We start from the raw sequence: 70,776 nt of genomic DNA on the forward strand, positions 1-70,776 counted from the left end.
CCAGTAGTAGCATAACACATAAGGTAGTGTCAACCCCCACGACTGCCTCTCCCTTTGCAAAAACGTCCTATGAACCCAAGGAGTCTTACCAGCCCAAACAAAAGAAGACATTAATTAACGCTGCAAAATAAAGTTTTGGGAAGACAGTCTGGGAGACACTGGGAGAATATTCATTTCACTATCTGTACCCTTCCCGCTAAGGTCAGAGAGAGGGCACCCCACCTTTTCAAATCAGTCTTCACCCCATCTACCAGACTAGAAAAGTTAAGTTTACGGAGTGAAGCCCAGTCATGGGCCATCCAGCTTCCCAGATATCAGAAGCTAATCCTTGGTGGACAAAATGACAGCCTCCCTTGGGGGGGGGGGAGGGGGGGGGGGGGGGGGGGAGGGGGGGGGGGGGGGGAGTTCAACTCGGATTCAGTTTGTATCCTGAAAAGGAGTTAAACTTCCTGAGCAACTCCATTATCTCCCCCACGTTGGAGAGTGAGTCCGTGATATATAGTAACAAATCATCCGCATACAAGGGCACCATATGCTTCCTCCTCCCACCCTATATCCCCCTCCATCTGTTAGATGACCTCAATGCAATGGCCAGTGGCTTGATTGCTAAGGCAAACAAAAGTGGAGACAACGGACACCCCCACCTTTTACCCCTTTTCAGTTGGAAATAACCCGAGCTCTGGGCGTTAGTATGTACACTCGCGGTGGGGTCCTATCCAAAAGCTTAATTCATGAAATAAATTTTGTCCCCTAAGCCAAACCGCCCCGGAACCTCAAAGAGGTCGCCCCACTCAACCCTATCAAACGCCTTCTCGGCATCTATCAAAATAATCACCTCTGGCTCAGTCCCGAAGGAGGGCGACAACACAACATTCAACAATACTGGCCGACATTTGCCGACCCTTAACAACTCCAGCCTGCTCCTCCGAAATCACCCCAGGTAGGCAGGGCTCCAAATGCATTGCCAACCCTTAGCCAACAACTTAGCATCAGTGTTTAACCATGGAATAGGCCGACACAAACTACATTCCACAGGTTTCTTGTCCTTCTTCAGGATCAAGGAAAGTGATACCTGCGCCAGCATGGCTGGCAACATCCCCCGGGAAACAGAATCCTTAAACATATCCATGAGATGTGGGACCAACTGACCAGCAAACCGTTTGTAGAATTCAACGGGGAATCCATCCGGATCCGGCGTTTTGTTCATCTGTGTTAACCAAATATAGCTGATGATCTCCTCAGGCCCGATCCGCGTCTCCAACCCCTGCCTTCTCTCCTGCTCCACCTCCAGAAAGGTCAACTCATCCAAAAATTGCTTTACTGATGAACTCTCCTCCGGGGACTCTGACTCATACAACCCATGGTCGAGGGCCTCAAAAGCCTCACCAAAATTCACTGGGGCAGAATCCAACTTGCCACCTGAGTCCCAAACCTATCTCCCGGGAGGCAGCCTGCCATCTCAACTGGTGAGCCAACAGATGACTGACCCTCTCCCCATACTCATAAAAGGTCCCCCTTGAGCATCGCAGCTGGCTCACAGCCTTACCTGTTGACAACAACTCAAAATCCATTTGCAATTTATTTCTTTCTGCTAATATTGGGGCGATCGAGTAGTGCTGGTTCCCCTCGAGAACGGAGTCCAACAGCTCCTGCCTCTCCACCTTCCCAGATTTATGGAATGCACCCTATAAGAGATTATCACCCCCCTAATTACCGCCTTCAGACTTCCCAGAACGAAGTGAAAGGCAAGACCGCCTCATTCCTGTGAACTCAAAGTACTCCCCAATGGCAGAGGATACACATTCACAAAAACTCTTTTCCGCGAGCAACACCACGTTCAGTCTCCTTGGGGATCACTGAGAGCAACCCAGCTCCAATATCAGGTTGACATAATGCGGAGTAAAATCTGATATTCCAACATAACGATCGCCGAGTACCTGCCCCCATAACCCCAGGGAGAAAAGACCTATCTCAAATAAGTCAATCCAGGAATAAACCCGATGGACATGGGGGGAAAAAAAGAAAATTCCTTGGCCAGGATTCTCCTGCCATCGGCGGGATGGCCCGTACCGGCACCAAAGAGCTGCGTGAACCACTCTGGCATCGGGCCGCCCGGAAGGTGCGGAATCCTCTGCACTTCCGGGGGTTAGGCCGGCACTGGAGGGGTTGGCGACGCGCCAACCGGCACCGAAGGGTCTCCACTGGCTGACGCAAGTTGGCCCATGCGCAGGACCACCAGCGTGTTCTGGCGCATGCGCAGAACCACTGCCGTGTTTCCTGTGCATGCGCAGGGGGTTTCTTCTCCGCGCCGGCCATCGCGGAGCCTTACACAGGCCGGCGCAGAGGGAAAGAGTGCTTCCACGGCACAGGCCCACCAGCAGATCGGTGGGCCCCGATCGCGGGCCAGGCCACCATGGAGGCCACCCCTAGGGCCAGATCCCATTGCACCCCCGGGGATCTCGCTAACCGCCCTCCAAGCCAGGTCCCGCCAGTACGGACCTTGTCTATTTCACGCCGGCGGGAGTGGCCGAAAACCGGTGCCCGCTCGCCCGGCCCATCTGGGCCCGGAGAATTGCCGGGGTGGCTGCTGCCAATGGCCCCCAACCGGCGCGGCGCGATCCTTGCCCCCGCCCAAAAACCTGTGCCGGAGAATTCATCAGCCCGCGTTGGAGTGGCGGGGCAGGATTCACGCCGCCCCCCCCTCGGCGATTCTCCGACCTGGCGGGGGTCAGAGAATCCCGCCCCTTATTCCTCGGAAACCTAAATCTCTATGGGTCTGCCTCCACCCTGTTCATCTGTTCCATGAGCACCAGTAACTCCTTTGCCACCCCTGCTGGACTCAGATACCTGGGACACGACATATCCAACCTGGAACCAAAACACAATTAAAGTCCCCCCCATAATTAGCTGATGTGAATCAAAATCTATGATAGACGCCAGCACCTTATTAATGAACCAAGATCTGGGGTAGATGCCAGCATCTTATCAATGAATGCCGTATCATACTAGTTCAGTGCATACACATTGACCAAAACTACTGGCATGCCTGCCAAATAACCCACTGATGATTACGTACTTCCCACCTGGGTCTGCTAATAATCTCAGGAAAAGCCCCCGTGCCCTACAATCAATACCCAAGTGAAATGCCTGCCCCACCCAGCCCTTGCGCAACTTTGTTTGATCCTTGATTTGCAAATGGGTCTCCTGTAGAAAAACCACATCCACTTTCAACTTCTCAAGCGTGTAAACGCCTGGGACCTTTTTACTTGGCCATTTAACCCTCTAACATTCAAAGTTATCAACTGGACAGTGGCCTCTGACCTCCGCCCCCCTCCCCCCGACTCAGCCATGTGTAGCAATCCAGCAATGCCCCAACCTGCACCAACTCCGGCCCAACCAAGATGGACGTCACTTCCCCATCAAGCCAGTCCAAAAACAAATGGAACCGTCACCTTCACCAATCTATCCCTCCCTGCTTAGAGATAGAACAGTACAGCACAGAACAGGCCCTTCGGCCCTCGATGTTGTGCCGAGCAATGATCACCCTACTTAAACCCACGTAACCCGTATACCCGTAACCCAACAATCCCCCCATTAACCTTACACTACGGGCAATTTAGCATGGCCAATCCACCTAACTCGCACACCTTTGGACTGTGGGAGGAAACCGGAGCACCCGGAGGAAACCCACGCACACACGGGGAGGACGTGCAGACTCCACACAGACAGTGACCCAGCCAGGAATCGAACCTGGGACCCTGGAGCTGTGAAGCATTGATGCTAACCACCATGCTACCGTGAGGCCCGGCTTCCTACCCCCTCCCCCTCCAGCCCCACTCCACCCTGAGAACCAAACAAACAACCAACAAAAAAGCCCCCCTCCACCTTTCCTGTCCCCAAATCCTAACAGAACAGAAACAAAAAGCCTAAGCTCATTGCCTTAAAGAAACAAAAAGAAAGCACCCCAATGGTAACAAGCAGACATCTCCCCTTCTCTGCTCCCATTAACTAGCTGTACTGCTGACAGGGTAAGCCCTGTACAGGGTAGAAAATCAATGTCTACTAAAGAGTATATCAACAATCAGCCACCCCCCCAGCCCAAAATAAATAGAGGAAAATGAACACCCAACACCCCTCCTCCTCAAAAAAACTCCAACTGTGCAAAATACAAATCCCAGCTTCATCCAGAAAACAACACCCAACACAAACCCAAGCACAATACCAAGCCCTCCCCCACATTACAAAACTCCCAGAAAAAGAATACAAATACAGATTAACTTAACAACGAACAATCAACAAACTCCATAGTCCTTAAACACTTTAGTTCACCCCAAGTCGTGCTTCTTGACTGACTAACTTGCATCCTGCGGCGCATCAAAGTAATAGTTTCTGTCTTTGAAACACACTCAAAGATGATCTGGGTACACCACACCATACCTTACGTTGCTCTTGTACTGTGTGGCCTTGGCCTTTTTGAATGCCGCACGCCTTCTCGCCAGATCTGCCCCACCATCTTGCTATATTCTGATGGCATGGCCCTCCCATCTACAGGCCCGATGGTCCTTTGCCTAACTCCGAATCCACTCCTTGTCTAGGTAGAGGTGACACCTATGATCACACATAGTCGCTCCCCAGATCAGGGCCTCTGCTTCAGTGAACAATGGGCCCAGTCGAACTCAGTTATGCACGATCAATCACTACTGAAGCGAGATTGTAGTCCAATTGAAGATTTTAATGAACAAGTAGTTACCCCAGCAGCTCCGGTACAGAATGTCTGCTGCGGGTGAAACACAGACTCTTATGCCCCGCCTGCTGGGCGGAACCAGCAGGCAGGTTCTACCACTCATACTACAGTATAAGGTACATCCCACCTGGGTACCGCGATACCCCTAATATACCCTACCACACTCAGGAGGGGTTGGAAAGACCCTCTCCGCCAACAACTTTTCGAATATCTTGGACATATAGTCCGTGGAGCCTGAGCCCTCCAGACCCTCTGGCAGCCCAATGATTCTTAAGTTTCGGTGTCTGGAGCGGGTCTCCAGATTGTCAACCTCGGCCTTTAGCACTCTATACTCCTCAGCAAATAATGCCATCTCAGCCTCAAGAGAGACAATCCAATAGCTATGGCCAGTGAGCATCACCTCCGCCTATCATTGCCCCTTGTACCTCTATCCACTGATCCACCTTGTTCATGGCTTCCTGAATTGGGGCCAAAGTCTCCTCCATTGCATTCTCCAGATTGCCTGCCACTGCTCCTTAAATTTGTTGCTCAAGAAGCTAACCAATGTCTCAGTCGACAACTAAGGGGCCAAGGACACAGCAGAAGCCTTGGACATATCCCCCCCTGCTGGGAATGAGGAACCTCTGAGTCGGAGGGCAATCCCTTGCCTGACTTCTGTCTTGTGTTATATTTATTGGACATTATTCGTATGAGGGGATCTTATTCCATCAAACTACACCAATTTCCTCCAAAAATCACCCATAAACTGGGCAAATAGGGCTAAAAACAAAGTACCCTGGCGGGAGCCACTGCATGTGCGACTGCTCACCACACAGCTGCCACCGGGAGTCCGATTAACATTTTAGAGTTTCCATGATGGAGAGCATATACTATATAAGATCTGTAAGACATTGCACGAAGGAGGCAATAATAGTGGTAGTATCCCTGGTCCAGACTAGTGGCCTAAGGACATGGGTTAAAATCCCATCAAAGTAAGTGGTGGAAGTTAAATTAATGATTCAAAATATCTGGAAATGAAAATTAATCTCAGTAAAGGTGCCATAAAACTAGCAACATCTTTTGTAAACACCCATCTGGTTCACTAATATCCTTCAGGCAAGTAAATTTGCTGTCCTTAGGTGGTCTGGCTCACATGTGACTCTAGAGTCTAGACCCACAGCAATGTAATTGACTCTGAATTGCCCTCTGAAAAGGTCCACAAAGCTACACAGCTCAGAGACAATTAGGATGGGCCTTGCCAGCGATGCCCAGATATCATGAATATTAAAAAGCTCATCAGCTGCAGTAATAGAGCTCTTTCTATTTCTGGGCAGCATGGTAGCATAGTGGTTAGCATTGTGGCTTTACAGCGCCAGGGTCCCAGGTTCAATTCCCTGCTGGGTCACTGCGGAGTCTGCACGTTCTCCCCGTGTCTGCGTGGGTTTCCTCCAGGTACTCCGGTTTCCACCCACAGTCCAAAGATGTGCAGGTTAGGTGGATTGGCCATGATAAATTGCCCTTAGTGTCCAAAAAGGTTAGGAGAGGTTATTAGGTTCAGGGGATTAGGGGGTTAGGGTGGGAGTGAGGGCTTAAGTGGGCTGTTGCAGACTCGATGGGCCAAATGGCCTCTCTCTGCACTGTATGTTCTATAGCAGTATTCCTCTATTATTTCAGCATCAAAATGTGCAAGCTGGATTTTTTTCAAATGCCTGTTTATTGGACTTTTCCCATTTTCACACAAATACGCATCAAACAAGCAAATGCAAAAAGACAGCTACAGGTGTCAATGCACAGCAGGTACAGCCCAAAACAACAGTCATTACAGAGTTAGGAACAACAAGACTGTATAAATCAGAGACAGAAAATCCCCAAGACGTTCCCCCACAGATAAACAACCCGTCTACACTCAAACAGGATACAGGCAACAATTTATATCTACATCACACCCTTAGCTTCAAAACAGAATGAGAGGACAAAAAAAAGACAGAGATCCTCAGTGCTGAGGGGAATTCGGCTAACTCTTATAGTGCAATGTGAACTCTTCTCCAGATCCAGACTAGAAAGGGTAGCCTTCGAGATGGCAAAAGATAAAGACAAATTCAAAGAGAGGACCGGGCACACAACCAGACCCATGTTATCAACACAGTGTCTGCCATTGAAAAAGTCAAAAGAGACTTTTTCAGCAGGGCAGCAGGGTAGCATGGTGGTTAGCATAAATGCTTCACAGCTCCAGGGTCCCAGGTTCGATTCCCGGCTGGGTCACTGTCTGTCTGTGTGGAGTCTGCACGTCCTCCCCGTGTGCGTGGGTTTCCTCCGGGTGCTCCGGTTTCCTCCCACAGTCCAAAGATGTGCGGGTTAGGTGGATTGGCCAGGCTAAATTGCCCGTAGTGTCCTAATAAAAGTAAGGTTAAGGGGGGGTTGTTGGGTTACGGGTATAGGGTGGATACGTGGGTTTGAGTAGGGCGATCATGGCTCGGCACAACATTGAGGGCCGAAGGGCCTGTTCTGTGCTGTACTGTTCTATGTTCTAGAACAAGAACAAGAGCCAAGAGGGAGAAACTGAGCCCCCACCGCCCCAACTCCCAGCCCCATGTCCAAGGACAAAACAGATCATCAAACCGCCAGTGCCAACACCGTTCCCAAAAAGGCAACAGGCAACCATGGGCTGGAGAGAAACATAACCTGGTCCCAGTCGAAAAGACAGGGGGGATACTCGCACCAGGACTGGAGGACCAACAGAGCCTGGGAGGGAGGGCCAGCTTACTACCCCCTGGAACCACCGAGACCATCACAGAAAAAAAGGATTTGGCCACCCAAAAACTAACAAACATTGATATCTGCTTGCCCATACCACCAAAGGCCACCTACCAACACTACCTCTGCTAGTTCACCAGAACATGAAAATTAAGAGGAATATAGGTAACACCTTGCCAGGCCTGAAGAAAAGTAAAGAAGAAGAGCAAGAACTGACAGAACGAACCCATTGAATCCACCAAACTACGACAGAACAAAGTCCGTCCAACTCTCAGGATGAATTAACCAAGGTGAAGATTGGGCCCTATCTTCAGACCTATCCCACTTCAAAAAGTACGTCAGGGCTCGAAGAAGAAGGAGTGTAGCCAAAAAGAAAAGGATTAGATCAAATTACGGCAGACCTTCCTCGGACATAGCGAAGGTAGAACTAACCACATCACCCACACCCTCCACCTTTCACCCCACTCTTGCTCTGTTCATCCTCTCCCTAGGGATAGAATAGTATAAAAAACCTGTGCACAAATCCCACAATCAATATTCAGCTTGACATGATAAAACTTTATTAGTTTAGGATAATAAACAGTGTAGGACATCAACCCCAAAAAACCTACTTTACTGCAAACAGCTAAAATGACAAGATTAACAGACAGCATCAACGGACAGCATCATTAATTTCAAGGAGTAAAGTCCAGGATCACAACTGGGGAACGAGTTAGTCATCAGGATGGTATATTAAGAAAGAAGACATGTAGGATAAAGAAGGATCTGAAATGGTGAGCATTCATCAGGATTTTCCAAGGATTTCAACAATCAGAACATGAGCTTCATTAATTCCAGGCTGCCAACATGACTGAGCCGAGGTGGTCAACAACATAGGCTCCCACAGTGGGGAGGGCCCGACTGGCTCAGGCCACCCCCATCCCTCTCGGCCAACAACAGGCACAGGACCACACAGAACCAGAGGCTAGAAGGCTACCGCAACCCCAGGCTTTGAAGACAGCATTAAATGAGCTCCACTGAATTTGAGCGCTCGCCCTCCAGATTGATATTTCCAAAACATGGCAGCCAGTTCTTAAACTCAGCTGGGAACCTCTCATCGGAGACACTACGCTCAGCAGGGCTCCTCACCGGCTCCCCATCGTCCTCATCCAAACATCTCATGAAACAGGATCTCAGCCACGACGAGGCAGGTTCCCACCAAAGCCAGTCATCTCTCTATCAGAAGAACCTCCTCGTGCATTGCCATTGCCTCCATAAAGACACCTTGGAACTCCTGAAACCGGACTTTGACATCCCACACCACAGAGCAATGCCATTCAGATGGATTAACTTCATTGCTAGTAGCCATCACTCGCTGGTTAACGTTGTACCGTCAGGGTGAGAATCCTCTCAAAAGTAGCTGTGCCACCAAAGACAGGGCCGCATCCCAACTCCTTCCAGCTGCCACCAATCAAAAAGGATTAAAGCCTTTCACCTTGACTCAATAAAGCTGTAACACTGACCAACAACTCTTGGGACACTGCATTAACCATGCAGACCAAGAAAACAAAAAGGTGCACAAGGATAAAAATAAAGATGAGCCGAGCCAGGGCTCATGACAATGCAGCCGTTCCCACATTCCCATCATGTGATCCCCTCTGAGCAGAATTATTTTTAAATGACGAGCACACAGTTGAAAAGTCCCTTGTACTGTGTGGGTAATAATAGCAGTACTAAATTGTGGAAGTCCAGGAAACAAAAAGAATCAGAACATAAAAATAGGCCATGTGGTTGATGAATTTATGAATAAGTGTGGTCTGCGGTTATTGTTGGATAAAACAATGAGGTACATTCATCAACCTGTGATCTCATGTCAAAAGAAATATGACATAAACCCTCTTCCATAATTATTTATAATAAATATTCTCCACTCCAACCATTTAGCAATCTTAAGAAATACCAAGTTGGTTCTCCAAACACGCCTGAACACAAAATCAAGCAGTTCTGTTTATATTTCTATATCACTGATTACCTTATTTGAACAAATATTGAACTTGAACATCACTAAACTTCCCCTTCTATTCCACAAGTATCTAAAGATATATCTAAAATACACCAGAAATTTGGTGGGCATTTAAGATTTCAAACTTCTGCACAACATTCTTAACTTACTTCCACATGTGATATGACTTACAGCCCCATTCTCTGTGACTGCATATGTCAATTCCTCCTTTGTGAGAACTGATATGAAGAATACATTCATTGTGTCTGCTGCTTCCTGATTATTTATATTAGTTTTAGCCTTTAACAGATGCACTTGTTCTTTGACCTTCATTCTTTCTTATAATCATTGCAAACATTAGTAACATTATGGTGGGACAGGCAATAAACAAAGAAATAACTGATGCAGGTAGAAATGGTACAGCAGTTATCATGGGGGATTTTAATCTACATGTCGATTGGTTTAACCAGGTTGGTCAAGGCAGCAATGAGGAGGAGTTTACAGAATGTATCCGCGATAGTTTCCTAGATCAGTATGTAATGGAACCTACGAGTGAACAAGCGGTCCTAGATCTGGTCCTGTGTAATGAGACAGGATTGATTAATGATCTCATAGTTAGAGATCCTTTCGGAAGGAGCGATCACAATACGGTGGAATTTAAAATACAGATGGATGGTGAGAAGGTAAAATCAAACACTAGTGTTTTGTGCTTAAACAAAGGAGATTACAAACGGATGAGAGAAGAGCTAGCTAAGGTAGACTGGGAGCAAAGACTTTATGGTGAAACAGTTGAGGAACAGTGGAGAACATTCCAAGCGATTTTTCACAGTGCTCAGCAAAGGTTTATACCTAGAGGGTTGATTCTTCCTCCTCGTGTGCGCGGCTTAGCCTCATCCAATTCAAGGTGCTGCACCGAGCCCACATGACTGGGACGAGGATGAGTAGGTTCTTTGGGGGTGAAGACAGGTGTGTCAGGTGTTCGGGGAGTCCAGCGAACCATGCCCATATGTTCTGGGCATGCCCGGCACTGGAGGAGTTCTGGAAGGAGGTGGCGAGGACGGCGGTGGGATCCAGGGCCAAGCCAGGCTGGGGACTCGCGATTTTTGGGGTTAGGGTGGAGCCGGGAGTGCAAGAGGCGAAAGAGGCCGGTGTGCTGGCCTTTGCATCCCTAGTAGCCCGGCGAAGGATTTTGCTACAATGGAAGGATGCGAGGCCCCCAAGCGTGGAGACCTGGATCAATGACATGGCGGGTTTTATTAAGCTAGAGAAGGTCAAATTCGCCCTGAGAGGATTGGTACAAGGGTTCTTTAGGCGGTGGCAGCCTTTCCTCGACTTTCTGGCTCAACAATAGGGTACAGGGACAGTAGCAGCAGCAACCCGGGGGGGAGGGGGGGGGAAGGGGGAGGGAAAAGGGGGGACGGGACGATGACTATGTTATTTTATTTAATTTTAATTTATTTTTGAGTTCTCTTGTTGGGGTTGGGGGGGGGGGGGGGGTGTGATATATGCGTTGATAAGTTCTGGGGAGTGTTACAGTTTTTATGGGTTATTTTGTTGCATTTCATTGTTTGTTGTTATATTTTATATTTTCTGTAAAAAATTCCAATAAAAATTATTTTTTTTAAAAAGTAAAGGTTTATACCAACAAAAAGGAAGGACGGTAGAAAGAGGGAAAATCGACCGTGGATATCTAAGGAAATAAAGGAGAGTATCAAATTGAAGGAAAAAGCATACAAAGTGGCAAAGATTAGTGGGAGACTAGAGGACTGGGAAATCTTTAGGGGGCAACAGAAAGCTACTAAAAAGCTATAAAGAAGAGTAAGATAGATTATGAGAGTAAACTTGCTCAGAATATAAAAACAGATAGTAAACGTTTCTACAAATATATAAAACAAAAAAGAGTGGCTATGGTAAATATTGGTCCTTTAGAGGATGAACAGGGAGATTTAATAATGGGAGATGAGGAAATGGCTGAGGAACTGTACAGGTTTTTTGGGTCGGTCTTCACAGTGGAAGACACAAATAACATGCCAATGACTGATTTTAATGAGGCTATGACAGGTGAGGAACTTGAGATGATTGTTATCACTAAGGAGGGAGTGATGGGCAAGCTAATGGGGCTAAAGGTAGACAAGTCTCCTGGCCCTGATGGAATGCATCCCAAAGTGCGAAAAGAGATGGCTAGGGAAATTGCAAATGCCCGAGTGATAATTTACCAAAATTCACTAGAATCTGGGGTGGGCCCGGCGGATCGGAAATTAGCAAATGGATACCACTGTTTAAAAAAGGAGGTAGGCAGAAAGAGGGCGGTGGTTGATGGGAAATGTTCAGCCTGGAGTTCAGTTACTAGTGGTGTACCACAAGGATCTGTTTTGGGGCCACTGCTGTTTGTCATTTTTATAAATAACCTGGAGGAGGGCGTAGAAGGAATGGTGAGTAAATTTGCAGATGACACTAAAGTCGGCGGAGTTGTGGACAGTGCAAAAGGATGTTGCAGGTTACAGAGTCATAGATGGGCTGAGAGGTGGCAAATGGGGTTTAATGCAGAAAAGTGTGAGGTGATTCATTTTGGAAGGAATAACAGGAAGACAGAGCACTGGGCTAATGGTAAGATTCTTGGTAGTGTGGATGAGCAGAGAGATCTCGCTGTCCATGTACATAGATCCCTGAAAGTTGCCACCCAGGTTGATTGGGCTGTTAAGAAGGCGTACAATGTGTTAGCTTTTATTGGTAGAGGGATTGAGTTTTGGAGCCATGAGGTCATGTTGCAGCTGTACAAAACTCTGGTGCAGCCGCATTTGGAGTATTGCGTGCAGTTCTGGTCGCTGTATTATAGGAAGGATGTGGAAGCATTGGAAAGGGTGCAGAGGAGAATTACCAGGATGTTGCCTGGTATGGAGGGAAGATCTTATGAGGAAAGGCTGAGGGACTTAAGGCTGTTTCGTTAGAGAGAAGAAGGTTAAGAGGTGACTTAATTGAGGCATACAAGATGATCAGAGGATTAGATAGTGTGGCCAGTGAGAGCCTTTTTCCTCGGATGGTGATGGCTCGCACGAGGGGACATAGCTTTAAATTGAGGGGAGATAGATATAAGACCGATGTCAGAGGTAGGTTCTTTACTCAGAGAGTAGTAAGGGCGTGGAATGCCCTGCCTGCAACTGTAGTGGACTCGCCAACATTAAGGGCATTTAAATGGTCATTGGATAAACATATGGATGATAAGGGTATAGTGTAGAAGGGCTTGAGTGGTTTCACAGGTTGGCGCAACATCGAGGGCCGAAGGACCTGTACTGCGCTGTAATGTTCTATGTTTTATAGGCCAACGAGCTTAACTTCGGAAGTAGGGAAGAGGCTGGAATCTATCATCAAGGAAGAAATAACAAGGCATCTGGATGGAAATTGTCCCATTGAGCAGACGCAACATGGGTTCATAAAGAGCAGGTCGTGCCTAACTAATTTAGGGAATTTTTTGAACTTCTTCACCCAAAGGGTTGTGAATCTATGGAATTCCTTGTCCAGTGAAGCAGTTGAGGCTCCTTCATTAAATGTTTTTAAGATAAAGATAGATAGTTTTTTGAAGAATTAAGGGTTATGGTGTTCGGGCCGGAAAGTGGAGCTGAGTCCACAAAAGATCAGCCATGATCTCATTGAATGGCGGAGCAGGCTCAAGGGGCCATATGGCCTACTCCTGCTCCTAGTTCTTATGCAAAATTTTGGATCTCCTTTTGTTTCTATTTCCCTCACATTTTCTGATCATAGCAGTTGCCAATTAATAATTAGCGCTCTGGAGTTCCTGGCATACTACTTTAACTGTATTCTCTTCTGCTGCTACATAATTCATCGTCAATAATGAAATCCTTCTTCCCCTTTGTCAGTCTATCCCGTGAAATGTTTTTCCTTTTCACCTCCAGCTATAGGACACTTTCTGCTTTTAACCCTGTTTCCAAGATATCAACATCTTCAATATTGTGACTGATTGTTTCTTGCATTTTCCTTTCCTCCAGGGCACCGATATTCATGTGAGAACGTTCTGTTATTAATTTATTTTTGATTAATTTTGTTTATATCGCCCTGTAATGGTTAGCCTCTCTGAAAGCCCATTGATTTAAATCAGAGAACCGTACGACACAAAAGGCCATTCAGCCCATTGTGTTTGGCCTGGCTCTTTGAAAGAGCTGGTCATTTTAGTCCCACACTCCAGCCCCCCCCCCCCCCCCCCGCCCCCACCTCCCCCCCCCCCCCCCCCCCGACCCCACAACCCTGTAAATGAGTCATCTTTCAAGACAAATTCACTTACACTATTTTTCAAGGAGTGCCTTCTGAATAGTACCAACACGCTCTGTGAAAGCATTTCTCCTCATTTCCCATTGTAGTTCTTTTGTCACTTGTTTTAGAGTTATGGCCGGGATTCTCCCTTTTGGGGACTAAGTCCCCACGCCCGTCGGAAAGCGGGCGAGAATCACTCCGAAATTTTTGTCTTGAAAGCCCGGGGTGATTCTCCGTTTTCCAGGGGGCTAGCAGGGCCCTGGCTTGCGCCCCGCAACTCTGGCTGCGGGCGGGGCCCTGCTGTCCAGACCGGTCGCTGGAGAATCAGCGGCTTGGCGTCAGAGCGGCGTGGCGGGAATTTCCCACGCCCCCGCCGATTCTCCGACCCGGGCTCGGAGAATCAAGGCCATGACCTCTGATTACTGACTCATTTGCCAGAGGATAAAAGCAAGCTATTGCGTACGCTGGAATCTGAAACAAAAACAGAAAATACTGGACAATTGCAGCAGGCCTCACAGCAACTGTGGAGAGAGAAGGGGGCTAATGTTTCGAGTCTGGGTGATATTTTGTCAAAGCTGATCTCATGATGGGAGTTGTGGAAGCTCATGACCAGTTTAAACTCAGACAAAGGATAACATATCAAGCCGCTGGAATTTAACACTCCTTCCTTTGTATAAATATTCCAGCCAAGCCACTTGGAGCAATAGCAATCAGCAGTGGATTACCACTTCGTATTGACCTACCTGTGCTTAAAGTCTTAAGTATCTGTCTTGTCCGATCTTCCTGACCCAGGCTGGATGAGATTCAAGAACCGGTGTGTCCCCAGTTCCAGTGGCAAAGTGTGAAAGGAATAGAGCAAAAGAGGATATGTTCCCCTTTTAAGACACTAACTATGGTAAAGGAGATGTGTTTAAAGGTACCATTGAATGGGGAAGATACTTTTTGAGGTGTGAATGGGATGTGAGAGTGGGGGCGTGGATATCAGTAGGGGTGGGGGCATAAATGGACAGCGAGGAGGTGATCTGGACATCAGGGGAGGGAGTGGAGTTGCACATTGGGGATGGAGATGGGAGTTGGGAAGGGATTGGACATCAGGGGAATGGGTTGAAGCTGTATAGAACCCTGGTTAGGCGCACTTGGAGTTTAGTGTTCAATTCTGGTCGCCACTACTAGAAGGATGTGGAGGCTTTAGAGAGGGTGCAGAAGAGGTTTACCAGGATGTTGCCTGGTATGGAGGGCATTGGCTATGAGGAGCGGTTGAATAAACTCGGTTCTCACTGGAACGACGGAGGTTGAGGGCCGACCTGATAGAGGTCTACAAAATTATGAGGGGCATAGACAGAGTGGATAGTCAGAGGCTTTTCCCCAGGGTAGAGGGGTCAATTACTAGGGAGCATAGGTTTAAGGTGCGAGGGGCAAGGTTTAGAGGAGATGTACGAGGCAAGTTTTGTACACAGAGGGTAGTGGGTGCCTGGAACTCGCTGACGGAGGAGGTGGTGGAAGCAGGGACGATAGTGGCATTTAATGGGCATCTTGACAAATACATGAATAGGATGGGAATAGAGGGATACGGACCCAGGAAGTGTAGATTTTAGTTTAGGCGGGCAGCATGGTCGGCACGGGCTTGGAGGGCCGAAGGGCCTGTTCCTGTGCTGTACTTTTCTTTGTTCTTTGGGTTCAAACATTGCAGAAGTGAGGGTGTGGACATCAAGGGGGTCGGAGGTTTGGACATTGGGGGATGGGGCATTTGAACATGGGGTGGGGATTAGGATATGGTGGGGTGGGGATTTGGACATGGGGGTGGGGATTTGGACATCAAGGGGTTCGGGTTGGGGGCCTGGTGCCGGGTTGCCAGCATAGCGAACTAATTTCTGGGATACTAGAGTACTTTTCTGCATCTTTATCGGGTTCAACCCGCAACCAAGTTCCTCGGACCTAGCCTAGGAATTCTGCCTAAGACACCTGAAAGAACTTTCATTGGACATTGACTTACTGGACTCATGTCAAATCATACTTATTTTTGATGTGGTCTTTCCCTTATCCTTCTTTTATTGTAGGAGTACAAAAAGGGGAAGACATTACAAAATCCTCTTCCGGTGTTTCGTGTGTAAAATAAACCAACCCTTTTTTAAAAAATACTTTTTTATTCTCCTTTTTCACATTTTCTCCCAAATTTACACCCAATAATAAACAATAATCAGTAACAAATGTAATGTCAATCCCATATCAATAACAACGGTCCCATCCTCCCACCAAACCCCCAAACATCAGCCCACGTTAACATAAACGAATGACAAAAAGGAATCAGGAATCACCCATAGTCACCATTACCACATGCAGTCCCCCTCCCCCCAACCCCCCTAATGTTCGATGTGATCCAATTCTCAAAAGTGCATAATGAATAACGCCCATGAATTGTAGAATCCCTCCATCCTGCCCCTCAATTCAAATTTGACCTTTTCAAGCGTCAAGAATTCCAGCAGGTCCCCCCCGCCATGCCAGGGCACAGGGTAACCAACCCTCTTATTTTACCTTATTTCTATTAAGAGGATTGGATCACTCCAAAACTGAAGGGTTGGGGGAGTACGGCACCATAAAAGGGGAAATCAAAAAACACTTTTCTGTTTAAGTATGGGTAGAACAGTGGCATAGTGGTTAGCACTGCTGCCTCACATGCTAGGGACCCAGGTTTAATTCCGGCCTTGGGTAACTGTGTGGAGTTTGCACGTTCTCCCTCCGTCTGTGGATTTCCTCTGGGTGCTCCAGTTTCCTTCCACAGTCCAAAGTAGTGCAGGTTAGGTGGATTGGCCATGATCAATGGGCAGGGTTACGGGGATATAGTGGGGGATGGCCTAGGTACAGTGCTCGTTCGAAGAGTGGGTGTGGACTTGATGGGCCAAACAGCCTCCTTCTGCACTGTAGGGATTCTACAGAAGATAAATCAGGGATGTTTAAATTAATCCCCTCCTGTCCGTAACAACAGGGAAGACGGGAAAATCAGAGAGGTGCTTTGTCCTTCAAAAATAGAATGCAGAAAATAAAATTGAAAGTCCATCAGAAGAACATGGTGACTGGAAGGTTTTTTTTACATCCAGAGGCATCCTACCATGGCTGCAATGACTGAATTTCAATAATTGCTTCAGTTCTTTCCAATGAATATTGGTAGGAGTAACCACCACACATTGCTTGTGTCCCCTCTTCAGACTGAGGATACTTTCATCCATGCTCTGTGGAACTACCATTGTTAAAAATGGCATAGATCAGAACAGAGGTAGCAGCTCAAAACCGGGCATCCATGATGCGGACCACGGGCAGTGGCAGATTTCTATTCCCCCACAACCTGTAATCATGGTCCAGCATATTCCAGACCCTACTTTACCATTAACTGAGGGGACCAACTCTGGTTCTGTGAGGAATGTGGAAAGACATGCCAGTAGCAGAACCAGAGATTTCTAAAAATATTCCAAGTTACAACAGAGTATGTGAGTTAAACGCCAGAAGCAGCATGCTACATTTGGAGCTAAATGATCCAATATCCAACAGATCTGCTCAAATCCCTGCAGTCCTACCCGCCAGATCTAGTCATGAATGGCGGTGGAAAATTCAATAGCTAACCTGGAGAGAACGCTCCACAAATATCAATAACAATAATGGGAGAAACCAACAAATCAGTGTAAAAGACAAGAACAAAGAGTTTGCAAACCATTTTCAGGTAGAAGTGTCAAGTAGATGATCCACCTCAGCCTAGTTTTGAGGCTCCCACTATCACAGAAGCCAGACTCCAGCCAACTCAATTCGCTCCATGTGATATTAAACACACGGAAGACAGTAATGGTTATGTAACCCAACATCAAGACTTGGAATCCAGAATGAGCCACACCTCTAGCCAAGATATTCTAGCAGATACAACACTGGCATTTATCCAACAAAGTGAAAAGGGCCCAGGTTTATACACAAAATGTAGGATAAATCTAATCCAGTTACCACCCATTAGACTACTCTCATCCATCTGCAGCAAATTGACAGTGCTTTTCAGTGACATTTACTCACTAAAAATCTGCTCAGATGCTCATTTTAATTTCTATCCAGACCATTCTGTTCCTGACCTCATTAAATCCTGGGTCCAAACGTGGACAAGAGCAGAATTCCAGAGGTGAAGTGGTAGTGACTACCACCCCCTGGGCTGTGAGGCTTCTCTGTCCTGCTTGGCGATGTGTAGCATTCAAATCAAATAAACCTTACAACTTACTTGTTGAGTCATAACTTTCTCATTTCTCTGTTGGCTGACTCACTCACTTGCTGTCCTGCTTGAATCATTGAACACACCCTGAGCACTCCCAGAATTAGTCTACCCACTGAGCACTTGAAACACTATAGCAGTCAAGGCTACCGAAGACCAAGTGCTGGAAAATGGGATTAGAATAGATAGGTGCTTGATGGCTGGCGCAGACGCATGGGCTGAAGGGCCTCTCTGTGTGTTGTAAAGCCCTATAAAGGGAAAATGCATCCCTTAAGGATACGGTCATAATAAGGACAAACCCTTAAAATACGGGATGGTTAGACACCCTGCCGATAAGTGGTTCAAGAAAGAAACTCATCTTCAAGGGCAATTAGAGATGAACAATAAACCCTGGCCTTGCTGATGAAATCCACATCCCATGAATGGATATATTTTAAAATGGAACACTCTCCTTCCACGTTATGTTGTGTTTGGTCCCTTGTACTGTATGAAGAACTCACCAAACACTTCGATCTGTCCAAACCAGGATCCTTTTATTGTGTCTCATGCGGTAGGATGGCAATCTGATACAGAGCACGTTATCATGGAGTTTTGCTACTCCTCTGGAGCTTACACATGGTGCTAACCAATTATATGTGCATCTTATTACCATCTCAATCCTGTTGTGAAGATGGCCGGATGTGCCTCTCTTTCTATCTGGGTCCCAGGTCACATGACCTTGGTCTGGAGACCGCGTGGTGTGTCTGTATCGCCATAGGCTGGTTGGAGGTCTCACACCATCCAACCACGATATAGTCCATAGGCACATCCCCCTCCCCTACAAAACATCATTATAACATTATTTTTACAGACAACATTACACATCATATTTTATACAGATGTGGACTGTCACTGGTACAGTGAGCAAGTTTTACAAAAAGTGTCCATTTGCATTCTGTGCAGAGGTCATTGTTTCAATTTGGTGCCCACATCTGCAGAATCTGGCTCACTTGCTGGCTTCTTGCTTGTCTTACGATTCGCCCTTAGTCTTTGAATGGCCTGTGTGCAAGACCACCATATCTGCATTAGCAGTCCCTTTTGCTTTCTGGCATGTTGTTGCTTGTTACTTGCAAGTGCTTTTGATACTGGTTGGCTGGTGGGATGCGGTAGTTCTCCCAGCCTTTTCTACTTTTTCCTTTTTCTTTTTCTGGACACGAAGTGCTCTAGTGTCTCTTGGTTGTCTTCTTTGTAGCAGCTCTGCCATGACACTGATTGTGGAGATGCCGGCGTTGGACTGGGGTGAGCACAGTAAGAAGTCTTACAACACCAGGTTAAAGTCCAACAGGTTTGTTTCAAACACGAGCTTGTGTTTGAAACAAACCTGTTGGACTTTAACCTGGTGTTGTAAGACATGGCACTGATTGTCATTATGTGGTGAGGTGTCAAAGAGATTTAGGTGTCTCCTCATCTCTGGTTGGTGTGAGCACTCCCATTTCTGCGGCCTTATCAGCATGCTGAATCACCTCGGATTCTAGTGCCGCCACGGAAGATGGAACCATATTTGATGGTCTCACCTCATCTCGGCCTGCTGGAGCAACAGTGACTTGCTCATCATCACTGGAGATGATTATAACTTCTGGCTTAGTCGATCCAAGCTCTGGGTCTTCTAAATCAAACACCTGGTCCATGGAGCTGCATAATGTGATGGTCATTAGGTTGCCTTCAGAGTCAGTGTGAGAGTCGCCTAATATTTCAACCGCCACATCTGCCATCAGCAACTTCATCAATGTCCTCCCACTCGTCATCGGTGTCGCCGACTGCTTGGGAGTTTGTCATTGGAGCCATTTCCAGAACTTGCGGCGGGACATCACATATTCCGAGGCCAGTTTCTCCAAGATCGGTACAATTTCTTGCATCTCTGGTTCCCTCAATGGTCAATCATCAGTGGTATCAGCAGCTTTGAATTCTGCACGTGCCGTCTCCAAACTCCGGCTCTCCACAGAGTCTAGCGCGGGTCCGGTCGCCCCGTATCATCCAACTATGATATAGTCCTTAGGCATATCACCACAGGTTACACTATTGATTTAAACTCCAGGTCAAAACCTGCTATCAAAACACCCATCACCCGCGCGAGCGTCCTGCGCACGATTACATCTGGAACTTCACCTCCCCATTGGCGCCTGCGAACTACTGCAACTTGCACTCTGAGCTCCACCAGCTATTGGCGCCTGCGCACAATTGCAACTTGCAGACAGAGCTACACCTCCCCATTGGCGCCTGCGAACTACTGCAGCTTGCATTCTGAGCTCCACCACCTATTGGCGCCTGCGCACAATTGCAACTTGCAGACAGAGCTCCACCTCCCCATTGGCGCCTGCGCACCACTGCAGTTTGCAGACAGAGCTCCACCTCCCATTGGCGCCTGCGCACTACTGCAGCTTGCAGATAGCTCCTCCTCCCATTGGCGCCTGCGCACTACTGCAGCTTGCAGACAGAGCTCCACCTCCCCATTGGCGCCTGCGCACTACTGCAGCTTGCAGATAGCGCCGCCTCCCATTGGCGCCTGCGCACTACTGCAGCTTGCAGACCCAGAGGTGTCTGCGCATAATTGCAGCCTGTTGGCAAAGCTGAGCGTCTGCAGACTGGCGGCTGCGCAGTGCGGACTCTTCCCGGCGTGCCCCACAGGGAGAGACCGGAAGCGGGGAATTTGAAATTGTTTATGTGACATTTCCGCTCGGGACGGCGGTTGGGATGCGGCTGCGGCTCTGTTAACCGGCGGCGGGTGAGAGAGATGACTTCCAAGAACATCATCAGCAGCCGCTTCGGCCTCCACAAAGCGGCTGCGTCCCGGTCAGAGAGCGACACCGACAAAGTCCGCAAGGAAAATATGATGCTCAAGAGATCCCTGGAGGAGCTGACCAAAGGCCAAACGTGGGAACGGGAGAGGAACCGGCTGCTGGAGGTGTGTTCAAGGACAGCAGAGCTAGCACAGCTCTAGCCCCAGTTTGCACTAGAATTGACCTCGGGACCATTGGGTGACATTTTCTCTGAGTGGGGCTGTTCTCATTGGACCAATAAAAGGTGACGTTAAGTTGCCTCAGTGTAACCTAACAAGGCAGCACAGATGTCCCTTTTAAGGAAAAGCACTCTTCATAACAATTACATTACTGTGTTATCATTGCCAGTAACAAGTACTGGATGGTGAAAGTTGTCATCTGGGGCTTGCATGAGTTTCAGGATTGTGCTTGGCTGTTGTTTATTTTCCCTAGTGTGACAGCTGGGGGCACTGAGTGTGACACATGATAACTTGGACTATGTCAGTCAGTGCAGGTTGCTCAGATACATAGAAACTAGGAGTAAGAGTAAGTTGAAAAGAAAATCAGTTCGTGCAATTGTTAAACTTTTCTGTGTTAATTTGGAAAATCTTAATTTTGATTTATGTTGAGTAGTTTAGGTGGCTGCTCCAAACTTCCTGTGTTTGGTTTCAAATGAAAATTTACTTGTACTGCATCGATGATGATGTAAATAGATTAGAATTATAGAATGATTACAGCACAGAAGGAGGTCATTTGACCTGTTGACTGTGCCAGCTCTCTGCAAGAACAAAGCAAATTATTGCAGGTGCTGGAATCTGAAACCAAAAGACAAAATGGTAGAAAATCTCAGCAGGTCTGGCAGTATCTGTAGGGAGAGAAAAGAGCTAACGTTCCTCTACATCCCCACCTACATTGGGATTCCTCTGATGCCTTGCATCATATTGACAGCTTCCAGTTTGCAGGCCCTAACCGCATTCTATTCACCATGGATGTGCAATATCTCTACATCTCGGGCAGCATGGTAGCATTGTGGATAGCACAATCGCTTCACAGCTCCAGGGTCCCAGGTTCGATTCCGGCTTGGGTCACTGTCTGTGCGGAGTCTGCACATCCTTCCCGTGTGTGCGTGGGTTTCCTCCGGGTGCTCCGGTTTCCTCCCACAGTCCAAAGATGTGCAAGTTAGGTGGATTGGACATGATAAATTGCCCTTAGTGTCCAAAAATTGCCCTTAGTGTTGGGTGGGGTTACTGGGTTATGGGGATAGGGTGGAGGTGTTAACCTTGGGTAGGGTGCTCTTTCCAGGACCCGGTGCAGACTCGATGGCCCGAATGGCCTCCTTCTGCTCTGTAAATTCTATGATAAATTCTATGATATCTCCATCCCACACCTGGATGGCCTGAGAGCTCTTTGCTTCTTTCACGAAAAGAGGTCTGGACAATTCCCATCCACTACCAATCTCCTCCACCAGGCTGAACTCGTTCTATCTCAACAACTTTTTCTTTAACTCATCCCACTTTCTCCAAATCAAAGGTGCATCAATGAGTACCCGTATGGGTCCTAGCTATGCTTACCTTTTTATGGGATATGTGGAACATTCCTTGTTCCAGGGCTACCCGGGTCCCCTTCCACAATTCCTTAACCAGTAGGTACATTAATGACTATTTTGGTGCCATCCGGGCCTGGAAAAATTCAACTTCGCTTCCTGTTTCCACCCCTCCATCATAGACATAGAATTTACAGGGCAGAAGGAGGCCATTTGGCCCATCGAGTCTACACCGAAAAGACCTACTCACCTAGGCCCACACCTCCATCCCATCTCCACAACCCAGTAACCCCACCTAACCTTTTTTAATACTATGGGCAATTTAGTATGGCCAATCCACCTCACCTGCACATCTTTGGATTATGGGAGGAAACCGGAGCACCCGGAAGAAACCCACGCAGACACGGGGAGAATGTGCAGACTCCACACAGACAGTGACCCAAGCTGGGAATTGAACCTGGAGCTGTGAAGCCATAGTACTAACCACTATGCTACCGTGCTGCATTTCACCTGGTCCATCTCACCTCCCTTCCCTTCCTTGACCTTGATGTCTCCATTTCTGGCAGTAGACTATCCACTAATATCCATTACACCCACTGACTCCCATAGCTATCTGGACTACAGCTCTTTGCACCCTACACCCTGTAAGGACTCCATACCTTTCTCTCAGCTCCTTTGTCTCTGTCGCATTTGTTCCAATAAATGCCACTTTCCAAAATGGTGCTTTGAAAATGTGTTTGTTCTTCCTCAACCGTGATTTCCCACCTACAGTTGTTGACATGGCCCTCAACAGTTTGTATTCCATCTCCTGCGTTACTACCCTCGCCCCCCCCCCTCCTTCCCAGAGCAAGGATAGAGTCCCCCTCATTCTCACATTTCATCCCACAGCCTCTATATGCAAAGCATAATCCTTTGCGATTTTCACCAACTCCAGCGTGATGCAACCGCCAAACACATCTTCCCTTCACTCCCTCTGTCAGCATTCTGCAGAGACCATTCCCTTCGAGATAATCTAGTCACTCCTCCACCATACCCAGTAGCTCTCCCATCACCCATGGCACCTTCCCATGTAATCGCAGAATGTGTAACGCCTACTCCTTTAACTCTTCCATGCTTAACATCCCAGGCCCAAAATACTCATTCAAAGTTAAGCAGCGTTTCACTTGCACCTCTTTCAATTTGGTCTATTGCATTTGCTGCTCCCAATGTGGTGATCTCTATCGGAGAGACCAAATGCAGACTGGGTGATCACTTTGCTGAGCACCTTTGGTCTGTATGCATTCAGGACCCTGACCATCCCGTTGCTTGCCATTTCACAAGGTTAAACTCGGTTTGTTCTCGCTGCAAAGGCAGAGGTTGAGGGACGACAATAGAAGTCTACAAAATTATGAGGGGCATGGACCGAGTGGAAGCTTTTTCCCAGGGTGGAAGAGGCACTTATGTGGGGACATGGGTATACAGTGTGGGGAGAAAAGTTTAGAGGAGATGTGTGAGGGAAGGTTTTTTTACACAAAGGGGAGTGGGTGCTTGGAACTTGGTACAGGAGGAGGTGGTGGAAGTCAGTACGATAGTGATGTTTAAGGGGCGTCTTAACAAATACATGAATAAGACGGGAATAGAGGGATAAGGACCCTGGAAGTGTAGAAGGTTTTTGGATAGACGGACAGCATGGTAGCGCAGGCTTGGATGGCAGAAGGGCCTGTTCCTGTGCTATACTTCTCTTTGTTCTTTGTAACCTAAAGTGCTTCTGAAATTGCCTCCATATCTTCAATGTGGCCACCAGCGCCGGACTTCCTGAATATTTGCCCGGGGCAAACTGGAGCGGTGCCGTTACTAGCTTCCTCCCTTCTGACGGAGAGAACACCATGTTTAACACATGCCGAACATTTAGAGACAACTGCCTACCCTTCATAAACGCTGTTTGATCTTCTCAATCACTGGTAGGGGGCACTCTGCCAACACCATGGCAAGACTTGTGGCATCCAGATTTAGCAGAGATATTGGCTGATGCATCCCAATTCCACCGGGAGATAACAATTGCCGAGTATTCTGTTTTCCTCACCCCCGACAACATTGACTTCCCCATAAAAAAGAAGTCAAGCAGACTTGAATACATGCCGAAAAGAAGGAATACCCCCTAGTCTCTGGATGCAAAAGCTGCCACAGATCCACTCCCCCCCCCCCCCCCCCCCCCAATCTACTTCATAAATGCAGCCAACACCTTTGCACCCCCGTCCCTTGAGGCCCCATAAAGCGCAGCTTAGAGTGATCCACCTTCAGATTCAACACTATAAGTCCCCACCCAAAAATAACTAATGCGTATCCAAATTCTGTATGGCAGGCACCATCTTCATAAATTCCACATAATTCCAATCATGCTGACCGACACCTCTCCAAAGCACCCGTTATTATAACGTCCCTGCCTCCCTGGTCTGCCACCACCTTCTCCATCTGATATCTAACTCTCTTGGCCACCAGTATCGCTACCCTCACCTCCCCCGGCCCTGCTATCGAAGTCTGAATGGAATAGCTGACTCGCCCAGCCCTTCACCCTCATATGGGCCTCCTGCGACAGCACCATGTTGGTTCTCAAGCTCTTCAAATTCAAGAAAACTCGCTCACTTCACCAGTCCACCCAACCCCCGCATTCCAAGTTAATATTCGGACGGGGGTTTTGCATGGCCTCCTCCTGTCAGCCCCGCCCAGTGGGCGGGATCGAACCCTACCCCTAGTCACTATCAACCAGCTACTCTTCCCCACCCCCTCCCAGAAACTCCCAGCCACTTCCCCTCGAAACCACTTCTCTGCATACTCCCCACCATTCATACCTCCCAGGCTCATCGAAACCTGTCCGCACAGGCTCCGACGGCTATGGCCTCTTCCCCCACTTCGCTCCTGTTCACTAGTCGACTTGCGTTTGCAAGCAAGGTGGCCCCTGCCAGAGCCCCCTCCCCCCACATGCACAATAACGAAAAAGTGCCCCCACACCAGTCCTTTCAAACAACCCAACATAATAGACCCTTCACAAATGCCACCACCTTCTCTGCTGTCTCAAAGTAATAGTCCTTGGAGTTATCCTTAACTCTCAACTTCTCCAGGTAGACCACCCCAAATCGCACATTACTCTTGTTCAACGCTGCCTTTGCCCTGTTGAAGGCTGCCTGCCATCTTACCAGCTCCACCGTGAGGTCTTGGTATATATGAATCCCGTTGCCTTCCCATCTTGCCTCTCGATTCTGCTTTGCCCATCTCAGCACCTTCTCCTTCGTCTGATTTCTATGAAAACAGACTATCATAGCTCCTGGTGGTTCATTCACCTTTGGCTTTGTCCGGAATGACCAGCGAGCCCTGTCAAGCTCAAAGCGGGAGGTTTTCTCCTCCTCCACCAACAACTTAGCAAACATCTCCAAAAAGCATTCCATCATCCAGTCCCTTGGGTAGTCCCACAATCCACAGATTCTGCCACTGCGATCTGTTCTTCAGATCCTTCACTTTGGCTCTCAGCCCTTTGTTGCTCCCCTCCTCTACTATCGAGGGGAACTGGTCGCTGTGTCGAGACAATGCCTCCTCCACCCCCTTCAATATCTCTCCTTGCTCCCGCACTGCTGTCAACATTTTTCCAAAGAGCCTCTTTTATTGGGGCCATCGTGTCGGCCACCAACTGTTTGAGCAAGGCCACCAACTCCTTCCCATGCTGCTCAAAATGCTTGGCGAACTGCTGCTCAAGCTCCACCGCCATCACCTCAGCCAACTTGTCCACAGTAATGGGCACTGACCCACCCGGCAAGCTTGTCCCTACCATCTTTCCACCAACAGAACTCTGCACCAAACCCCAGCTCTCAGGCAGACTAGCGCTCACTTCATTTCGTCCCGTATTTTTCCTTTTGGGTTTTCAACATCCTATAGTTACCACAACTTTTCTGGAAATCAATCATAACAAATTTCCCCCCAAATCTGGGTGAGAAGTGCCAAAAAACTAAAGCTCCAGTGGGAGCCAACCAACATGTGACCTCCACCTACATGTCACCACCGGAAGTCCTGGAAATTAAAGTCTAATGATAACCACAAACCTGAAATCATTTGGGACATCTTCGATCTGTACCTGGTCTGGCCTACGTGGATTTCAGACCCACATAACCCTCTGAAAGTTCAAGAACCTGGACTGGACTCTCCGCCCAGTCGCACCACATTTCTGTCTTGACCTGCCGGCGGTATTCTCTGTTACGCCGACCGGTCAATGGGGCTTCCCATTGTGGGGCAGCTCCACGCTGTCAGGAAACCCCGGGCACGGGCGAAATGGAGAATCCCGCCGGCAGAGAACCCCACCCCTGGACCCACCCCAGCACCTCTAAGTCTGCAGTGGTTCAAGGAGGCAGCTCACCATCATTGACTCAAGGGCAATTACAGATGGGCAATAAATGCTGGCGCAGCCAATGATGCTCACACCACATGAATGAGTTTTTAAAAAACGTTTTTTCTTTTTTTTTCCCCAATTAAGAGGCAATATAGTGTGGCCAGTCCACCTACCCTGCACATCATTGGGTTGTGGGCGTGAGACCCACACAGTCACAGAGAGAATGGGCAAACGCCACACAGACAGTGACCTGGGGCTGGGATCGACCCGGGTCCTCGGCGCCATGAGGCAGCAGTGTTAACCACTGCGCCACCGTGCCACCCTGGCACCCCATGAATGAATGAATAAAAACTGTGGATTTTCTTGTGGCCCAATAGCTAAGCACATCTTCAGTGCATGCTTGTAATGTGTAACGCTGTAAGTAAATACTTATTAAAGTGTGTGTTCAACTTTATCAACTGGTTTTCCAGAATATAGCAGGGTGGACATAAAATATCCCCAGATACTATTTAAAGTGCAGGTGAGTTCTGCTAGTCTGGCAGGAGAATATCATACAAAAATTTCCCAAATTTCTACAACGGCATCCAATTGTACTTTTCAATTCCAACTTCCTTCTCCGTGGATAATTATGACAATTTCAAAGAATCTTTCTCCAACTGTGGTCATGGTGAATTTAAAGTAGAAATATTTTGCTCTTAATCTATTTTTGTTCTTTGCTGAAGAGGAAATTTACACGGAAATGCCTTTTACAAACATTTTTTGTTGTATACAGAAAATTCTTGCACTTGAAACTACAAAGCAGAAACAGATCCAAGAACTTGAACAGAAAGATAGGCAGCTACAGACAATGAGAGATCAGCGATCAAAATCTGGAGGGAGTGAGGTGAATGCCCTGCGCAGTCAGCTTGCAGATAAAAATAATGATATCAAGAAAAATGAACAACTCTTCAAGTCCCTGAGCGGGGAAACCGAAAATCTGAAGAATAAACTGTCTGCAATTACTTTAAAATGCAAGGAACTTGAAACCAACATTCCACCTCTTTTGCCTCAGGTAGAACGGTTTATGAAAGCATCCCAAATTTTCTACTCTTCAGTTTTAAGTAATGTTCACACTTAATCTTCCTGCTTTGCGTTTGTAAGCACCATCATCTGCTGGTAATATTCAGTTGGGTTTTGGGTAATGAACTAAGTGATGACATGTATAGTAGTGTTTTAGTATAAAGAGATGGGGGAAAATGTCCAGGATTTCTGAATACAATGGGCGGGATTCTCCAATTCTGCGGCAGAGTGTCCATGCTGTCGTAAACGCCGTCGTGAACGGGCTGCTCCCACGTCTAATTCTGGTCCCTACAGGGAACCAGCACGGCGTTGGAGCGGTTCGCGCCGCTCCAGCTGCAGATCCTGCCACAAACTGGCTCCCCCAGGATCTGCGCATGCGCAGTTCCACCGGCGCCAACGAGGACATGCGCAGTAGTGCTGGCGCCAACGCATGCATGCACAGTGGCCTCCTTCAACGCGCCGGCCCTGACGCAACATGTTGCAGGGCTACAGAAGCCAGCGCATAGGAAAGGCGGCCCCCAGCCACAGAGGCCAGCCCGCCGATCGGTGGGTCCAGATCGCGCGGGCCAGGCCACATCGGAGGCCCCCCACAGGCCTCCACCCGACCCTTACACGCCGTAGTCCTGCCGGCCCAGAGCAGGTTAGAACGGCACCGGCGGGACTCGGCTCTTTTCCTACGGCCACTTGGTTTGAGTTGCCCTGATGTTCATCTATTGTTATGGGACCTGTGATGGTAAGCACTTGGGTCTTTGAATCCAGAAACCTAAATTCAATCTTGCAGGTACCTGAATTGTGCTGCCCCATCATTTTCTTTCTGTACAGTTGTATAATAATATAATAGTCTACAATAATCTATAATAATCTTTATTGTCACAAATAGGCTTACATTAGCACTGCAATGAAGTTACTGTGAAAAGCCCCTAGTCACCACATTCTGGCGCTTGTTCGTGTGCACTGAGGGAGAATTCAGAATGTCCAAATTACCTAACTAGCATGTCTTTCGGGACCAGAGCACCCAGAGGAACCCCGTGCACACATGGGGAGAACATGCAAACTCCACACCGAGTGACCCAAGCCGGGAATCGAACCTGGGACCCTGGAGCTGTGAAGCAGCAGTGCTGTGGTTATGGTACTGGGATTCAGCCCAAAGATAGATGAAATTCCCCAATGCCAGATTTGTGGGCCTGCTGTTGGATTGCTTTACAGGGTTGTTTTCATTATCTTATTTGACCAGATCTGGACAAGTGAAATTAAATTCAATAAATTCTGTTAATTTGTGTGCAATCACAATGAAAATTGCCAACCTATTGTAAAACACAATTGCTTTTCAGCAACAAACTTAGAATGCTTGCCAACTGATGAAGTAATAGAAACTTGCGGTCCAGGAAATTTAATTAGACCCAAATAAGTCTGTCCCTTTTTCCAAGATTGGTGAACCTTCTCACCATATCCTGCAAATATTTCACTTTCTGAAATTATGTCCAATTGTCTTGAACTCTTTATACTGTCTCTAATAAATTCTGCAACTCTGCCGCCCTTTGGATGTAAAAATTTCAGTTCAAAATATTTTCATTGACTTCAAAGCCTTGATTGCTCATGACCTCTTTTACTTCCTAATAAACATTTGGATTACTCACATTTGAACTTTCTGAGAAACAATTTATTTCCTATGAATAGGTGAGCAAAGCAATGTTTAGTTTTTTGGGCGACGTCTGGCCACATTTGTAAAACCTTGCGCATCTAGATTTGCATTCACCCATTTTACGAGTGCAACAAAATACCTATTGCAGCTAAAGTGCTGGTTTAGCTCAGTGATGTAAAACAAGGCAAGCAGCGCAGGTTCAATTCCTGTACCAGTTTACCCAAACAAGCGCCGGAATGTGGTGACTCGGGGCTTTTCACAGTACTTCATACTTGTGAAAATAAAAGGTTGTTATTATTATTATTAACTACTGTGGCATTTCGTTGATTTATTTACTATACTCCATAGATGGACCATATTCCCTGCACCACTGTGTACATCCTCTTTTTTTACGTTCATCACTTTGATATAAATTATATGTATCTCAACCCGTTATACCCTTTATTCTTTTATTTACCTAAAGATTAACATTCTTCTAAATCTGTTGTTTTGTTCATTTATCTTGCCTAATGTATCTTATTTATTTCTGCCTTGCATTTTCTGTTTTTAGGCTAGTTTTCAATTCAACACTGTACTCTGCTGACTCCTCCATTCTCTGACTCTTAACTAATTTCCTAATGCATCTTTCCAAAGCTTTCCAAATTTCTTTTTATTCTTTCATTGGCTTCACTGGCTAGACCAGAATTTGTGTTGCCCGTCGCTAATTGCCCTGTAGAAAATAGTAGTTATTCTAAATATGGATGCATCAGATGCAGTTTCTATGTTGGCAATGTCAGTGATAGCTTATCAAAATGTTAGTTAAACAATGCACCTCTTTGCTGATTCAGTCATTTAGCATATTGCTTTCCTAAATCAAAGCCATTGAATCAGAAGGAAGTGATTTGCCCATTTTGTCCATGCAAGCTCTCTGTAGAGCAATCCAATTGGTTCTATTCCCGTATCCTGATTCCTATGCCCATAGCCCTACAAGTTTATTTCCATCTAGGTTCTTTTTGAAATCATCAATTGTCTTTATTTCCCCCACTCTCGTAGCAAGTTCCAGATTATTACCTCATTGAGTAAAAAATGTTTCCCCCCACATCTCTCTGCATCTCTTGCCCAAAACCTTAAGTCCCTTCGTTCCTTTGTACCATCAGCTAATAGGAACTGTTTTTTTTTCTCCAGCTTATTAAAACCTGTTACTGTTGTACACGGCTAGCAAATCTCTTTTCCTCGAAGAACAAACCCTGGTTCTCAAACCTAACCTTGTAGCAAAAATCCCACATCCTTGGAACTATCTGGTAAATATGTGCACTCTCTTAAGAACCCTCCCATCCTTCCTAAAGTTGGTGATCAGAATTGGATGCAATGCTATGCATAGTTTTGGCCTAGTCAGACTTTAATAAAGGTTCAGTGGGGGCAGCACGGTGGTGTTGTCCTTATCCACCAATGTTAAACTGGCCAGTCTGTAATTGCTAGGAATGTCATTGCACTGTTTCTTGAACAAGGGTATCTCATTTGCCACTTTCCAATCCACTGGCACTTTGTCCATGTCTGGGCAAGTTGGAAAACTATGGCAAACCCCTCTGCTATCTGTGTCAGCCTGCTCCTCTCCCACCCACCCAACTTCCATCAACAATCTGGGGTACCAACCATCCGGACCAGGTGACTTATAACACAGCTAAAGTATTTTGAGTTGAAGGATGCAGGAAAAATGCTTCTCGAGATGCACTGCTCCAGCTATTTTTAATCCATAGTTTTTGATTGTGTTTCGTCGAATCTCCTTCATCGAAATTAGTTACCTGAAATAGAGAAGAAACAAGAAAGTTCCATTGATAATTCTAGAGGTGCTAATAGGTTTCACGTTGTCTATATTCCTACTTTTGCTGTGGAGTTTTTTCGGCCTCTGTATAATTTTCTTTTTGTTTCTTGTAGAGCCAAGGTGGTTCATCACATGAAATGGGAACACTTCAGATTCAATTAAAAGACGTAAGTGCTTTGCTTATATTGACACATTTAACAAAAATTAATTTAGAGTATCCAATTATTTTTTTTCTAAGTAAGGGGCAATTTAGCATGGCCAATCCACCTAGCCTGCACATCTTTGGGTTGTGGGGGTGAGACCCACGCAGACATGGGGAGAATGTGCAAACTCCAGATGGACAGTGACCCAGGGCCGTGATTCGAATCCGGGTCCTCAGTGCCGTAGTCCCAGTGCTAACCACTGTGCCACCGTGCTGCCCTTGTATTGATACATAACAATATGAAATACTAATTAAGCTGTTGTTTATATGCCACCTGAAAATAATTTGAAAAATTAGATGAGTGTAGAATTGGGTAATGCATTCAAGTGCCGAAAAGTACAATTTACTATTGTGAGACATCAAAAACAGTCCCTGTTTCAAATGGGTGCTCCCATCTATCATCCAAACAAATACCATTATCATTTGCATTGATGTTGATTTCATAGTTGCCATTTGGTTTCTCTAAAGCTTCAATTATTATGGGCAGAAACAGCTGTAGTGAGGGTTCCTGGCAATTTATTGGGGAGCAAGCAAAATCTGAAGGGGAAGAGAAAATAATTTGGCAAATTTCATAAACTTACTGACAATTCCTCTCCAAAGACAGATAATCAAGTCCAAGAAGAAAACTTGGCATTAGTTTCAATAGAAGTTATTAGGGAGTCCAAACCATTCTCCAACCATCTCTCAATGTACTGAGGAAATCTGATTTAAAAAGCCTGAGGAAAACCATTAGCATCCATTGCCGGCATGCTGAATGTGCAGACACTTTAGTTGCATGTATTAGTGAATTGAAAAGCAATGTGCTTTCTACCTGTTGTCAAAATTGCTTGGTCACCAATTTTCCTCTTTTAAAGAAAACAAGTTTTTATTTCCTTAACAGAATTTCCACAGATCCCTGCCATATCACCATAACTCAATTAAATGCCTATTATAACTGGTGGGGACGGAATTAATAGGAGGGGCCATGCTTCTTTGCCGCTAGATGAATGTAAAAGATAAAGATGTTTACTGACTTATTGATGCAACAACACTTCAAATCACCACTAGATGTCACAGAAGGATATCACGAGTAGCTGGTCTTATCAGTTATTTGGAGTGTTGAAGTATGGTGTGTTAAAAATGAGAAAAAACTCGGGTGAATGTTGATGATGTTCTAGGGTCTTTTGGCAACATGCCATCAAATGTACAGTTAAATTGCAAATTTGTTACAAGATATTAATCCTTCCCATCATGATTTTTTTTTTTTGCAACTTTGCTAAGCTATCTCTCCTCATCCTCCGGTCAGCCTTTGCAAGAGCAATAAAGTATCATTTGCAGTTTGATCTTTTCTTTCAAATGCCGACCACTGGATTAATTTTATTTAATCTCAGTCTTTTTATTTAAATCCAACGACCTTTTGTGTACGCCGCGTTTTTTAAGTTAACAAAATACATATGTTAGTGACAATGCATGCCATAAATAACTAATGCTTTCGGTTTTCTAGGCGCTCGAGAAAAACCAGCAGTGGCTAGTTTATGACCAACAACGGGAGGCCTACGTCAGGGGGCTGTTGGCCAGGATATTTGAACTGGAGCAACAAAACAATCAGCGCTGTGACTCCAAAGTGGAAGGTATGGAGCTGCGCCATTCCTCTAACACAAACAAAATAACCATGTGTAACATCACACAGCATCTTCAATGCATCTTTGGCATGTACATGAAAGATGGGGCCTTTTCTGTAACCTGTGTGGAAAGGCAGGCTTATCTTGTCCTAAAATGATTAACCTTTTTTTTCTATTTCATATGGCACATTTCTCGTCAAATGGGAATGTGAACTGCAGCATCTATTTCAAAGAAAATTCACAACTGTATAATTTTAAATAATGCATAACTTCCCATCAATAATGAGACAATATCCCAAACGATTTGGGACAAATCAATGAACTTTCACACCTATGAGTTTCTGGAATCTGAATTGCTGCCCTGTTATTTCCTGTGAGGTTTCACTTGATTAATTTGTCCTTGGGTTAATATTAGACCCATTTATAAAAAGATTACTTGAAATGCCCTGCTTGTAATTCTCTTTGATAGCCAGTTAATGAAGGAAGAAACCAGATCTCGTCTTTACTTGGAATAGATTTATTAACATTACGGGGTGGCACGGTGGCGCAGTGGTTAGCACTGCTGCCTCACGGTGCTGAGGACCTGGGTTCAATCCCCGCCCTGAATCGATGTCCGTGTGAGTTTGTACATTCTCTCCATATGTGTGGGTCTCACCCCCGCAAATCAAAAATGAGCAGGTTAGGAGGATTGGCCGCACTAAATTGCCTCTTAATTGGAAAAATAAATAAACAACAGTGAAGCATTACAGGTATATTTTTCTTGACCCCTCTCTACTGCTGTGACAGTAAGTGCCTCTTTATATGTGCTCAGTAACCACCCAATCAGAGCCCTCCACCGGCATGTACAGTAACATCTGGGTTCCACACCTTGCTTCTAATAGTCTCAAGAATCTTCTGTTCTCTTAAAATTAGGGTAGAGACACAAGTCCTCAGTTATTTTTCTGATGTTTAAGCAATCGCACATTATTGTTGCTGAAAAGAGAGGCATATTACTTAGATGTTTTGTCTTGCATTCATCAAGACAAATGCAAAAATGCCCAATTTCAGACAATCATAATTTACACTACACGAGAAGAGGGTGCTGATTGGTTGACAAGTCAACGGGTGCTGATTGGTTGACAAGTCAACTATGGCTGAGGGCTAGCCATGGGGAGAGTAATGGGGAACCATAGGCTATTGTCTATGGGTTCCCAGTGGCTTAGGCATTGTCATGGATAAATTAATCAGAATTGACTTTTTAGCCTTTTCTCTCTGAGTATAAATTGTGACTCTTTGAAATTGGGTATTTGTGGACATGTCCTTATGGATGCAAGATTAGAAGCTTCAGCAACATTTTTCTCTTTTCAGCAATATTCAAGTTTGGTACTTTAAAAACAAAATATAATTTACGGGATGTGGGCATTGCTGGCTTGCTGTATTTATTGCCCATCCCGAATTGTCCTTGAAAAGGTGTGGTGTGCTGCCTTCTTGAGCCGTTGCAGTCCATAGGATGCGGGTATGCCCACAGCGCTGTTAGAGAGGGAGTTCTAGGATTTCGACCCAGAGCTAGAGAAGGTACGATGATCTATTTCCATGTCAGAATGGTGAGTGACTTGGAGGTGTACTTCCAGGTGATGGTGTTCCAAGTAATTAAGTACCAAGTAATTGACTTATTTGCAGTTTTATCTCTAATATTTTCAGTTTACTTGGAGTCTCAAGTTTTGGATCAATTTGTCTTGCTTTATACCTATAATCACCAGCTAGACTAATTCTAATCTCCCCTCAGTATCTATTTTTCACACCATATTCCTTCACGTTTTAGTCTAGGGATACATGTAATATAGGACAGTGGCTTTAATAGATATTTTAGTATGTGTGACGATGAGAACCTTGCTTTTAAAGTTTCTTTTTCATGCACCTCAGACTTAAATTACATGTTTGATGTTCATGACAGGTCAACTGCTGGAAGATAAACAGAAATACTATGACCGACTTCTTTTAACTGCTAAAAAGGATTTTGAAGCACAGCGTGACCTTGCAAATCAACTTAAATTGGAGCTTTCTGATCTGAAAAAGCATTATGAAGAGAAGGGCTTGGAAGTCAATGCCCTAAATGTCAAACTACAGGCAGAAGGTTGTAGCAAGTGGAAAGCTGATGAAGAAAAGAAGTGCTCAGCTGAAAAAATCCAGAAACTTCAAACTGAGTTAGGAAACGTAGCAGTCCAATATGAAGAGGAGAAAAAAAGATCAGCTGACCTGTTGTACCAGGTAAAAATTCAGTTTAAAAAAAAAAAAAAATGTTGGTCAGACCTGACTTTTTGTGCTATAGTTATACTACTAATATTTTAATGTGAGATTTCATAGCATGGAATTGCACTGTCTATGCATACCCCTTTAACCCAGGTTGACAGTTGCATTCCCTGGAGTAATGCACCTGAGCTGTTGAGCATGTAATACATGACTGGTCTTCTCTATCATCTGGATGTATGTTTGGTAGAGGTAGGTGGCAGGGAGTGATGTGTATGTATCAATGCACTTATTTCTTATTGCTCTGGTTGTCTCCACTGCTGAAGGTGGGTAGGGAAAGTATTTGTGCCCCTGTTTGTTGGTCTTTTTCACTATAAACAATATACCACATAAACTAATAGACAGAATTTAACACACTCTCTCTCACACACTCTCTCTCACACACTCTCTCTCACACACTCTCTCTCACACACTCACTCTCTCACACACTCTCTCTCTCTCACACACTCTCTCTCTCACACACTCTCTCTCTCACACACTCTCTCTCACACACTCTCTCTCACACACTCTCTCTCACACACTCTCTCTCACACACTCTCTCTCACACACTCTCTCTCACACACTCTCTCTCACACACTCTCTCTCACACACTCTCTCTCTCACTCTCTCTCTCTCACACACTCACTCACTCTCACTCACTCACTCACTCACTCACTCACTCACTCTCTCTCTCTCTCTCTCTCTCTCTCTCTCTCTCTCTCTCTCTCACTCTCTCTCTCACACACTCTCTCTCTCACACACTCTCTCTCTCACACACTCTCTCTCACACACTCTCTCTCTCTCTCCCACTCTCTCTCTCTCTCTCTCTCTCTCTCTCTCTCACACACACCCTCTCTCACACACTCTCTCGCTCTCGCTCTCTCTCTCTCACACACTCTCGCTCTCGCTCTCTCTCGCTCTCTCTCGCTCTCTCGCTCTCGCTCTCTCGCTCTCGCTCTCGCTCTCTCTCTCTCTCTCTCTCTCTCTCTCACTCTCTCTCACACACTCTCTCTCACACACCCTCTCTCACACACCCTCTCTCTCACACGCTCTCGCTCTCGCTCTCTCTCGCTCTCTCTCACACTCTCTCTCTCTCTCACACACTCTCTCGCTCTCGCTCTCGCTCTCTCTCGCTCTCTCTCTCTCGCTCTCTCTCACACTCTCTCTCGCTCTCTCTCTCTCTCTCTCTCTCTCTCTCTCTCTCACACACACTCCCTCTCTCTCTCACACACACTCACACACTCTCTCTCACACACTCTCACACATTTTATAAAATGCCACTGGGAATCCATCAGGTCCTGGGGCCTTACCCGATTGCATCGCCCCCAATCCGTCTATCACCTCCCGAGCCCAATTGGGCCCCCCAGGTCTCCCGTCTATCAGCGACAGACTTCTTTCAGAAAATACTTTGGCCGATAGAGGTGGCCAAATGAGAGCTTGAGCTGAACTGCTAGTTTAGCCTGTGTTTAGTGCATGATGTTATCTTGATAAAATTTAAACCAGTTCCAGGAACATGTGCCCAGAGGTTTGTTAAGTGGGTGTTTGCTACAAGTGTCTGCATGTATCCATCAAAGAAACTTTATGGCATTTTGGCCAGGAGATCAATTGCTTTCCCCTCCTAACAGTGATCAGCTACTTTGGTGGAAACGTGGTGTTGATGTCAATTTCACATGGTACTTCAAAAAGAATACTTGTAATTTTGTGCTCATTGTTGCTGGACCTGTGGTTCGGAAACACGTGGAGACTTTAAGGAACACTGCACTAACACTTGAGCAACATATCAGAAATTTGATGAGGGTTTCACCTAAAAAGTAAATGTTGTGCTGCTACATCTTGCTAGAGATACTTCTAAGAACCACCAGGCAAAGTGTATGGGCATCTTGCTCTGGTCAAGAAATGGGAGGAGACCTGATGGAGTAGCGCCAACTGCTACAGGAGAAAGGGACAGAAGGACAAGGTGGATCCTTTCCTCCCACCCCCACCTCCTGGATGCAATTACATCCTCCTCTGGAATTCTGCCAGTAGCACCTCCAACGCATTGTGCGTTCGCCAGAACATTTAACATTTCCACAGTCCAAGGAGCCCACTACTACACAAAGAAATGTCTAATCTGCACTTAAACAGATACCTGCAGGTTTAGTTCATCACCAAGTATGTTCAAATCATGGTAATCGGCAATTAACGTCAAAACTGTGCACTAAATCTGGACTGTCGGACCATTCCGTGCTGTCTTCACCCATTTGCCAAAGTACCCCAAATTATTTTTCAATATGACCCTACTTTAAGACTTGAAAATTAATATGATTCCAGCTAAATTCAAATTGGTAATAAATCAGCATATGTAAATTCACTATACAATTAAACGTTTGCATATTATAGGTCATATAATACTTCCAATAAATATGAAAATATGTTTTTAAAATACCTTGTAGAAATCCATGACCACACATTTATCAACAGGTCAAATAAAGTTTTAATTTTGTACTGAGGATTTCAAATGACACACATAGAACATAGAACAGTACAGCACAGAACAGGCCCTTCGGCCCTCGATGTTGTGCCGAGCAATGATCACCCTACTTAAACCCACGTAACCCGTATACCCGTAACCCAACAATCCTCCCATTAACCTTACACTACGGGCAATTTAGCATGGCCAATCCACCTAACCCGCACATCTTTGGACTGTGGGAGGAAACCGGAGCACCCGGAGGAAACCCACGCACACACGGGGAGGACGTGCAGACTCCACACAGACAGTGACCCAGCCGGGAATCGAACCTGGGACCCTGGAGCTGTGAAGCATTGATGCTAACCACCATGCTACCGTGAGGCCTATTTGTAGTTCTAGAGGCTGTGGGTTCTGCTGCAGATAATGCAGCTTTAAAATAAAATCTATTTAATTTAGAGCTGAGTAAATTATCTGAATGTGGAGCTATGCTCCTCCCAACTCAATGAAGCAGTTCTGAACAGGCATAAAACATAATATGCGGCAGTTCCTGCCCACTGAGGTTTCAACCAAACTCTCCATATGTCCTGGTAAAAGAAGACGGTGAAGCCCTTATTCCCCCCTGCTCCAACGCTCATCTGTAGTCAGGCCGTCTTCCCACTTTTGGTCTTGTTACCAGTGACTGCGAAGCAGTGGCACAGCTCTGGGTAAGGACCTTGTACATCAGGCAGATGGGAGCAGGAACACAGGCAAGTTTGAAGTACCACTCGCCTTCCTGGCTTAGCCACATGTCCTCTGGATTTTTATTGCTCTCCGGATAACAGTAATACTACAAGTGTTGTCAGTCATTGTATTACAGTTGCTGGTCTCTAACTGCACCGTCAGCACACAAATATCCCTGGACCAGCTTGACACTTGCTGTCAAACATGTTTTCTTAGGTTAAAAAGCACTTTGAGATCACCATCTGCCCTTTGTTTGGGAGCAAGAATTCATTGGGTAAAGGGCTGCCTTGCCAGTGCTTCCTGACTGGGTAGTCTCCTCTTCATAGTCAACGTAGATGCCTTGAAGGAGGCGGTGCTTGTGACCCCAAATACTATCTCTGTGTTTCCACTGGGGGTTGCGATCCACAGTTTGGGAATCACTGCCCAAAGGTCTTTGAGCATGGACCTTAAATGAACCAGTTTCTCTTTCAGAAATTCTAACTACACATTCTCTCAATGTTTCCATATCCCATCTCTGCAGAAATGCACCCTGATGAAAACTTTTTACTATTTGCTTCAACCTGGTAACATATTCCACAGCTTGATTAACTTCTGGGTGAAAAATATCCCCAGACGTTCTTTCTTTATAATTTTGTTTGGTGTTTGAATCCATCATCGTATTTGGAGCTAGGAACTTGTCATGGGGCCTGCTTGTGAAATGAGAATCTTCTGAAAGTAAGAATAATTGAATAATGTTAAAATGTATGTCTGCATTCATAAGTAAAGTACATGTAAGATTACTTCCAGTATTTTGTAAATTGTTATCAAAAATGATTATTCTACATTAAACAGTCAATTTAGCAGTCAATTGATTTGCTTATGAGATGGGTTCCTAACACAATATGATGGGGCGCAGTTAACAAATCTAAAACTAAAAGTAAGATCATTATGCTAATTTTTTATCGGCTTAGAAACATGTTCCAAAAGCAATTAGTGATTGTTGTTGTGATACACTACTTGCCAGTAAAAAGCTGGCAATCATTCATTCATTGTCTGTTCTGAGGGCCAATCACCTGAGCAGAATTGTTTCCTCATATCAAATTGATGTGGGAAGTGTGGATATGCAGTCCACTTTAAGAAAAAAATCATGCTAATGAGAGAGAAGAACATTAAAGCGGTACAGAGGTGTCATCGATTAGAAGGCCAACTAAACAAAGTGGTGCAGAATGATCCCCAAATGGATTTGGAGGCTATGGTGCATAAATTTAGGAGCCCATTAACACAGGATTTAAATGCACTACATATTTAGTTAGGAAGGCTGTACTTGTCATTTTACCACAATCAATTTCTGATATCTTCAAATCTTTTCCATTTAATTCTTTAATTTAAAAAGCTCAAAACATATCTACAATGAGCCTGCATTTGTTTGAGGTGAATAACCCTAATAACAGAACTTATTAATGTGCTCATCAAGATGGTTTCCAATATGTTAATGACTCAGCGCAGAGTCTTAGGAATCACTTTATTACCAGGCCATTGTTTCAGATTTTCATTTGTTGACTACTTAATAATAGAGCTTCAGTTAAATGCTTTAAAAAGCAACAGTATATGCTGCTGTGGAGGCCATCGGCAGATCCAAGATATCCTTGGTCGCTTCTTGGGTGGTTCTACTTGAACCCAGTACTGATGTGTGTTTCAAGACTACTCAACCTGAAACATTTGTTTAACAAGTTACATTTTTAAAATATTGTTTCTGTAGATCCAGCTCCTTCAAAAGTCATCTATAAATCAGCAAGAAGAGCAGACCAGAAATAGAATGATGGAACAACAGGTATGGCAATGGAACAGTGCTTTTGTTAAACAGCCCAAATACACTGAGTTTTGATTTGCTGTCCGAAATCAAAAATAACTAGAATATTTCTCAAACATTTCAGTAAAGAATTCAGCTACAGTATCTGTAACTTCACTAAGTTAGTTCTAATTTTTTCCCAACTATTATTTTGAACTTGTAATTTAACACCAAATTTTCCTCGTGTTGCAAGTTCTGGAGTGATTAGGACAGTGTTTTTCAAACTTTCTTGCCAGGGACCCACTTTTGTCAATTGGCCGACCTACCCCACTCACAGCGTCCGACCTTTGCGATACCTGCCATACTCGCTTAACCTTTATTGCGAAAGGGGGGCAATGGTCTGCTTGGTCCTCATGATCTCACTTCAACCAGGTTCACAGGAGGAGAGGGAAGTGTGAATATGAGGTGAAGACTTCAGCTAGTTTCCTTGTTCCATCTTCATCTTTGTGAGGACGGAAAATTCAACCTCGCACATTTACTTTGTCGTGAAGGACAATAGCAACAAAATGCTTGTTTTACTCAAAACCTGGATTGTCCTGGGAGATTCTACTCCAGAATGCTGACCACCTCATGGGCTTTTGGCATGTTTTTCAATGTGCTTTCACGGGTCCGGTCCAGCAGCGTAGTCTTTTAATTTGGACACAGCTGTCAGTTATTAACTGACTCTGGGGTCTCAAACGCAAAAGGATTTTTCACGCATCACTTCTCTTTCAAAATCTGAAATTTCTGCTCTCGTTTGCCAGAACTTCCCTGCGTATAACACACATGGGCTTTGCATCATTATTTCCATTGGCACAAGAATAACCTCAGAATGGCAGCAAGACAATGTATCGAGTTGGTTTAGCGGGTGATAACTTGGATAACTCGATTTTATATAAAATACGCTGTCACAGGAAAACCATTCTTATCATTGATTTCTTTGACAAAAGCATAACTCAAGAAATCATCTTTCTTCTGCTTCGTTCCCAAGTTAAGTTTCTTCTTTGTAGACTAATAATCAGAGGCCCTGGAGCTCTCTACAGAGCTAACACTACCACTGCTGTGTCCTGCCCTTGACTCTCTTGCGCAGCAGTCTCCAGCAGATTTACTTGTGAGATGCTGGCCAGTAGGCCCTGCCTATTTGTGTCTTTGCCTGTCTCTTGTAAGAAACCTATTCATCTTGTCTTGTTTGCCAGCAGCTAGAAAATGGAAGAAACTCTCCACTGTGATTTGGCACCAAAACCACATACATATACTTGTGTGCAGGAAGTATGACCTGCTCACTGCTGCTACTTTTGGCCGGAATACTGCACACAGTCTCATTTCCTTCTCATGTAAAAGATAGTAGTGGCCGCCATTCTTCTCCCATGATTGGGGTGAATGATTGCTCCACGACCCATCCGCAGGTCACAACCCGCACTTTGGAAATCCCGTGGATTAGGGGTTCGTAGACAAATGGAAACTGATGTTACTTACATAATGTATATTAACAAATATAGAAATATCATTAAACTTCGGAGATATGAAGTCATAAATTCAAATTGCTCAGCTGTAACCTTAAAGAAGGTCTATTCCAGGTTGGCCACTATAGCTGAGGAGTGAAGACTGAAGAGTGAGGTGCTGGCCGGGTTAGATTTAGTGCAGTTATGGGAAAGAACAAAGAAAATAAACAAAGGACTTAATTGGGGAGAGACCAATTTTACTCGCATTATATGTGATTTGGGAAAGATGGACTGGAAACAGCAGCTTGAAAGTAAATCCGTGTTTAGAGCAGTGGCAGGTCTTCGAGAAGGTGCGAGAGAGGGTTCCAAACAAATATGTTCCCAAAAAGAATGGAACTGCCAAATCCAGACTTTTACGGATGTCAAAGAGCCATGTGTAGGATGAGGTTTCAAAAAAAAAAAGAGAAGCTTCTGTCAAATTGAGAACTCAATGCTGCAAAAACAAAATCTAGAGGATTATAGAAAGTGGAAGGATGAAATTAAAAATGAGATCAGGAAAGTATCAATGGACTGTTCAGGTGGGCAGAAAGGTGGCAAATAAATTTCAACTTGGATAAGTGCGAGGCAATGTATTTGGGGAGAGCAAATAAGATCAATAAACGATGAGACACTGAGAAGGGTCAGCAGGGACAGTTGCATGTTCCCAGTTCCCTGAAGGTAGCATTACAGGTAGATAAAGTGGTTAAGAAGGTATGTGGGATACTTTATTTTATTCACCAAGGCAAAGAATACAAGCAGGGAAGCTTTGTCAGAACTGTATAAATTGCTATTTAGACCATAGCTAGAGTAGTGTACACCGTTCTAGTCACTGCTTTACAATAGGATGTGATCGCACTAGAGGATGTTGCCAGAAAGGAAGAATTTTAACTACGTAGAAAGATTGGATGGGCTGGGGCTTTGTTCTTTTCTTTAGAATGGAGGGGGCTGAGGGGAGAGTTAATTAAAGTATATAAAATTCAAGGGCCTGGATTGAAAGGTGAGAGGGAATTTATTTCACATAGCAGAGAAACCAATAACTGGGAGCATAGGTACAAATTAATTGGTAGAAGGATTAGAGGAGAGTTATGGGGAAAATGTTTCCACGGTACATGGTAGAGATCTGTAAATTACTGCTTGGATGGATGTTAAAGCAACCCGTGGTGCATTTCAGAAAGACGTGGATATGTACTTGGAAGTGCCATAACCTACAGGGCCACAGATTAATAACTAGAAAGTGGGTTTAGACTGAATAACTTTTATTTTTTCCAACTCGCAGACAAGATGGAATGAATAACCAGTTGAAGCAAAATAATTATGTTTTTAAGGGAATCCTGAGTAAACACATTCTGTGAACCTCTGCTCGCGTTATTGGTTCTGCGACATGGGCCAAAATAATCAGAGATGGTAGCCATATTCAGTAGGGTTACAGCCAGCTGTTGTGCTGTGTAAACCTATTCGGAGCAATTTTGTAATCCGACCTTTTAGAAAATGATTAAACTAAATACTCTCAATGTGTCACATGGTAATGACTGAAGCATTAAAGCAGCATGATAATCAATCAAATAAACCGGCTGCACGTAAACCAAAGGTAGTTCAACAACCATTCCAAATTGTAGAACAGAAAGTCATTGTGACTAGATCAGTGTTTAAATAATTGTAGCGCTAACTTTACTATTTAAATAGTTTAATAAGCACATTTTGTCATATTTTAAATTTTTTTTAGGGTACCCAATTATTTTTTCTCCAATTAAAGGCAATTTAGCATGGCCAATCCACCTATCCTGCACATCTTTGGGTTGTGGGGTTGAAACCCACGCAGACATGGGGAGAACGTGAAAACTCCACATGGAGAGTGACCCAGGGCCGGGATTCAAACCCGGGTCCTCAGCGCTGCAATCCCAGTGCTAACCACTGTGCCACATGCCACCCTAATTTTCTGACATATTAATTATGTTTATTGAACAGTAAATTGAAAGTCTAATTTGCTTTACTTTGTGTAACATTTTGATATACACATAGTCTCGAAACTATGCTGTTTTAAATATGTAATAATAGTGGTGGTTGTTGAATTCAAATTAACACGTGCAAGTTTGTTTAAGATAGCCAGTATGAACTGCTTTTCTTAAGTCAGTCAAAAGATGCTCTTGTATAAAAGCAGGCAGATACAGATATAGTGGTAATACTATATTAGCAATCCAGAGATATGGACTATGCTCTGGCAACTGGAGTTCAAATCCCACCAAAGGATTTAAATTAAATGTCAAAATAAAATCTCATTGTTAATGACAATGAAACAACTGGATTTTTGTAAAAACCTACCTGGCTATGTAATGTTCTTCATAGGAGTCCTGGCACATCCAGTAAAGAATGGCAGTCGACAATTAAGTAGTTAACAGGAAGATGAGACCCTTAAACAAAAAACAACCCCAGCATATCCACCTCTCTTCATGGCTCAAATGCTCCATCGCAGACAATAAAGAACAAGGAAAAGTACAACACAGGAACAGGCCCTTCGGCCCGCCAAGCCTGTGCCGACCATGCTGTCTAAACTAAAATCTTCTACGCTTCCTTGGTCCGTATGCCTCTATTCCCATCCTATTCATGTATTTGTCAAGATGCCCCTTAAATGTCACTATCATCCCTCCTTCCACCACCTCCTCCGGCAGCGAGTTCCGGGCGCCCACTACCCTCTGTGTAAACAAAAACAAAAAAAACTTGCCTCGTACATCTCCTCTAAACCTTGCCCCTCGCACCGTAAACCTATGCCACCATTATTGAGGAGTAATTGACCCCTCTACCCTGGGAAAAAGCCTCTGACTATCCCCTCTGTCTATGCCCCATATAATTTTGTAGACCTCTATCAGGTCGCCCATCAACCTCTGTCATTCCAGTGAGAACAAACCGAGTTTATTCAACCGCTCCTCAGAGCTAATGCCCTCCATACCAGGCAACATCCTGGTAAATCTCTTCTGCACCCTCTCTAAAGTCTCCACATCCTTCTGGTAGTGTGGCGACCAGAATTGAACACTAAACTCCAAGTGTGGCCTAACTAAGGTTCTATACAGCTGCAACATGACTTGCCAATTCTTATACTCAATGCCCTGGCCAATGAAGGCAAGCATGCCGTATGCCTTCTTGACTACCTTCTCCACCTGTGCCCCTTTCAGTGACCTGTGGACCTGTACACCTAGATCTCTCTGACTTCCAATACTCTTGAGGGTTCAAACTTTAGTAATTACTACTGGGCTGCCAACATAGCTATGATAAGGAAGTGGATGATGGGTGTGGGGGCGGGTGGAAGGCGCTTCGTGCAGGGGCACCAGCTTGGCGGCCCTGGTTACGGCTCCCCTGCTGCCCCCGCTGGCACGGTACTCCACCAGCCCTAGAGTGGTGGCGACTTTGTGGATCTGGGGCCAATGGAGAAGATACGGTGGGGAAGTGAGAGCATCAGTTTGGATCCCAATTTGCGACAATCACTGGTTTTCCCTGGGGAATATGGACGGTGGGTTCCAAACATGGCGGATGGCTGGGAGTGAGAGGATGGGGGATCTGTTCTTAGAAGGGAGATTCCCGAGTATGAGGGCGCTGGAGGAGAAATTTTGGCTGGAGAGAAGGAATGATTTCAGGTACTTGCAGGTGCGGGACTTTCTACGCAGACAGATTCCATCCTTCCCATGCCTGCCACTTAGGGGGATCCAGGACAGGGTAGTGTCCAGTGGATGGGTGGGGGAGGGGAGGGTCTCGGATATATATAAAGAACTTAGGGGGGGGAAGAGGAGACGCAGACCAAGGAGCTGAAGCTGAAGTGGGAAGAGGAGCTCGGCGGTGAGATAGAAGAGGGCTTATGGGCGGAGGCGTTGAGCAGGGTAAACGCGACTGCAACATGTGCTAGGCTCAGCCTGATTCAATTCAAGGTTGTCCACCAGGCCCACATGACAGTGGCCCGGATGAGTAAATTCTTTGGACTGGAGGATAGGTGCACCAGATGTGCGGGAGGATCTGCAAACCATGCCCACATGTTCTGGGCTTGTCCAAAACTCGGGGTACAGGGATTCGCGGACGTTATGTCCCGGATACTGAAAACAAAGGTGGTGATTAGTCCAGAGGTGGCAATTTTTGGGATCTCGGAGGACCCGGGAGTCCAGGAGGAGAGAGAGGCTGGTGTTTTGGCCTTGGCTTCCCTGGCAGCCCGGTGATGAATTCTGCTGGCGTGGAGGGACTCAAAGCCCCCGAAGTCGGAGGCCTGGCTATCGGATATGGCGAGCATTCTTGGTCTGGAGAAAATTAAGTTCGCTCTGAGGGGGTCACTGTCAGGGTTCGCCCGGAGGTGGCAACCATTTATCAACTACTTCGTGGAAAATTAACCGTCAGCGGGGGGAGGGGGTGCGGGAGGGGGGGTTAGGGCAATGTAGATTAGGGGGTTAGTTAGGCGGTCCTGGTGGGAAGAGAGCTGTTCTTTGCACTATGTTGATTATTCTTTGCGCACTGTTTTGTATTGTTGTTGTTTACTATGCCAAAATGTCTCAATAAAATTGTTTATCAAAAAAAATACTCTTGAGGGTTCTACCATTCACTGTATATTCCCTACCTGCAATACACCTTCCAAAATGCATTACCTCACATTTGTCCGGATTAAACTGCATCTGCCATCTCTCCACCCAAGTCTCTAAACGATCTAAATCCTGCTGTATACTCTGACAGTCCTCAACGCTATCCGCAATTCTACCAACCTCTGTGTCGTCTGCAAACTTACTAATCAGACCAGTTGCATTTTCCTCCAAATCATTTATATGTACTATGAACAGCAAAGGTCACAGCACTGATCCCTGCGGAACTCCACTAGTCACAGCCCTCCAATCAGAAAAGCATCACTCCATTGCTACTCTGTGCTTTCTATGACCTAGCCAGTTCTGTATCCATCTTGCCAGCTCACCCCGATCCCATCCTTTATGATGGCAGAGTCCAGTACCTTAAAAGACAACGCGGGCCAACATTTTCAGCCATCGTCAACCAGAAGGGCCAAGTGGATTATGAATCTCTGATTTCCCCATCAGGTCCCACCATCAGAGGATGCCATTTTAGTCAATTTTTCACTCCACGTTATGTCAAGAAACAGCTCAAGACACTGGATACAGTAAGTTAAGTAACTAAAGTCGCCATAGTCCCAGATGGCTATAGGCTACTTTTCCTCTTTGAGGGGGAAGAGCTGATTGGTGGTGATTTAACCTGACAGTCACCACACCTCAGGCGAGGGGCAAGGTTGAGAAGCCGGGGCCTTCATGAGTAACCAAAGATGATATGGGGATTGAACCTAAGTTGTTGGCCTCATTCTGCAGTCTAGTCAACTGAACTAAACTGGATACAACAAAGACAATCAGCACTGACACCATCCCAATTGTAGTATCGAAGACTTGTGCTCCAGAACATGCCACGCCTTTAGTCATGCTGTTCTAGTACAGCTACAACATTGGCATCTCCTTGACTGTGGAACATTACCCGGGTATGCCATGTCCCAAAAGAGCAGGATGAATCCAATCTAGCCAATTTCCAGCTCATCAGTCTAGTCTTGATCATCAGCAAAGTGATGGGAGGTGTCGTCAACTATGCTATCAATCGGGGCAGCATGGTGGTGCAGTGGGTTAGCCCTGCAGCCTCACGGCGCTGAGGTCCCAGGTTCGATCCCGGCTCTGGGTCACTGTCCGTGTGGAGTTTGCACATTCTCCCCGTGTTTGCGTGGGTTTCGCCCCCACAACCGAAAGATATGTAGTGTAGGTGGATTGGCCACGCTAAATTGCCCCTTAATTGGAAAAAATTAATTGGGTACTCTAAATTTAAAAAAAAAACTATGCTATCAATCAGCACTTGCCACCCATCTCAGTTTGGTTCCGTTAGAGACATTCATTCCAGACCTATTTTTAGCTTTAATCATAGAATTTACAGCGTGGACGGAGGCCATTTGGCCCATCGAGTCTGCACCAGCCCCCAGGAAGAGCACCCCATCTAGGCCCATGCCTCCACCCTATCCCAGTAACCCCACCTAACCTTTTTGGACACTTAAGGGCAATTTATCATGGCCAATCCACCTAACCTGCACGTCTTTGGACTGTGGGAGGAAACTGGAGCACATGGATGAAACTAACGCAGACACAGGGAGAACGTACAGCCTCTGCTCAGACAGTGACCCTTGAGCTGTGAAGCAAATGTGCTAACCACTGTGCTGCCGTGCTGTCCTTCCAAATGTGAACTAAATGCTTTGGTCCAAATGTGGACTGAGTTGAATTCTAGGGTTGAGGTGAAATTGACTACCCTTGATATCAAGGCAGCATTTGACATGGTGTGGCTTCAAGGAGCCCTAGATACATTGAAATCGACGGGTTTTGAGGGGTAAACACTCGAAGGAAGGTGGTCATTGAAAGCTAGTCATCTCGGTTGCAGGACATTGCTGCAGCAGCTTCTCTGGGTCCAACAACCATCAGTTGCTTGTGACCTTGCATCATAAGGTTGTAAGTGGGGATGTTAACTGAAGATTGCCCGGTGGTCAGTACCATTAGCAACACCTCATAGTATAGAAGTTCATGCCTGTATGCAACAAGACTTGGACAACATACATGTTTGGACTGATGTATGGTTCAAATGTTAGTTGCCACCAAGTTCTTGGCATTGACCAACAAAAGACAAGCTAACCAGCTCCCCTTGAGATTGACTGAACTTTCCAGTGCCGAATCCCCCACCACCAACATCCTAGAAATGACCATTTAACCAGAAACCTAACTGTTACATAAATACTGTGGCTACAAGAGCAACTCAGAGATTGGGAATTCTGCAATGGGTAACTCTCCCCAAAGCCTGTCCACCATCTACAAGGCAAAGGTCAGAGTGTGATGGAATAGTCCCTCCAGCTCCAGCAAATCTCTTAAGCTCAACACCATCCAGGACAAAGCAGCCCTCTTAATTGGAACCCCTGCATCACTGATGCACAGTTGCAGCAGTTTGTAAAATGTGCAAGATGCACTGCAGCAACTCATCAAGGCTCCGTTGACAACATCTCCCAAATCCATGACCTCTGCTGCCCAATAGAACACCACCAGTGCAAGTTCCCCTCGAATTCATACACCATTGTGACTTGGAACTACATTCCTGATCCTTCACTGTCCCTGGATTTAACTAGCGATGGTGGTGTAGTGGTATTGTCACTGGGCTAGTAATCCAGAAATCCAGGGTAATCTCTGGGGACTTGAGTTCAAATCCTACCACAGCAGATGATGGAATTAAATTAAATTAAATGTAAGAAAAATATTCTGGTATTAAAGTATTGATGATTGTCATAACCCATCTGGTTCACTAATGTCCTCTAGTAAGGAAATCTGCCATCTTTACATGGTCTGGCCTACATCTGACTCCAGATCGACAGCAGTGGTTGATTCTGAAATAGCCAACAAGCCACTCAGTGATGGGTAATTACTGATGGGCAATAAATGCTGGCCTTGCCAGTGATGCTGACATCCCATGAAAATTTAAAAAAAAAAATCAAAATCCTGGAGCACCCTGCAGGTTCACCCAAGCCAGATATTTTGCAATGGTTCACGAAGGTGCTTACCACACCTTCGCGAGGGCAATTAAGGATGGGGCATAACTGCTGGCATTGCCAATTATCTTCCTATTTGAAGAACAAATGATCTACATTTTAATTTATTTTTCTTAAACATGCTTTTCAGCAAACAAGCTGAACCACAAAACTCATAACTTTACAAATGGCTTCAGAAAAAGTCAACACAGTCCCACTGTAAGCTGGCAAGTCAAATAAAGAAGTGCAACTAGAAAATTGTCTGAATTAAAGAATTCTGATTAATAGTGCCTGAATAAGTCTAATTGTAATTGGGCATAATTCTTTTATGTTTCATGACAAATACATTGAATGATAATTAAAACAAATAGAATACTGGACAGTACAAAGCAAACTAGTATAGAACTAGTATGCTGGAAATTTATCATAAAAACAAAAGCTGGAGATGCACGACATGTCAAGCAGCATCTGTGGAAATATGTCTTTGGGCTAACATTTCAGACCAGTGATCTCTTTTTCAGAACAGTGGAGCATTGGATTGCATTGCTTGGACAATACAAAACAAAACAGATTTTAGCCTGTACAAGACTTCGATATATCCTATTTTGGTGCCCTCACGTGGTAGATGGTGTAGAAACTTTGGAGAATTGGATTGCATTGCTTGGACAATGCAAAATAAAACAGATTTTAGCCTGTATAAGACTTCGATATATCCTATTTTGGTGCCCTCATGTGGTAGATGGTGTAGAAATTTTGGAAAAAGTTCAAAGGGCCTCATGAATGATATCCAGGGCAAAATTCTTCCAAGACGTGATGGAATCTAGCCCTCCCCCAAACTGTTTGATGGTGAGAGAATATGGCGGGAGGCCCATAATCGGTTTTAAACTGGTGTGAATTTACAGCGGATCTTTTGCTGGTGCCTGTTATGACGAGTTGGAAAACCAGCCAGAAGACAGTACGAACCTCATTTGCATTCCATTAATGCCTGAGGAGGTCTTGAGTTCAGGATGTAAGCCGCCTATCGACTCTGAACCCTGGACCACAGCAGTAGGTCGGGGGAGCAACTGTAGGCGAGTCTTCCAGATTAGATAACCTGGAAGAGGTCCACCTTCCAGTCTGAGTGCTCCCGGAGATCTGCCTTCATTTTCAAGAGGTCCAGCTTCTTGTTTGAATAGTGGGTCAGTGATGTTGGAAGCCTTTTCAATGTGACACGTGAACACAATGGCGGACTACAGACAATACAGGCCCAAGCAGCCACTGAATACGGTGTGAAACACCCAGGTCTATAATTAATGAGACCAGGGTTGAAAGATTTGGCGTATTTTTCAGCCAACTTCTGCAGTGGGAATTGCTCCACATTCCCATCCTTGCTACAGCACTTTGACTCAATGTGGGAGAATTCTACTCCTAGTCGAAAGCATTGCAATTACCCAAACAGGGGCAATAAGTTGGGTTTGCATAATGGAGAGAAACACAGGCTTCCGAGGAATTCAATAAAGGGTGTTTACAAACACAGTTAGGAGGTTAAACCTGTCTGCTTGTACCCTGAGCTCAAGAACTGCTGAATTCTGTATAAGGAGTTGATACTTTGCACCCTGCTTCCACTATCTGTGTTGCTATTCCTGACGTCCAAATAAAGCTTGGTTCATTTAATACAAGTTCAAATGCAGGGTTAACCATCATTTTTTAGTTCTTGACTGCTCTGTGGAGTTTTTCTTGGCTGCAGCAACCATCAGGACCAAATTAACACATAGTATTGTTGCAGTTGTCTTGTGCTATGCTCTTGTATGCTCTAGTTATTCTCCAAACCAAAACATATTCCCAAATCTTCATGATTATTCCACGGCTAATCTTTTTTTTTAGATGACATGCCGAAGTGTAGCTTGTTGGTTAAGTAATTTCTCAAAGGCATTTCTCACATTTTGACATGCCTTCAACATGGCGTCGACCTGGTCACTGCAGATGTGGAAGCAAGTTGTGACGCGAGAGTGGTTGGGCACGTCTTACAAAAACCTTTCCAAAATAGATCAGGAGGCTGATGTAAATCCAAGAGCATTGTTTGAAAGCATTGATAAGGGAATTAGTTTAAAGGAAGCCCACTGACCAGTTTGTCGATTTAACCCTTTTGCAAACTGGTTCAAAACTGCTGTTATTTGAACTGACCTCACTATCTAGCTGTAGCTGTGTGTTTTGTAAATAACCTAACCTTATTCATAAATTTATTGGCCGATCTATTCCAGCATGAGGGATTCAAATTGTCATCTGAAATAATATGGGCGTGTAGCAGGTCTCGCTCCAGGTTTACTTCTGACGGTGACGTTAATATTTGATGTGAGAGAGAATATTCACAGAAGCTGGTATCATTCCCCTCTTCCATGAATGAAATTTGTGGGTCTCTGTTCTATTGCATCTGGGTCTGCAGCACAAAACTACAAGCCACACAGGTCACAGCAATGATTATTATCGATGGCCTTCACCTAGATCACCCAAGTCTGCTGCGGCTGTGCCTATTTTAGGCTTTTTTTCAATAGCTTTTTTTCTTCGTCCTTGGATGACTTTAATTATCTGCCTTTTGGCAAGATATAACAGAAGAAATCATGCGTAAACTCTGCTGCTTTATTGCGTATTAGCTTCATTGTGAAGTTACTGATTTACTTTTATGCAACCACATTTTGAATCTTTAATAGATGCAGAACCTCACTTTAGATTTTGAAAGTGAGAAACACGATCATCAAAAGCTGCAACATCAGTTACAGAAAGTCTTGAAAGAGTTGAATCAGGCACGAGAGCAGATCACAAGACTGGAGAATACGGTAAGGAATGAGTTAATTTATTTGAATAATTTCTATTGGAAAGATTATGTATTAGATTTTCATATATTAGGTGCGCATCTGGTAGGCAGTGAGAGAAACATCAAGAGACATGCACCAGATGTTACCTAAGTAGGAACATAAAGAATTGGTAGATAATCAAAGACCACAGTTCATCTACATTGTGTTCTACATCCTGATACGCGATGTTCTACAGTTTGAATTGTGGTGGAATCAATTTGTCTTAATTTTAATGTTGTGATTAATCATTTTTTGTGAGCACTATTCATCCACCACATTTTCCACCAGGCTTTTAGATGCTATTCTAATAAGAATTTGCAAAGTAATTGTGGTAAAATATTAATTTGCTATCATTTATTAATCCTGACAGGACTTTTTGCATAATTAATTGTGCAACTGATGTATATTTTTGATCTTGACATTTTAAACTGTATAGAAGACATGATGTGTTTGCAATGAATGTTATCTTGAACTTTGGGCCCTTTAGAGTGGATTTTAGGAATCTGTTAGAAACTCATGGACAACCTTGTTCAGCACCTGCCAAGCTATATATGGGATCTATTCAGTAGCTAAAATTAAGACTGATTTTAGGTTTATATGCAGCGTTTTCTTTCAGGTGTAAACACGAGACTTCTCTCCAATTCTTTGTGAACCTGTTAGCCATTATGCTACAAACAACCTGACTTTCTGCATCAAGTTAATGTAATCACTACAATTATATTTTTTCAACCTTTCTCATTTTGTGTCCAGCACAGTTTGTCGTTTTCACATGGCAACTGCTTCAGGTTTATGTTACTTAGGAAAGTTGGCTAAATTTCTATCCAGCTTTGAAGAATACCAGGAAAGAGAAAGTATTTATTCATTGTAACCACTTGGAATTTGAATCTTCTGATTCTCTTTTCTTTTCAGCTGTTCCATTGGAATGTATGACTTTCTCTAATATGTTTCTTAACAGCATTTGCTCCTATTTTCCCTGTTGAGTTGGTGGGTCAACCGAAAAATATTTTGCAAGTTTGAAGCTGCTTTGTACACTAAACAATATTTAGCTTGTACAATTTGACTTCTAAATTTATCTCTCAAAATTACTGAAGTAAATTGAATAAAAAATTGTTCTTTCATGGAATTTGGGAATCGCCAGCAAGGCCAGCATTTGTTGCCCAAACCTTGCAATGCATAGCTTGTTAAGTCATTTCCGAGGGCAAGAGTCTGGAGTCACATGTAGGCCAGGTGAGGATCGTACATTTCCTTCTCTAAAGGACATTGGTGAAGTAGATGAGTTTTATGACGATTACTCATGGTCACCATTCCTGAGATTAACTTTCAATTCCAGATTTAGTTTTATTAATTTATTGTGTTTAAATTCTACAAGTCTTTTGGTGAGATTTGAACTGATGTCCCCAAAGCATTATCGTGGGCTTCAGAATTACTAGTCCAATCACATTACCTCTACGGCACCATCTTCCCATAAATGACCAGAAAATGCTAAATTATGGTTTTTTTATTTTTTTATTTCAATTAATTTAAGCCAGATTGTACATTCTTTCAATGTGAGACTAACTGTAAACTTGTTAAATACTTGGCTTCTGCTGAAATGCTATTTATACGCATTTGAATAATTGATTTTTAAAAATACACATTTTTGTTTCAGCAAATACATGACATCCGCCTCTCACAGCCAGTGTTGTACAGAAATGGTGACGATGAAGACAGGTTGCCTTTGCAAAAATCCAATAATCACCTTGACGAAAGCTTCTTGGAATGTCCTAAATGCAAAGCTCAGTATCCCACTAGCCAGCACCGTGATCTGTTGGACCATGTTGACTACTGCAATTACTAAACTCCATGCTGTTTTTTTTTCCTCACTTGTTTTGCTCACACTTTTGTAATCTGAACGCTTTGGCATTGGGAAAAATTTTTTGGGACATCATAAGAATTATAATTAAGAAGACTGAGCAGCTCTGATCACTTGGACTCAACTGATTTTTCTAGTTTAAGTACATTTGGGAAGGGTTAACTTAATTTTCACCATTTCTTGAGGCAGCATTGATCACCTCAAAACCATTGCAGGATTTGTCTCAAAACTCACTGCATTGATCAAGTGGGAACTGTCTGAAGTATATCATGCTTAAAAAATAATTTCTATCTTTAAAAAAAGAAAGTCAGAATATTTAAGACTATGGAATTTAATGCCCCCATCTCAACTCCATTAACACACTCCACTTATGACATTTTGAATTGGGCCATGTTGGGTAGTCCACTAATGATGTTGGTTGAAGTTTCTGCCCTGTCGATCATTATAGACTTGAAATGTATTCACAAAATTGTGTAATTAAAGCAAGGCGGTAGGGTGAAGTAACATTGGGGCAGCAGGTGTACCATTATGTCCAGAATAAAGATTTGCTGAATGATTAGCACTGCAGAATTCCTTTAATATATTTTTCAACAGAGTAGAGACAGTCCGACTTTCCTTTTTTCCACCTTCCCCATCCTCCTGGAATTTTGCCATTTTATTTGCACTTGAAAGAGCTAATATTTCTTGTATTCGCAAAGCCTAGTCTGTTGTACTTATTTTCATATTTAGGCATGTAATGTTTTGATGGAATATATTTTGCTTTTTTAAATAGTGTATTGTAACCTGAAGCTGCAGTACAGTACTTCCTGTACCTTCATAAACCTGTTGTAACTTAGACAATTGTTGATATACCTCACAAAAAAACAATGATGCCTTCTGCGCCAACATGATTCTCCATGTTAAAGCTATCCGAGGAGCTACAAAAACATGCCTAGGTTGCATTGTAGCTAGTTCTGAGGCCTGGTGTACAATATTTCTATGGCTGTTTGCTGTTTTGGTCTACTAATGCTATTTGTAAGCCTTTTTACTTAAAAAAAAAATATCTTTTACACTTAATACACATCCATTTGCAGTAGATAATCATCTTATACAAGTACAAACTTTGGCACTGACACATATGCATATTGATGCTCCACAGCAACAAGAATCAACTGGTTGAAATCTAATTAATATTGGCTCAAAACTAAGAAGATTACACAGTGCAGCTCAGTTTCGAATTTTTTGCAGGTCGCACTGATGGAAGACTGACTACTGTAGCTTCCCCCCCCCAAAGAACAGCAAGATATTGAGATCAAACCTACTGGACAAATACTACTTTTGAAAGTATTTTAATTTCAGAACAATTTATTTAAGACTTTATCTTTTGGATTTTAAGGTGTTCAAGTTTAGTTTAAGATTCAAGCATACTGCCTTTTGGGGGAAAAGGGCTCACTGACCAATTCTGGAAAGGTAATGGTGCAGGTTTCTCTTTCCATATTCATCCTTTACCTGGTTCTTTCTATTCAATGACACACTCCCTTATTCTATGGATACATCAGAATTTGAATCTGTTCTACTTCGTTTGCACTGTCCATTAAGCCTGAAATAGGCAATTGTAGAATGGCTTAAAATTTAGCCTGTATCTAAATGCAGCATATTGCAGGGCAAGAGTAGGAACTTTTAATTCCCTTGAAAGTTTGTCATTTTATAAACATTTTGAATGGTGCATATAATTAAGAATTTTTAGCACCACCTATTGTAGCTCATAGGATCGGATGCCAATCCGTTTCTAAACTTGAGGAAGTCTTGAGCCAGTGTCTGAAAACGTTTTCCAATTTCTTCCTTGCACAGCATAATCGGGAAAATCCATGGTGTCTGGAACCTCACTGAAAACATTGCTAGGCCAAGCATCTCTTGGGGAAGGCATATGTGAATGATGATTTCTAGTACACTATTCCGCCGCACTTCATTCCTTCCCCCATTCAAATTTTCAGCTACCTCTCCCAAATATCCCCCTCGAAAGCACCTATATGTGAATGTGGCGCTAGTAAGTAAGTTTGAATTCCTGGTTAAAGGTTGAATACTGAAATTTGAACACAAACCAGTAAATCCCAGAAATACAATATGTTTACAACACTTAAGTTATTTTAAGTGAAATCAGAGGTTATATAAAGTTTTATTTCCCATTTTTTTTTAGCTATTTGTCTATTTTTATAACTATGTACTTGGAGTGATGGAAATCCCAGACAATTTCTCAGGTTTTGCTTATGGGAATGCTTTTATTTAAAAAAAACAAAACACTGCCAGTCCATTTATATGTAACTTTTAATAAATGTCAGATGATTTAATGAGAATTTTATTTGCCTAATTTTATTTCCTCATTCCAATGTAGATCTTAAACATGTTGTTGATTTCCAGGCAGTCTAAAATACTGATATGTTTTATGAATCTACTGTTTCCAGGCATTTTATCCAAGACTTGGCTACAAATAAATATGTATTAAACAAGCCCAAGTTATTTACTATCTGTTGTTTGGCAGATTTCTAGCATCATTACTGATGTTGCAAATGATAACTGCAGTCTAGCTGCTGATCTTGCTACCCTAAAATATACCTCAAAAAAAGGGTGATAAAATTTACTTTCTTGATGAGCAAGACAAATGTTTTAATCTGATCCTGTTTATTGCAGCCAAAGGGAAATTTGGAAAGAACTTAGCACTTCATTGATGTTCCTTTGTGTCTGAACAGCTGAAAATTTGCCGCGAGCCAGAAGTCTGCATATAAAGTTTGCATAAAAACAGAGGGCAATTAATTTTAATTTGTGTATAGTAACTCCTGGAAATTCATTTTTTTAAATTGTGTCTCGTGAAAGGGGGGTGTCTTGAGATGAGACCCCTTAAAACCGGATAGCTAGGATAACACCAGAATAGTTCTACATAAATTAGATTATTGTGGATTGAGACTAATCGTACAAAGTGTACCCAGTAATCATTATTAACCATTAAACATGTATTTTTAGAACATAGCAGTAACAAGCATTCAAACTCTTGCTAAAAGCAGTGGCCGCAACATAGAACATAGAACAGTACAGCACAGAACAGGCCCTTCGGCCCTCGATGTTGTGCCGAGCAATGATCACCCTACTCAAACCCACGTATCCACCCTATACCCGTAACCCAACAACTCTCCTCCCCCCCCCTCCCCCCTCCCCCCCTCCCCCTCCCCCCTCCCCTCCCCCCCCCTCCCCCCTCCCCCCCTCCCCCCCTCCCCCCCCTCCCCCCTCCCCCCCCTCCCCTCCCCTTCCCCCCCCCCCCTCCCCCTCCCCCCCTCCCCCCCCCTCCCCCCTCCCCCCCTGTGGGCTGTTGATTTTTGGAAAATGGTATAATTGGGGCCTCTGCACCAGTGTAAAGTAGTGGTTTGGGCCTTTACCCAAATCACTCTCACTACACATTGACCAAGCTTGGAAAAATAAAGTTGTCCTAACCAGAGTTGATGTGTCTGCAGGTCTCTGTGTTCAGTTGAGCTGTAACTAAGAGGGAGGAACCCCAAGTAAAAGCCAGCTCAATACTCAGTCCTTGAAAATGCTCCTACATCTTGTCTTCCAAATCATAGATATTTTAAACAATCCTTTGCCACGTAAAGATTTCAACATTAAGAGATATGGTAAAACATACTTTTCCACATTGATGCACAAACTTTATAGATATTTGAAGAATTGCCACCAATCTATCCTAAATGTTAGGTTAGTGCAGCTTCTTTGAAAGAGTCCATCTCAAATAAAGGGTTGGAAAATTGTGCACAAATCTAATTGTAACTTTTAAAGTATTCAATACAGTTAAGAACCTAATGAATGGAGGATAGTAGGTCACTTCATTAGTAATTTTTCAGCTCTTTTAAATAAAACATCTTTCTCATGGTATGTATTTGCAAGCTGCTTATTTAAATGACAAACTTTTACCTCTTCAACTTTGAAAACTAGGTTTCTAAGGTGTATCATGTGTGAAACAGTTTACATGAACTGTAATTATTTTCATTAATTCTGGTTCCTCTTTCCTCTGCCCCAATTGTGAAGTTCCCCTTTTTAGCACTTCAATCATAAGAAATGGAACAAAACCAACTTATTGTTTACTTATATGCTTCTTCAAATACCCCTAAATTCTCCTTTCAAGTAAATAAGTTTAAAACTAATCTGATATTGGGTTTCAGGTGATGGGGCGCAGAAATTCCACTGAGCACAATACCTTGTATTCTGATATGTGCTCTAGATGATTACTGTCTGTTATTTATGACAATATGTCAATATTACTGATAACTTCTTGCCTAAATGCTTTTGATCAGGAGTTTTCTATGAAACTTGCTTGAAGAATAATATTGCACATCACACAACTTTTCCACTGTAACTTGATTTTATTCTTCAAATGCTTTATTGACAAGTTCTTTTTACTATGTGACGAATAAAATAATATTGTAAATCCAACAGACACCATCTATTAAATCATTTCGGGCAGGACACTGGCCTTGCTGAGTTTGATAGATTAAACTCAGGGTCTTCCGGTGACGGTGATGTGCTGGGCGGACGCACATCAGATGGCTCTCCTCCGATCCATACAAAAAAAGGAGGTACCATTAGTTGAGTTTTGTTCAAATTGCAAAGGAAAAAAAATCCCTCAACAGCAAAAGGAGGCAACCAAGAAAAGATGCCAGTGAACGGAAGCACGAGGAGATGGCAGAAGCCACGGAAAGAGCCATGACCAGCAGTGAATGAGACTGCAGACCCACAAGGCGAAGGGGCCCAGGCCAGCCAGGAGAGAGGGTGACCAATGACTCGAGCATCAGCCTCCCTCCACCCCCCCAGCCCCGGACCAAACAGTTGGAGACGGTTGGAAGAGCTTCTTGAAGGAGCTGACCACCATGAAAGGCAATCAGGATAGAGATCCAAGTGTCTTGTCAAGGTGGCAGAGGCAATGGCCACCATGCAGAAGGCAATTGATGGGCTGCAGAAAAAAGTGGCAGCTCAGGAGAGGACGATCTTTGACTTGGAGAAGGCCTAGACGGACCAGAGTGACAGAATCGTCGACCTGGAGACACGTAAAAAGGTTGGTGGCGGCCCAGGGCCGTTGAGCTGCTTGCTGAAAAATACTTTTCATTGTACCTTGGTACACATGACAATAAACAAATCCAAATCCAGGGAACTTGAGGCGAAAGTCGAGAAGCAGGAGAACAGGTCCCAACGAGGGCAAATACCTGACTGGCTGCATTGCCCAAATGCTGGGCAACTTAGCCAGTAGAGACAGCTTCCCTAAACCCACAGAGCTCGACAGAGCACACAGGTCGCTCAGATCTAAACCGAAGGCCAGGGAGCAGCCTAGGGCGATTATCGCAAAGCTCCACTGATACCAGGACCGTGAGAGTATCCTGCGGTGCGTACGCCATACAAAAGCGAGCACCTGGGAAGGGCATAGAATCAGAATCTACCAGGACATTGGAGCAGAACGCAGGGGCGAGTTTAATCCGGTGAATCGGCCCTGTACAAGAACGGGGTATTTTTCGGATGCTGTTCCCAGCCAGGCTCTGAGTCACATACCAAAAAAAGGAACCTAACTTCAACTCCCCGGAGGAAGCATATAAGTTTGTCAGAACCAACGGCCTGGAAAAGGGACAGGCACGACAACGATGAGAATTGTGCAGGGAAAGACTCTGAAAGAGCAAAAGACTCATTGGACTGTGAGTATGTTTGTGCGGGATTGTGCTGCCTCATTCCGATCATATAGGGAAGTCTGGGTCCTAGAAAGAAGCAAGGACAGGGGAAGGCAGGTGAGGGTTTAAACAGGGAAAATGGGCATAAGGAAGGGGCTAGAGCAGCCCTGGTGCCCACACTAGCAGTAATAGCTAGCACAGGAAGACAGAAAACAAGGGGGTCCGTGGAGCACTTCTCAAGGAGGGAACGCCTGATCGGGGATGGGGTGCACAGGGACTGGGAAGGGGAAAGCACAGGGTAAGACGGGAAAAGGATGATACAGGGAAGGGAGGGGATGAGGGGGAAAGGAACTCAAAAAGGAACAGAGTAGGAAAAATGAGTTGGGTATCGTACGGGTCTCGGTAGGGGAGGAACAGGCTGAAGAAACAAGTTTGTGTTGCAAGCAGCCACTTTGGAGGTCCATGGACAAAGGGAGACCCTGGAGTACAGGGCCGCACCCAAGTGGCATATACACAGTTGGCGGCTAATTTAGATCCCCTGAACAAAGGGAAACCCTGGAGTGTAGGGGCCCGGCCTCATGGTGAGATCGGTGACCACAGCCATTTTGGACAGCCCCCCTAACAAGAGTGCAGGGGCATGTCCATCAGGTAAGTATGGTTGGTCCCGAAGGAGCTTGGGGACGAAAGCAGCTCACTAGGATTATCACCTGGACTATCAGGGGACTTAACGGCCCAGTGAAAAGATCCAGATTCTTCACCCAACTGAGAAGCCTGAAAGCCGACACAGTCTTCCTGCAGAAAAGACACCTGAGGGAGCAGGACCGACTGCGGGTAAGAACGAGCTGTGTGAGGGGGCGGGGGGTGTGACTTCAACTGTGTCCAGGACCCACTGACGGATCAAACCTCAGATCGGGAAAAAGGACGGCATGGCTAGGGAGCTGGCAACATTCATGGAGCAGATGGTGGCAGTGGACCCTTGGCGGTTCCCTGGTGAGAAGGAATTCTCTTTCTTTTCGCCGGTCAAAGCATACTCGAAGATGGACTTCTTTGCAGTGGTAAAAGCGGTGCTTCCAGGAATAGTAAGAGCAGAATATTCCACGATAGTTATCTCTGACCACGCTCTACATTACATGGTTGTGAGGTTGGAGACTGCCTGTGCCCAGCGCCCCACATGCTTAGGCCTACTGGCCTATTATAGATCTCCATTCTGGAAGTCGACAGAAAATACTCCAAGGCTCCAACCGTAGAGCTTCTGGAAGAGAGGAAAAAGCTACAGATGGACTTTAACTGCTATCAACCAGGAGAGCAGTGCACCAACTTCGCCAGACACTGGGACCTTTTGCGAACACGGCAGGGGGCAGGTGAAGGATAGCAGAGGCCGACTGGTAATTGAGCAAAAAAGGTCAACCGAGCGTTTGAGGTTTTATACCTCAAAAGCCCCTGATAGGGATGCGGAGATGGAACAGTTCCTTGATGGACTGGACATGCTAGTCCTAGCGGACGATAGGCCAGGAGAGCTGGAAGCACCAATAGGACTGGAAAAGATCATGGAGGATATCAGCTCCATGCAGGCGGGGAAGGCACCAGGACCCGACGGGTACCTGGCAGACTTCTATAAGAAATTTGCTCCAGCCCTAGCCATGCACCTACTGGACATGTTTGCAGACTCACTAGCGGGGGGCACCCTGCCTTCTATGCTAACATAGGCCATGATATCGCTAATACTTAAAAAAGACAAGGACCCAATGGAATGTGGATCATATAGACCCATTTCACTGCTGAATGTAGAAGCAAAGATACTTGTGAAGGTCCGGGTCAAGAGACTGGAGTACCAGAGGTGGTCGCAGAGGACGAGACGGGCTTTGTCGAAGGTAGGCAGCTAACTGTGAACATCAGGCAGCTGCTGAATGTAATAATGACATCTTCCGGGGAGAGAACACCAGAGGTGATCGTCTCCCTGGAGGCAGAAAAAGCCTTCAACAGAGTTGTGTGAAAGTACCTCACTGAGGTTGGAGCGGTTTGGGCTGGGGACAGGATTCACCGTGTGGGTGAAACTCTTATACAAAGCCACCAAGGCGAGCGTTCGGACCAACGCAACCATCTCTGAATATTTGCAGCTGCACAGAGGCCTAAGGCAGCGATGCCCACTCTCCACTCTTATTCGCCCTGGCAATCGAACCACTGGTGATCGCTCGCAAGAAGCGAAATGCTGGAAGGTTATACAAAGAGGGGCAGAGAGCACAGAGTGTCACTCTGTGCGATGACCTGCTCTTCTACGTCTTGGACTCACAGAACATGCAACTTCTGGAAGAGTTCGGAACCTTCTCGGGCTACAAACTCAACCTGGGCAAAAGCGAGTAATCCCGGTGTACCCGAACTGGGGAGGGACAGAGCTGGAGGGACTACCATTCAAACTAGCCCAAAACAAATTCCACTACTGGGGATCAAGATAGCCCATGACTGGACACACATCCATAAGTGGAATCTGACGAGTCTGGTGGAGGAAGTTAAGAAGGACTGACAGAGGTGGTATGCACTACCAATTTCCCTGGTGGGGAGAGTGCAGACAATCAAAATGAAATTAGTGCCGAGGTTCCTCTTCCTGTTTAGATCCATACCGATTTTCATCCCCAAGGCTTTTTTCCACAGCATAGACAAAATGATCATGCCGTTTATGTGGGGTGGTTAAGAACTCAAGGATTCCAAAGTCGACATTGCAAATTAGGAAAAACATGGGCAAATCTACAGTGCTACCACTGGGCAACCACAGCCAAGAGGGTGAGAGGGTGGATATGAGAACAAACACTGAATGGATGAAGTTGGAGGGGTCCTCCTGCAAGGGAACGACCCTCCAGGCACTTGCCACAGTAGCACCCCCATTCCCCCCCCCCCATCAAAGTACACATCCTGTCCAGTGATGGTAGCCACACTGAAGCCACACTTAGTCCCCACCTGCGGTAACCACAAATTCCCACCAGCCATGCTCGACGCCACCTTTAAAAAAACTGGGGACAAGATGGGGAGACGCTAGCGGTTAGGGATCTCTACATAGGTGACATGCGACCTTGGACGAGCTGATGGAGGACCTGGACCTACCGATGGAGCAGGAGCTCAGGCTCTCCGCAAGGAGACTGCAAAGTACCCCAGGGCCCCAAGAGACACTCTACTGGAGGAACTAATCAGTAAGGAGGGTTGGCTCGCGGGGGGGGGGGGGGGGGGGGGGGGGGGGGGGGAGGGAGGAGGAGGAGAGAACTTGAGAAGGCAAGACTACCACTGGACAAAACTAGACGGAAATAGGAGGACGAATTGGGGACGGAAGTGGGTTAGAGACTCTGGAGCGAAGCACTGAACAGAGCCAACTCCATCTCCTCCTGTGCTAGGCTAAGCCTCATGCAGTTTAAAGTGGTGCACAGAGCCCACCTGACCAGAACCCACATGAGCCAGTTCTTCCTGGAGGTGGAGGACAAATGTGAACGGTGCCAGGGAGGTCCGGCCAACCATTCTCACATATTCTGGGCCTGCCCCAGACTTGTCGAGGTCTGGACAGCCTTCTTCGAGGTGATGTGCAGGGTTGTGGGGGTGAGGGTGGAGCCCTGCCCGAGAGACTTTGGGATATCGGAGCAGCCAGAACTTCATATGGGGAAGAGGCCCTGACTTTTGCATCCCTCATCACATGCCGGAGAATCCAGCTTAACTGGTGATCAGCAGCACCACCCACAGCTGCAGACTGGCTGGCAGACCTGGCGGAATTTCTCCACCTGGAGCAGATCAAGTACACCATCCGAGGGCTTGCACAAAGCAAGGGGGCCATTCTTCAGCCTTTTCCAAGAACTGTTCGAGGCAAATAGCGACTAGGAAGGGGGGGGGGGGGGGGTGGAAAGAGAGGGAGGAAGTCAAGGGAGGGATGAGATCCCAAGGGAGCGGGGGGAGGGAAGGGCCACACATGCCCCCTGCCAAAATCAAATAAATAATAAATAAAAGCCCCAGTGGGGGAAAAAAAAAGCAGAACATGCTACGAATGAGGGGAGGGAGGAAACACATGTAAAGCCGTTGTTAATAAGCCACCAATCTGTTTGTAAATATCAGATACACTTGAGCTGTTACTTTGTAAAAACTGAAATACTAATAAAGATATTTTTTAAAAAGAAGAAACTCTCAAGCAGCTCAAACCCAAGTCCTTAACACTTGTCATTGACAGTAATTGCATTGTGCTGCTGCAGTATTGTTCACATTATGAGACTTTTGTTTTCACTGCTTTGTTTCTTAAAGTATTTGGAAAAAAAGCTGCTCTACTTCTTGTAAAAACAAAAGCTTTTTTTTCCTTTTTAAAAAATAAATTTACAGTACCCAATTATCTTTTTCCAATCAAGGGGCAATTTAATATGGCTGATCCACCTATCGGCACATCTTTTTGGGTTCTGGGGGTGAGATCCATGCAGACAAGAATGTGCAAACTCCACACGGACAGTGACCCGGGGCCGGGATTGAACCCGGGTCCTCGGCGCTGTGAGGCAGCAGTGCTAACTACTGCGCCGCCCTAGTAAAAACACCAGCTGAGACAAAACATGGTCAGAATGTTACACGGTAAACCTTGAAGTTGTTTCCCCAAAGACCGAAAACAACCAACCACTATTGGTAATCGATAATCACCCATTGGCCCCCGAATTTCCATTCAGAGTCCCAAGCCCTTTTCCAAATCTTGGTCAGACGAAAGCTACACACTTGCCTCCCTCTGATCTTCCAATGGAGGATCCTTCCAAACTGGAATTGGGCCGAAGGGCCTGTTTCTGTGCTGTATTTGTCTTTGTTCTTTGATTCAGCGCAGGAACCCTTGGGAGACAAAAGAATCAGCAAAAGAATCTGCAGTAGCTGCACTCCCTTTTTACGTCAGTTACTGCTGTTTTCTGGTAAGTAAAGAGTTTAAATGTACCAAAGCTTTTAAAAGCTGCAAGAGAGGGTAAAAGGTTTGGGTGGATGAAGTAAGGTGGCAGCTGGATGGAGTGGAAAAGGATAGAGTTTTGGATGGAAATTGGGGAAAATTGGGGCTTTTAAATAGAAACGCAGCTAGGATAGGCTTTCACTTGCTTCTGAAGGTTAAGCAAATACCTTTTAGGTCAAGGTGACACTGCATGTGATGTACTTGTTATTTTGTCTTAAACAGTGGAATGTGCTACCACAAGAAATAGTTGAGGTAAGCCACTTACATGCATTAAAAGTGAAGGTAGATGTGCACATTACTGAGAAAGGAATCAAAAGATAATGTTGATAGAGGATAGGAGGTGGTACTTGTGTCGAATAAATATGGGCTTAGGCCAACTCTGCAAAATGGCCTGTTTCTGTGCTATACTCTATAGCAAACATCAGTTCTGAAGATGAGCAGAAGTTATTTCAACCTTTGCTGGGGAAAAAAATTAGTGATCAAAGTAGCCATGGGTCATGCACCCAGGCCAGTCTCCTTGAACATTGCAGAATTCCATTCTGCATTTTCTTTGGGTGATAAAAATAATAACCATTTTTCACCAATGTATTTAAAATAGTAATTGACCTGGATTTTACATTGGCAATAGTGGGGAAGATATCAGTGTTCTTTTATTGTGGAATAATTAGGACACCGGCTTCTGGAGCTTACATATGCAGTACAAGAGCAGAATCTGTCTGATTTACCTTTCTCCACAACCTGCTCTCTCGGTATCTAGGTAATCAACATGCCACTGAAATCCATGTGACCCCGTGAAGTTGCTGTGCTTTGGCTGTTTCTTGCCATATATTTGCTGCTGTCTAGTGTCATTCCTAAAATTCTCATCTTTGTTTTCAAAATCCTTCCTAGCTTTACCTCTCCCTATCTCTCTAACCTTCTACACCCCTCAGAAATATCTGCTCACCTCCAATTTTAACCTCTCAAACATCTTAGATTTCAATCACTCTACTATTGGTGGCCATGCCTTCAGCTACCAAGGGTCTGAGCTCTGTAACTTGCTCCTAAACTTCCTCTGCTTCTCAATCCCTCTTTCTCCTCCTTTAAGATAATCCTTAAAGCCTACCTCTTTGGCCAAGGCAGTGGTGTACTGGTATTGTCACTTCATAAATAATCCAGAGACCCAGGTACTGCTCTTGGGACCCGGGTTTGTATCCCACCATGGCTTTTGAATTCAATAAAAACCTGGACTTAAAAGTCTGGTGATCTTGAAACTATGGTCAATTGTTGTTAAAACCCATCTGGTTCATTCATGTCCTTAAGTGAAGGCAATCTGGCCTCCATGTGACTCCAGACCCACAGCAATGTGATTGACTTTTCAATGCCTTCAGGGATGGGCAATAAATGCTGGCCCAGCCAGTGAACAGTGACATCCCATGAACAAATTTAAAAAAAAAAAATCTTCCTTGTGTGGCTTGGTGTCAAATTTTGCTTTATAGTGGTCTTATAAAGCACCTCTGGACGTTTTATTACATGAAAGGTGTAATATAAATATAAGTTGCTTTGCTTCACTTGCTCACTAGTAACCAACCAAACATTCCAGAAAACATTGGGTCATTTTTATGCAATGACAAGTTAGTCAACTTCTCGGACACTAAATATTTAATTTTACAAATGTAGAGACTCGTTGGGCTGGATTCTCCGCCGGCTGGATTCTCCGTTTTGCCGGCGCCCGAGGGTTTCCCGACGGCGTGGGGCTGCCCCACAATGGAAAACCCCATCGACCGGCCGGTGTAACGGAGAATCCCGCCGACGGGTCGAGGCTGAAATGTGGCACGGCGGGGCACAGAATCCCGCCCATTGTTTCAGAAAATAATTATTGGATTTTTTGTTTTATTTTCTTTCTGTTTTGCTGCTTTATCTTATCTTTCCCTCTCTCCATTTCACTCTCTGGACATCATTTTGTAATTAATTAGGTATGCTAATTTGTACTTCCTGGTTTAGTCTCTGCATGTCTCAATGAAGTATTTTCAATCTGATGAAAGAGCCACAATGTGGTTTGTTCTAATTATATCCCCGAATGACAGCAAGTTGCTACGTAAAATCTGAGACAATCTCTTGGGCAGTTATTTTCAAACCAAGGGTCGTGACCTATGGGTGAGTCATGGAGCCATCGGTCACGGCGTTCCACATGGCGGGACAAAATGCCCAACAGCTGCGATTGGCTTTTAAGTCCGCGTCTGGCTTTCAAAAATGCCGGCCGTCCTGCGCATGCCTGCCTCCTCGGCCGGATGTAACTGTACAGCCCTGGACCCCAGTGGGCCAGATCGCCTCCTCTGTATGTCAGCATGCTGTTCCAGGAGCGGATTTTTAAAAAATTGATTAGTGTTACCACCAGAAGCAGCGGCAAAGAGCAGGTCACGCACCCGGTTCACTGACGTCATGTACTCTGGGCGTGAAATTACAGAGGAGAACTTCCTCCATTTTGTAGCTGCCAGCAAGCAAGCAACAGGAATAACTGAATAAAGTGTGAATAACTGAAGATGGATCCTTTGGACTAAGGAACAGAGGGCCAGAGACACGAACAGGCCAGGGTCTCTCAACTGAATCTGCTGGAGGGAGCTTCATAGGAGAGTCCATGGAAGGACAAAGCAATGCTGGTGTGAGTTCCAGGGCCTCTGATGAACAACCCATACAGAAATGTAACATTGAATGACGAAGCAAGTGAGATTGAGGACAAAGCAGGCTCACCTGTCGCATTAAAGGTAAATGAAAATGGGACTCCGGTGGCGGCTATGAAGGAGTAGGCCGCACATTTGGTGGCTCCCGCTCGGGTCGGACCTTTGGACCTTTTCCCCCGATTTTTTGTCGGACTTGATTTGGTAAATAGATGGTGGAGGCAATTGTGGAGTGGATTCCTACATCAGTGCATGGAGAGGCAGACTAGAAGTGCTCGCAAATGAAGAAATAGATGAACAAAGAAGGCTTGGGCTGAAGCAGCAGCGGGAGAAAGCATGGTGGACGACCGGAGTCCTGGCTTGACGACCCAGTGGTCGACGGAGCAGCTGATGCAGTTTTTCAGGAGGGCTTCGCCACGCTGAAACAGGAATGCTTGGACCCAATTAAAGAATCAATTGCGCGGCTGGAACTTAGACTGGATGCCCAAGACTGGGCGATCCAGAAAGTAGAGAAGACGCTGGCTGAACACGAGGAACATCAAACTGTGGGGGAGGTGGAGGTGGGGATGCTGAGACATCAGCAGAAAAGGCTCCAAGGAAGGTGGAGGATCTAGAGAATAGGTCCCGCCGGCAGAACTTGAGAATTGTCGGTCTCCCGAAGGGTGCGGAAGAAGCGGACGCTGGGACATCTATAACGGGCATGTTTGAGACGTTACTGGGGGATGGGATGTTCTCCCGACCCTTGGAGGTGGACAGGGCTCACAGAGTGCTCGCGAGGAAGCCGCGAGTGGGGGACCCACCGAGGGCAATGGTGGTGAGATTCCACAGGTACTTGGACAAGGAGCATATTTTACGGTGGGCCAGGCAGACACAGAGTTGTAAATGGGGAACAGTATCCTGCGGATCTATCAGGATCTGAGTGCTGATGTAGCCAGGAGAAGAGCGGAGTTCAATCAGATAAAGTCAACCCTTTTTAAGAAAAAGATGAAGTTTGGACTGCTGTATCCGGCCCGTCTTTGGGTCACGTATGAGGAGCAACGTTTTTATTTTGAGTCGCCTGAGGAAAGGATGGACTTCGCGAGAAGAAAAGAACTGGTAGCAGACTCATGTTAAAAATGTTTCTTGCTTTTTGGACGTTAACTGTAATGCCTTCTGTATTGATTTGAGGCCTGTTGCAGAGCTGAGTGAGTTAAAGTTTACATTATTTGCACTGATGGGGATGGAGGTGTGTTTGTTTGATGTTGGATCTTCTATTTGATCTTTTCGTTGTTTTTCGTGTTTTTTTCGGGCAATTGTGTTGGGATTGCTTTTCTTTTGAATATGTATGTCCGAGCGAGGGGGTGAGGGAACAATAGGTGGGAGAATGTCTGGAGCCATGGGCACGGGTCACCAAGCTAGCTGGGCGGGCTAGCTCACGGAAGCGCAGTGGGGGGTGAGCAGATGCTATGCTTGTTGAAGGGGTTAGATTACATAGTGCTGTTACTGTTAGTGGGGGGGGGAAGAAAATGGTTAGCTTAGTTTAGAATAGGGGGTTAGTAAAGATGGGTCCTGTAAGAGAGGAAGACAGCTTTTGCACTATGTTTATATCTTCATGTATATTGTTTATTTTGTTGTTGTTGTAAAACCATAAATACCTCAATGAAATGTTTATATAAAAAAAAGTAAACGAAAATGATGGATTGCGAAGGTTGGCCATCTCCATATACAATACAAACCAGTTCATTATATACCTTATCAGCCAAGACATAGAACATAGGAGCAGGGAAGTTATACTAAGCGGTATGAAACACTAGTTATCATAGATTATCATAGAATTTACAGTGCAGAAGGAGGCCATTCGGCCCATCGAGTCTGCACCAGCTCTTGGAAAGAGCACCCTACCCAAGGTCAACACCTCCACCCCATCCCCATAACCCAGTAACCCCACCCAACACTAAGGGCAATTTTGGACACTAAGAGCAATTTATCATGGCCAATCCACCTAACCTGCACATCTTTGGACTGTGAGAGGAAACCGGAGCACCCGGAGGAAACCCACGCACACACGGGGAGGATGTGCAGACTCCGCACAGACAGTGACCCAAGCCAGAATCGAACCTGGGACCCTGGAGCTGTGAAGCAATTGTGCTATCCACAATGCTACCGTGCTGCCCATAGTTAGGTCATAACCAGAGTACTACATGCAGTTCTGGTCACTGGACTGCAGGATGTGATCATATTAGAGATGAACAGAGGAGTTATGAGGATTAACTGTATGAGGAAAAAATGGATAGACTAGAGCAGCAGAGGCTGAGGAGATTTATTTGCCGTGTGGAAAATTATGAGTGGCCTAGATACTCTCAAGGCAAAGTCAATAAACAGAGGGCCTGCATTTAAATTAATTGTCAGAAAGATGAGCAGGGATTTGAGGTGAGTTTATTTTCACCCAGAGATGGTAAGGTCTGGGATTCACTGCCTGAATGGGTGGTAGAGGCAGAAAACCTCATGGTATTTAAGAAAAATACTTGGATATGCACTTAAAATTCTCTCTTGGCTAGCCTTCCACAGTCAACACAGTGTTAAATTGAGACCGGGAGCCCATGGCTTAACTCAGGCCAAGTTCAGTTCACCCATCTTCCCTGTGCTCTGACTTGCATTGGCTCCCTGGTCAATCAATGCCTTGGTTTTAACATTTTTATCCTGGTTTTCAAGTCCCTCCATAACCTCACCTCCTCCCCATTTCTGTAACCTCCTCCAGCCTCACATCCCTCCAAGATCTCTGCACTCACATCTTTCTGGCCTCTTGAGCATCCCTCATTTGAATTGCTCCACCAGGCTTAAATTTGAGGAGGCAGAGCAGACAATTGAATTGTGGTAACTGGCTTTTGTGGGGAATCAACAACATGAGAAAAAAAGATTGTTCCTGCTCCCGTGGGACCACGTGTCCCCTTGGAATTCTGGCAGGTCACGGCAGCAATTATCTGTGAGGCATGAAAGTAGCACCAGAAATGGCCTCTGCCCATTAACCACCTGCCCTCTGTCAAAAGGTGATTTGGACCGATTGGCCCTTGCATGTTATTTCAATGAGTTTGCGGTTGTAATAAAATGGTCTGACTTTGGAATTGCATCTTAATGCAATTAAGGGGATTAAGGGATATGCTGCTGACCCTGAGGAATGAACCAGCATCAGAAATACGGCCAAAAGTGGTCTGGAATTACAAAATCCAGCCACAGAGATGGGAACTTTGGTACAGAGTCAGCTTCATGTGTTTCTTCTTAAAAATCTGGCAGGAACTTGCAAAAAGATTATAAACCTCTGCAAAGTTCAGGTCAGGTCCTCCATAAGGTTCTGGGACAGATGTGTGCTTCTCCGCCCCACTTCCACCCTCAAGTGTATTTACATAAACAGCACAATATCCATAAACCCTTATCTGTAAACTTGCAGTCAGCAGATTAGCTTGAGGCACCATCATCTGCAGTCTGCACTTGTGATGTTTATTCTGGTGGATAACCTCTTCAATTGGAGGTAATAAAACCATTCAAATCCAGCACTGTTTTCTCTCAGGTGGGCTGCCCTCATAATTCCTTATTTAACA

At 45.1% G+C, this 70,776-nt stretch overlaps 1 protein-coding gene across 1 annotated transcript; it reads left to right on the forward strand.

Moving 5' to 3' along the window:
• Positions 1-20,630: 20,630 nt before the first annotated feature.
• cep55l (centrosomal protein 55 like) lies at positions 20,631-56,266 on the forward strand. The gene is made up of 8 exons (XM_038821926.1): positions 20,631-20,905; positions 27,429-27,707; positions 31,272-31,325; positions 32,844-32,970; positions 34,895-35,208; positions 40,137-40,208; positions 51,938-52,063; positions 53,730-56,266. Exons 1-8 carry the CDS (start codon positions 20,735-20,737, stop codon positions 53,916-53,918), a joined length of 1,332 nt encoding a protein of 443 aa, XP_038677854.1. The 5' UTR covers positions 20,631-20,734; the 3' UTR covers positions 53,919-56,266.
• Positions 56,267-70,776: the final 14,510 nt, after the last annotated feature.

This window comes from Scyliorhinus canicula, chromosome 16, assembly GCF_902713615.1.
Source record: "Scyliorhinus canicula chromosome 16, sScyCan1.1, whole genome shotgun sequence".
In the NCBI taxonomy this organism is placed as follows: domain Eukaryota; kingdom Metazoa; phylum Chordata; class Chondrichthyes; order Carcharhiniformes; family Scyliorhinidae; genus Scyliorhinus; species Scyliorhinus canicula.

What these genes read in the sequence shown, in the direction of transcription:
- cep55l (XM_038821926.1), top strand. Translation starts at nt 20,735, where the DNA reads ATGACTTCCAAGAACATCATCAGCAGCCGCTTCGGCCTCCACAAAGCG. An exon ending in CAGCTGACCTGTTGTACCAG is followed by an intron (nt 35,209 to 40,136) that starts GTAAAAATTCAG and finishes TTGTTTCTGTAG; the next exon opens with ATCCAGCTCCTTCAAAAGTC. An exon ending in ATAGAATGATGGAACAACAG is followed by an intron (nt 40,209 to 51,937) that starts GTATGGCAATGG and finishes AATCTTTAATAG; the next exon opens with ATGCAGAACCTCACTTTAGA.